At 45.4% G+C, this 72,089-nt stretch overlaps 1 protein-coding gene across 2 annotated transcripts; it reads left to right on the top strand.

The window, feature by feature from the left end:
* Positions 1–12,537: 12,537 nt before the first annotated feature.
* On the top strand, positions 12,538–69,097 carry LOC142587443 (epoxide hydrolase 2-like). Of its 2 annotated transcripts, XM_075698465.1 has the most exons (7): positions 12,538–12,708; positions 37,912–38,142; positions 42,808–42,944; positions 53,058–53,170; positions 56,895–57,072; positions 60,367–60,503; positions 67,102–69,097. In XM_075698465.1, the coding sequence occupies exons 2-7, from the start codon at positions 37,954–37,956 to the stop codon at positions 67,518–67,520; spliced, it is 1,173 nt and encodes a 390-aa protein (XP_075554580.1). In that variant the 5' UTR covers positions 12,538–12,708; positions 37,912–37,953; the 3' UTR covers positions 67,521–69,097. The 2 variants fall into 2 exon arrangements, with proteins under 2 accessions (XP_075554580.1, XP_075554581.1); XM_075698466.1 differs by lacking the exon at positions 42,808–42,944 and having other exon boundaries at positions 37,912–38,024.
* The last annotated feature ends 2,992 nt before the right edge of the window (positions 69,098–72,089 follow it).

The raw sequence follows: 72,089 nt of genomic DNA, 5'->3' as shown, positions 1-72,089 counted from the left end.
TAGACGTGGCGCAGCTTGTCCTCAGCGTTCCACTTGTTGTAGGTTAACACTTGTTTGAATATCTCAAGCCATGTCTCCGGGTGATCCGAATCAGCTCCATGGAAAGCAAGGGGCGCCCTGGACTTCTAAAGCACGATCGGTGTAGGCGCCACTGTGGCTGTCATCGCGGCTGTTCACTTCACCTTGGTCTTTTTCGTATTCTCGGGCAGAAATCCGCATTCCGGGACCACGTTTTGAAACCATATGCTTGTTCCATAGCCTGGGGTTGCATTAGTGTTGGCTTCGCGGTTCTTGCTAACATCACGACATATCGGGGCGTGTGGTGCATGAACGTTCAAGCACCGGATGCCACGTTGAAGTGACGTTCAAGAAGGCAGTAGCAAAACTGGGAATGAAGAAACTAACTTCTTAATGCGCGAACTTACGCCCACAAAAGCAAGTGGCACACGAAGCACAACGATAGCGGCGAACACAGTCGGCGCTATCACTGTTGCCCGCGTGCCTTCGAGAAAGTACTCAACAATTCGCGTAGCTCATACACTAAGATTACGCAAGGTTCGGTGAAAACTGACAACGGATAGAACCATCGATAACATTCGAGAAACTTCCGATACATGCTGGCGCCTCCTGCGTCGAGCGATATGGCTTAACGTTTATTATCCGGTGAAAGGCGGTCCCCGGAGAGTGATAAAGAAGCACACGTGCTGAGTGTACTTATTTACGCTATGCCATTTCAAGAGGTTGACGCACCTTAGAAATACTTTTAAGCTGACAGTTTCAAGGTAAAGCTTTGTTTGTAGTTTATCCGTATTATGCAATGGAAGTGTGCTTACCGGCACTAATATATTGGTCGGGATACAGCGGTTATATAAGCCCGCTTGCTGGTGATGGAGAGGCGCACCGTCGTATGCGCTTGACAAAATACCATGATGGGTATTCAAATGGTTAGCAATTCTTTTCTTGTTTATAAGGAGCACGCTATTATGTTTCTCTCTTACGGGTCACTTAAAGCAATTGGGTGGCAAGGCCCAAACGCTGAAGTAGTTACTAAGTGTTTTCTGACCGTGTGATTAGTAATACGAAGCATTAGCATGCCTTTTATATCCTACATATAGCAAAGTTGCTAAACTTTACTTTCGTAACAAGTCTATTCCTTTCGTTCCACTGCACAAGTTCACTGACTGGTGCCCTCAACTACTATCAGGCCTTCAACAAAGACCAAGACCAACTCAGGAAACTACCGTGCAGCAAGATCAACGTTACCACCGTTATTCTATGGGCAGAGAAAGACCAGTTTCTCACCACGCCCATTGCGACGTACAACCAAAAGTGGTTGAGAAATCCCAAGGTCGTTTACTACACGCGGGCAAGTCAGTGGGTGCTCCATGATTGCTCCATGGAGGTCAGTTTGACAATTCGCCGGATTGTCAAAACTGATCAAGAAGGATAAAACAAGGGATATTCGAAATTACAACGTAATAAAGACTGAGGAAGCTGTAACAAATGGAAGCAGTATGAAATTATTGAGAAGAAAAGTTGGCGTAAGACAAGCCAAGATGTATGCACTGAAAGATAAGCAGGGTAATATCATCAGCAATTGCGAAGATATAGTATAAGCAGCGCAAGAATTCTATACTGACCTGTGCAATACATAGACCAGCCAGGATACCTGCATTGAAAGTAGTAAAGAACCGGTCACAGAGGCTCCTTCTATAACTTACGATGAAGAATTGGATGGGCCTTAGAAGACATGAAACTTGGACATGCGGCAGGAGAAGTTGGAATAACAGTCGATTTAATCAAAGATGGAGGACACATAATGCTTGAAAAACTGACGGCACTCTATACGAAGTGTCTATCGACTTCAAGGGTCACACAAAACTGGAAGAATGCAAGCATTATACTAATCCACAAAAAGGGAGACGTAAAGTAATTGAAAAATTACAGGCCCATTAGCTTACTCCCAGTATTATATGAAATATTGACCAAGATAATTTGCCATATAATAAGGTCAACAATGGACTTTAGGGAACCAAGCGAACAGCCAGGTTTCAGGAAGGGATGCTCTACAATGGATCACATTCATGTAATCGATCAGGTAATCCAAAAAGCCGCAGAGTACAATCAGCCTCTCTATATGGCTTTCATAGATTGCGAAAAAGCATTTTATTCAGAAATACCAGCAGTCATAGAGGCATTGCGTAATTAAGGAGTACAGGCCGCTTACGTAAATATCTTAGAAAATATCTACAGGAAGTCCAGAGCTACCTTAATTCTACACAAGGAAAGTAGGAAGATACCTATAAAGAAAGGGGTCAGACAAGGAGACCATCTTTCTAATGCTATTCATTGCGTGCTTGGAACAGGTATTCAAGCTATTAAATTGGGACGCGTTAGGAGTAAGGATCAATGGCGAATATCTCAGCAACCTTAGGTTTGCAAATGACATTTTCCTGTTCAGCAACACTGGGGACGAGTTACAACAAATGACTGAGGATCTTAACAGAGAGAGTGTAAGAGTGGGGTTGAAGATTAACATGCGAAAAACAAAGATAATGATCAATAGCCTAGCAAGGGAACAAGAGTTCAGGATAGCCAGACAGCCTCTAGAGTCTGCGAAGGAATACGTTTACGTACATCAATTACTCACAGGAAACCCTGATCATGAGAAGGAAACTTACAGGAGAATAAAATTGGGTTGGAGTACATACGGCAGACATACTCAGATCATTACTGGAAGCTTACCATTATCACTAAAAAGGTCTCAGTGCATTCTACCGGTATTCACATATGGGGCAGAAACTCGGAGAGTGAGACAGAAGCTCATAAACGAGATAGGGACCGCTCAAAGAGCGATCGAACGACGAATGATAGGCGTAACGTTAGGAGACAGGAAGAGAGTGGTGTAGATCAGAGAACAAACGGGCCTAGCCGATATTCGAATTGACATGAAGAGAACGAAATGGAACTGGGCAGGTCTTGTAATGCGTAGGTTAGATAACCGGTGGACCATTATAGGGTTACATAATGGGTGCCAAGAGAAGGGAGACGCAGTCTAGGACGGCAAAAGACTAGGTGGGGTGATGAAATTAAGAAATTCACAGGCGCAGGTTGGAATCGGTTGGCGGAGCACAGGGTTAATTGAAGAACGGAGCGAGAGGCCTTCGTTCTGCAGTGGACATAAGATATGATGATGATGATAATCATCATCATCATCATGTCTATACAGGTACTACTTTGAGCAGTACCTCGCTCACCATTGCAGCGCGTGATATTGCGCTCTACCAGGGTTTGCGAGTTCTCTCTGGTTGAGTAGTAGTCAGTCGAAGACCTTCAACAAGACAGCAACGTCGCTCGACGACTTCACGGGTTTCAGTGTCCGGAGCCTCTCGATATGTTTCTGCTCAATTCGCTAAAAAAACTATTGTTTTATGATGTGAAATGCGTCCTGGTACGATGGTGGCTTGAATTCCGGTGACTGCTTGAATAGCGGCTCCGTCAAGAAGGGAAATAGGTAGTGGAACCAAACCACGTTAGGTAAAGTGGGGTTCTCATTCACGGAGTGTCGGAACATGTCCCAAAACGGCTGCCATTGAGTAAAAATTCCGTCAAATCACGAAGGGTCTGGCTTGGGCAATCGTGCACCAAACTCACCCTATCAGAAGTGGGAGGTCGGTTCTCATCAGCTGCTGCAGGCGGTTGCGTCATTGAAGACTGAGCGCCAACGTTCAGCCTGTTCATACCGTGCTCGTTGCTGCCTCTTATTATTTCGTGACAGAATATTGACACGTGTACTTACATTTATCGGGCGACCGCGCTTCGCCGCCTAACAAATGTAATCGCACAGTGCGGGACGCGCCTGCATGTATCCGAAGCTTCTGGAAAGTTATCGATGCTTATATCCGCTGTATGTTGTCGCCGAACCTTGTGTTATCTGATTTCATCGCGTGACGCGAATGGCGTAGAACTTTGTGGAAGGCACGCGGATCCCAACGATTAGTACATTCGATGACTACTGTATAAAAGCCGACGCGCTTGGCCCGCTGATCAGATTTTCGACGATCGCCGACCGTGTTCGCCGCTATCGCTGTGCTATAAGTGTAGCCTGTCTTCTGGGCACAGGTTCACCAAATAAAAGTTAGTTTTGTCGTTCACAGTATTGCTACTGTGTTCTTCTACGTCACCACCACGTGACAATATTAGCCTTCTGCCGCCTGCTCGTATGTCAAGAAGGTTTCCAGCTGGACGTTCAGCGCAGATAATTCTGTTTTCTCTACTTGCAATCGGCTATGGAGAAAATGAAGCGTCGAAAACGCGAACTGTTCGAATTTGATAAGTTCGTTCACTCCCTTCAAAATACTTGTGATTTGGGACCGTCAAGACTTCCGCTTAGGTGCAAAAAAAAGTCCTAAATCAGAAGTAACAGCGTGGGAAAGAAGGTTGGTTTCCCGGGTTTCGGAACCGGAATGCGATGTGGGAAAGGTCCTTCAAATACGATGTGGGAAAGGTCCTTCTGTAGATTTTATTGGCGCTTACAGCGATACATTTCGAAGATGATGTACGTCAAAAATTGCCGCGGTTTAACACGGTGAAACCAGGTTTGTCGAGTGATAGCCAGGTTTTGCTTACTTTTCGGAAAGAACACAGACGCTGCTCGGCGGCGTCAGCAGCCGCGGTATCTACAATTGCACCTCAAGACAACATACCGACACTGCTCGGTGCGGTAGCAGCAGCGAGCGAATTGGCCTTCACGCTGCGTTACGCCGAACTAAGAGTCGAAAGCACAGCGCATACGAAGCTACTAGCGCTCGGCGCGCTGTGAACACATCGCAGATCGCTTTGAAGATGAGGCCCGCGTGACCGCGCACTTTGTCCACATCGAAGATGACCTTCAATATACGGGAGCCCACGCGGCGTACGCAGCAGCCACCGGTATTGGCAGGCTAAGTCATATGTTGGCCTTGCTCCGTGGCCTTGGCTGAGCTTGAAGGCCAGATTTACAGAACCAGGCGTTTTCTGTGTTTGTACCTGCAGTAGCAGAGCTATCGCTCTAAAACCAATCCTTGACTAACAGATCACACCCCCCTATCCAATTCTTCACCGTATTTGCGCCGCACGCGATTTCCAACGGGGCCACAATGATCCAAACACTCGGCATTGGCTCATTCCCTAGGATCATATTTCCCACGCTAAGCCGAGCACGGCTACACGCGGGAATATCCAAGCCTCGTGTGCTCGTGTACTTGGTGTCGCAACATACCAAATTCTTGCTGAGGCATCACCTCTGGGGGGAGAATGATAGCTGAAATGTTCCAATTTCGGAAAGTGAAGATTTCAATAGATATTTACCGCGTCGCTAGAAAGCTAAACACTGAAAGCGATACCAAGGTTTAGCGTTGCACTGCAGGCATCTCAAAACGATGGCGGGATGAGGAGCAGCGCCAGCACCGTTGCAGGCGTCGCACCTGAATGATGCACGAGAGGAGACCGAACGAAAACTGTCCTTTGTCAACGCCGAAAGATAGAAATACCCTGATTCAGCTAGACATTTGCTGCCCGTTCCTCTCCGACCAGTGTGCGCACCATGGTGCGGTATACGCGCAGGTACTCAGCAGGAACGCCAATGAGCGCGCACTACGCTCATGCCAGCAGGGAAAACAAAAACGCAGCCCTAACCCCGGCCGTGCCGATTGAGTGGAGATTAGAGTAGCGCCTTATTTTGCAGCCTAACGCACTACTCATCTCTTGGAGCCTTCTTATCCTCCGCGCGCGGAAGCCACTGATAGAAAGACAGCGTGACAGCGTGAACGGCGTTAATTATCATCCGGCCGTGTAATTACTGTTGCAATAAAAGCTTGTATAACCGTGAAGAAACCACGCTAAAGAAGTTAGAAACAACTGTTACAATGATTCTAGAGTCCTAAGCAAGGAATCTTATGCCCAACATTTTGTGGGAAGTGTGCTGAGTGGCACGAAGGTTCGAAAACTTCTCCAGAAAACAAGTCTCGGCTGCACCTTTTAGCATATCTTTTTTTGTTGCCTCCATCTAGGAACGCAAAAATTCTTCTAGCATTTCGCGGAAGATGGAAACGACAATGAATGCTGAAGGCTTCAGAACGACTGGTTGGTTCGCAAGCCCAAAAATTGAACTTCAAGACCACTGAAAGCGTGATTAAGCTGGCTGTGTGAACAGAATACAGAGCAGCGTCATTTGGGAAAGAGCGGGGCGCGCCATAGCCGTACACACACTTTACACTGTTCAAACTTCGTACACCATTTCTTCGTCACATTCTGCCTTCTAAAAAGAGCTGCAAATTTTATTCTGACCGATGAATACTAATCGCTATATTTGTGTACGCTGTAAAGCGTAGACTGATCAATCAGTTCGGATTGAATAACTCAGTTGCCTAAGCAGAGGGGCCTTTATATCCTAACACTCGGCTTCCGCTCAACCACTAGGATCTACTTTGCGACGGCACGGCCATGCCACTTTCGCCTAAGCGCGCATAGGCCCAACCGCCGTGTGTTTGGGCGCGGAGTATAACAGAGCAAGTGCCTGCACATTGCAGACGTCCCTGCGGGGCCCGCTGCTTCATGGTTATTCACATATAGAACTTTTCGCCATTGCGGCATTGCCACAGAAGGACGTTATGAGGCGTTCAAGGTGCAAAGAGCGGGCACGCGAATGGCACCCGAGCATTTGTAGCAGTGACGATAGGGCCTCTAGCAGTTACACGTAATTCTGCTGCTTATTCTTTGCTTAGTATTGTACGCCGGTGACGCCTGTTTTGTATGGACGCGTAGTGTGGGCCTGTATATTTGTGCAGTTTCAATAATCGCTTTCTACATAAAGTATGCCTTAGTTGACATTGCAGCCATGCCGCGCGCTGTTTAATTAGGCGGACTTTTTCGCCATTATTTCGCACAACCATAAAACCATACCAACAAGCAAATGATTTTTTGTGCTTAACAGTTGCCTATAAGGAACTGGCATTTACGTTCTAATTTGTGCGCGCTGACGGCAGTCTTTGGAGAAGAAAACAGGAACATGGCCTCCAAGCCTGGTGATGACGGATCAGCTCGCATAATACAATCCAAAGCGCATGGGTCACAAGCAAACTTTTTTCTGGCCTGTAACACTGCTATCCTGTTTTTTTTTTCTCTTTTTTTGGTGCGTTATTAGTCTGATGAAACTTCCAGTGACATTCTGTCAAATCGGAAAGGGTAACACGAGGTTACTCATCAGGTATATCTTGAGAAGCGTCAAGGCAGTTCGGCGTACTGCAATAGCATAGGACAAAGGACACGGCACCTATTTCCATGAATGTCAAACGATACAACTGCCACAAGAGGATGGTACACGAGACTCGTCAATCACTTACAATGTGCGTCATGCTTACGTAGCGTGTTTACGCCAAAGCTGTCAAGGAGTGAAAGTTCAATCGTGTCGCACTTGCTCTTCGAAGAAAATTTTGAACTCGCACTTTCTTTTCCCCAAGAATGCGTTGTCCAGTTCGTACAATCAGGATTTGGCAGGAAGAACTTGTCCAACTAAGTTAACTAGCATACGGCGATGATTATACGTATGACTCGAGTTATGTGAAGAATGTCGCTCGTACAGCACAAAAAAAAAAAAAATACTACACTCTTCCACGCTGAAAGAGCTACCATCAGTGAGTGTACAATACTAATTTTCTCTACTTTTCTGCACTGAGTGCACCGGAAAGAACTCCAGGTTGCCGAAATTAACCCGGAGTTCCCCACTATGGCGTGCTTTATAATCATATCGTAGTTCTGGCATGTTAAACTCCAGACCTTTTTGTTTGTTTGTTTGTTTGTTTGGGGGGATGTGTTCTATAGCAGTGGACTGCGATTGGATATTACGACAAACATAAAGCTATGGCTCCTGCGGACTCAAAAAAGGCTCTAGCGACGGAGTGACTAAGGCCTCTGGCCCATTTCACATATAGTACCTCCATGCTTCTGGTTTCCTGTCTGTATCTGTTATAACTGCAGTGTTCTTATCATTTCTCAGTTGAAGTCTACAGCTATACGTGTCAATCTGGTTGCCTATCTTATGTTTTCTTACTTGGTTTCCCTTCCCCTCCTTCCCTAACCTGTCTTTATATTCCGACGTGCACTGCAAATAAACGTCCATTCTTCCAGCTTGTCAGCGTGTGTCTGCCTCGCCTGCGTCAAGCGCGGTGTCCGACCCTACGATGTAACAGTATCAATCGGTTGCGGCACATACAATTCCAGCAGAGGAGGCACCGCTGCAGAAAGGCACGGCGCACGACCTGAAGACAGTGCTAATTTATGTGCAAGTAACAGCTCCCGACAGGCAATTTTGCGCTGTACGCTCTTTCCCTGCGGATGTCATTTTCCATTCCCTTATTTCGTTGTACATATGGCTTAAGAGGATAGTACTAGCTTGCAGAAGGCGCTTTGGTGTAACATTGATTGACGCCGATAGAGAGTTGGATGCAGACAAAAATACCTATTGTGACGGCAGTGCAAAGGCGACGGCGACTTGGCGCTGCCCCTCATAATGAAAAGATATCAGCTCGCCTCTTTACACCACATTACAACAATCATCTTCGGAGCTGACTAGCGCCCTCGTAGAGCGACGACGTTGACATACGCACAGAGAAATACCTACGCCTCTGAAACGTGAGCGCATCCGCCTCCTTTTCCAGGTTTTGAGAGTGGTTTATTGGTCATCATCTCGCTGGTCCACTCGATCAAGCTTAGTGGCCTCGTATGAAGAATCTTTTCGAACCTAGGGTCCGAATTCACAAAGGTTTTGTTCGTCGACGCTGTTAGACTGTTAGACATTACCTAGCCAGCATTTTTATATGCCCAACATTGCATTGCCTCTTACGAAAAATTCTATCACAGTAACGTTTCTGGTGAATACGTGCCCAGATTGTCAGCTTTTTCCTGCCATGAGCGGCGGATCGAAACGCCGGATTTAGCTAGCAGAGATAGGTTTTCGGCTTTGCAAGAAGGGGCAACGGAATTCACAGATGGTTGATTAGCGTTGTGTACCTTGCATTAGGTGCCTACGTAGCTAAATTATTAAGAATCCATCTATTACGACGTGTCATGGTCCCTACGTTGTATCGGAATGTGAACATTTTGAATCAATCGGCTACCGCAGCCTCGATTATTGCATTACACGCTCTCAGTCAAACTAATAGACTAAATAAATATGAAGTTGTGATAGCACCCTTCACGCTCGAGCTACTCGTTAAATAAAATTTACGGTGGGAGATTCCGGGCGGCACCTCAAGTTCCACTGAAAGCTCCCAAGAAATTGTGTGAGCGACTGCTTCTTAAGTCCGTTGAATTCTACTGTTGCAGTATAACGTTACAATTGCGCGTGAATGAAGCTGACATACAGTTTACAGCCATGACACAATGGCACGCATTACGCTTGCAGGTTAACTGCCAACAGCAGCTTTGTCGGCGTTGTCGTTGCTGGTGATGCCGCAGTGATATGGTAGCCACTGGAAAGTGACGTGGCGGTTTTCTAATAAAGGGATGCTTTCTTTATTCTTAGCATCCGATAGTATTGCCTGGGTCAGTCTGCAGATCACTGGTCGGGCTTTCACGGAGTGAGCTCCACCTCAATCATAAAAAAAAAAAAAGCTCGCCGGGCGGCGCGTTTGGCAGCTGGCTCCATAGCATGAAGCTCTAATTGTTAGGCCAGAATCGCATGTATACTTCTGTTGTGCGAACGGGAACTAGCGCTTTCAGATTATGAACACGTATTGATTATGATCATCATTTTCATACCGTGGCACATACTCACAATGCGGAATTTGCCAAGAAGCGAGTAGTACATATTATGACAACGCTAACTACTTCATTGAGATGGTCGCCGCCTGTCGACGGCGGTTATGATTTCCGCGCCGTGGCACGTAGCCACAACGTGGTATCGGCCATGAAGTGGCCCGGTACATTCGAAATAAATAAGAAGAAATGAAAAGAAATGAATACATACGAGCCAATATAAGAGTTGTCAGATTGCGTAGCACAGCTGTGCAAAAGCACACGGGGGCTAGACAGTTTCGTTTACGCTGGGACGCAGGTATGAAATATGCACATTTATAGCATTCCATTAGCCACTTCACGAAAGTTTCGCTTTACGTAGGTTCCGAACTGCGCGTTGGGTCTGCGATTTTTTTTCAATAAAAAACATCACTTGCCTTGTGCAGCACCCATTCCCTCCCAAAATATCTGCCCGCCTCCCTAGCTTGGGTTAGGTTTGCTCGAGAAGAAGCATTTCCGCCAATTGTGGAAATGGCTGTGAGGCAAACCTCAACTGGTGTGTCAATTAAATAAATCCCGTCACGCAGTTGCGATACGGCCCCGTTATGCGGCAAGGACGTGGGCCGAGTGTTAATCGTTGATGGCACATAAGCGTGATGTGGTTACTTCATCAGCGTGCAAAATAACCGCGGAGGAATGTGAGCGGCAGTTGGCTTAGATAACTGACGCTTCCTGTCATAGAGCTGAAAGTCAGCGAGCACAACCCGGTTGAGCAACGTGTAGAAAGTCAGGCGCTGCCGCTGAGATCATTTTACGGAGCTGGATCAGTTTACGGCCGGCCCGTGCGTGCGCTCCTGACAAGCGTGACCAGACCACGTTGCTGCAATAACCAGTTTCTGCTGCCGCTCTGGCTAGCAAGAAATTGCGGGATTAAAACGGGTTGTCGTTTGGCTTGGACGTGTCTGGTGTGGAGGCGAAGTACATGGGAACTCTTCCCGAAGTGTTTCCGGCAGACGACGTACTTGGATTTAGTCGTGTATTCTGGAAAAATAAGCTCCATTGCAATGCCCCTCCGTTTAATACAAGTTAACATCGCGAAAGAAAACATGATACCGATTAGACGCAAGAAGAAGGCGAAACTGACCATTTAGAAAGAAACACTTTATTTATTACCATTAGGCATTTGGAGCACAACGAAACAAAATAGCGCAGCACTTAAATGGCGAACAATTGCTATTGGAATCATTTATGTACACTCAAAGTCCTTATTACCAAAAGCTCGGACCTCGAAAATCTTTCGTTATACATGGCACTGCACCTCTCCCGATAAAGCAAGCTGTGTAAGTCTAGCAAAACAAAACTTTCATTCAACTGAATGCATGACAGCGAAAGAAGATGCGAACTTTTTTCCGCCCACTTGCTTCCACGGAATTTGCCGGTGAGGCCGACCTTATGCCATTGAGGTTAAAGCACCCTCCATAGCCAAGTTGGGCAAACTACGAATACAGAGCGCAGAATGTCGCTAATGATATCATAGTCGTTAAAACGCATCGTTCGTCTCCAGGCCCTTTGTCCCCACTGCGTTCGTTGACGTTCGCCTTTTTCCCGTCATTGTTGTTCTCGGCGACATCGTCGGCAGTCATTTCCGAGCAACCCACGCCACCTCGACATATTCGACACACGTAAAACTCGTCGCGATTGATAGCGCTGATCGCAGCTCAGTGGCGGATGTAGAAAAACTGTGGCAACACGTACCGCTGGAGGCATTAGTTGAAAACTACCAAGTTAGCTGTCCGGAGCGCCTAAATTCGTTGTACAGGCAAATTCGTTCTATTGGTCTTCGCTGTAGAGGCACTCACCATAGACTTGAGCAAAACGAAAACAAGGTAAAAGCGGGAGCCAACGTTTTGACAAGTGGCGTGTCTTCTTCTAGGCGATATATGCTTTATTCGGCACAGTGTATATAGGTAAGAGTCATCTAAACATTGGAGAAGGGGTAAGGCAGGTGGACGGAGCAACAACATAGAGTCTGTTAGCCGCGCGCGTTCAGAATCGAAAAGAAAGGAGCGCTGTTCAACGTCGGTGGAGGTATGTGAAGAGGCTCCGTGTGTCAGCCGGCCGTGTTCTTTTGTGGAAGAGGCCTGAAAGAGAGAATAAAAGAGGCAGCAGTAAATTGTGATCGTAGAAACAAAAATTACTAAAATGGAATAAATATATAGACAAAAGAAAAAAATACAATGACGGAAGAAAAAAAAACACTAAGCAACCCAATGAAACATAAATAAGTGTTGTTGCCTACAGCCTGACATTTAGCGTAGCGAAATTTCAAGCTAAAGGGCACAGCACATTATTATTTTTCATTGGGTTGCCCAGTGTTTTTCTTTCTTTTCTTTCATCCCGTTCTTTTTGTTTTCTTTTGTTTATATACTTATTCCAAGTTAGACATTTTTTTTCGCATGACCACAATTTTCTGCCGCCTCTTTTTTCTCGCTTTCAGAGAGACGATAGTTCACTGACCTCCAGCGGAGCAGATAATCTCTCGATCCCCCCCCCCCCCCCCGCTCCCACCGCCAGGCCTCTTCCCCGAAATGACACACGGCGCTTTCTCACATTCTTCCACTGGCGTTGAACACCACAGCTGTTTATTTCTACACCCTCACCACTAACACACCCTCGACCGTTGCCTCGCCCACTTGCCTTACCCTTCTCCCATTTAAAAGAACTCGACCTATGTATACTACGCCGAGTGAAGCATACGTCGCTTGGAAGAAGACAAGCGAACTTGCAGAATTGTTGGCTCGCGCTTTTACGTTCTTCTCGTTTTGCTCATCGACTAGAATTTCTATCTCGAGCCTTCCCTTTGTTTTCCCTGGATCACGATACACAAGAAAGATAGCAATTTGGGCGGGACACACGGACTCCTTCATTGTACAGGTAATTTTGTTAGACTGGCGTTCGTTATAGAGACGGCTGACTATAGCGCAATCTGATACGAATTCGTGTCTCAACACGTATGTCCACAGTGAACAGTACGCGAGAGGCACATTTTTTTCCTTCATGATGTTGAATTTACCTATTTTATTTAAAAAACGTTTCGCGAAGTACATGACGCCGCGGTGCTGACAAATTTTCAAGGGCCTCTTTAAATAATTCGTTCTGGCCAATTGGTTAGGCATTTGGTAGCTAAATGCAATGGTTGTCGCGGTACTCAAATCATTTAAAGAACATTGGGGAATACGTCAAAAGTCGTGTGCTGCATCTGCGCAAACGACTGGTACAGCTACGCTGCGGTGTAAAAAAGTTTCAACTGGCCAGATTTTGAAGATAGTACTTTGTTTATTCGCGTTCAAAGACTTTTACCTGGCAAATAGTCTCCTTGCGCAGAAATACAGTGCTCTCAGCGACCCCTTGGGAATAGATATGGAAATCTTACCGAAATGCGTTCAGCGCCTTCTGTGTTTCGCGCATAATTTCAGCAATATAGACAGCTTTAGTATAGCATGCGCTAGCTATACCATAGCGTAGGCTAAAAATAGCGAATCATCATTGCGCATGCGCTGAACGCTAAACGAAATAGCGGGCGTACAGAACGCAAACGAGTTAGCGTTTTTGCGTGGTTCGCGGAGTTTGCGTAAAATATGGCGGTGGTCCCGGCTGCCCACTTCGAACTGTATTTGGCGTTGCTTTTGTAAAATGTACGTCCTTCGTAACAAATGATTGCGTAAATGGCTTTTGTTTAGTCCCATGCCGTTTCGACGACAGAGTATTATGGATAACCTCGTGGTGTTTTCGAGATCGCTTCTCGTTTCGAACGAGTCGAAGCCTACCGAAAGAAATGGATGTTATGAGCCTCCCCTTTAGAACGGGGCGGTGGGTTGCGCCCCGAAGCTCTTGCTATTATACTGCCTAATGTCCTACCTAAGTTAAACAATAAAAAAGTGAAAAAATAAAAAAGTAAACATTTTGAACTCGCACACCCAAATTTTCTGATCCCCTATTGGTAACTGTGCTTTTGTACGTTTCCGTTTTTTGTCGTTTCCCTACTTTTCGTCCACCAATGCTCCAATCGCCACTTACTAATGCCTATTCCGGACATGTTTACTTTTGCACTGCTCCCACTGAACCCAAGGGCTTCAAGGAGGCCAGTGGTGCCTAAACCGACCGCTGGGTAGACGTCTTCACATTGTAATAAAACATGCTCTATAGTTTCGCTGGCTTTACCACAGCAAGCACATGCTTCTTGTTCCTTCTTATATCTCGCTCTATAGGTGCGTGTTCTAAGGCATCCCGATCTCACTTTGAACAGTAATAAGCTTCCCTTTGAGTTATTGTAGATGGTTTCTTTCCTCATTTCGTTTTTCCCTATTAAGTAGTTACTTATGGCAGGTTTCCTTTTCATTGCCGCCACCCATGAGATATTTCCGCCTCTCTGACTTTCCGCTTGACCGTATTTTTGCTGTGTTCCCCACACTACAGGCTACATACTTGCTGGTAAGCTTTCTAGTTCTTTTTCTCCACTGTGAATCAGTCTTTTTCCTGTACAGATACCTGAACACTCTCCCAGCCCATTTACTTTCTTCCATATTCCTCAGGCGTTCTTCATACTCAATTTAACTGCGCGCTTCCCTCACTTCAAAACTAGTCCAGCCCATATCCCCCTGCACAGCTTCATTTGTAGTCTTCCCGTGAGCTCCCAATGCGAGGCGACACACTGACCTTTGACTCCCATCGAGTCCTGATTGTACCCCTGATTTAAAGCAAACAACCGCATTTGCAAAAGCAAGTCCTGGAACCACTACACCATTCCACATACCTCGGAGGACCTCGTACCTATTGTATCCCCATAGCGCTCTGTGCTTCATTATTCCTGCATTTCTCTTCCCCTTCACTGTTATTGTTTTTTCCCGTGTTTCCGTATATCCTTCGTTTATCCATATACCAAGGTATTTATATTCTGTTACCCAAGGTACTTCCTGGCCCTGTATCGCCACTGTCTGCTCACTGTTCTCATTAAATACCATGACACCTGATTTTCCAACACTAAATTTAAAACGTAAATTGTTGCCTTCCTGCCCACAGATATTAGCCGTACGTTGCAAATCACTTTGCTTGTTAGCTTGCAACACAATGTCATCCGCATAATATAAACCTGGGAGCTGCTGCTCTACTACAGTAGCCGCCTGTTTGTATGAGAGATTAAACCCGATATTAATTCCTTCTAGCGCCCTCTACGTCCTCACCATGTACATCATAAACAGCAGCGGGGACAAAGGGCACCCCTGCCTCAGTCCCTTGTTGATATTAACTTTCTCTTCGCTTCTCATCCCTTCCCATTCAACGCAAACGGTATTTTCTAGGTAAATCTCTAAAAAGCTGCACAAAATCGTCACCTAAGCCTTCCCCTTTCAGAATATCCCACAATATTTTGCGGTCAACGTTGTCATAGGCTCCTGTAATGTCTAAAAAGGCCACATATAACGGTCTGCTTCCTACCTTTGATATTTCAATACAGTGAGTAAGAACAAATAAGTTATCATTTAAATGCCTACCTATTTTGAAGCCATTCTGAAGTTCTCCCAAAATGCCATTATTCTCTGCCCAAGCTTGAAGCTTTAATTTGATTGCCTGCATTGCTAGCCTGTACATTACCAATGTAATGGTCCACGGTCTATACGAGTGAATTCTATCTTTCTCCCACCTTGTCTTTATAAATTAAATTCATTCTACTTTGTCGCCAACTGTCTGGTATTCGTCTACCTTTTAAGGTTTGTTCCACTGCTTTCACCATAGCTTCATCACTTTTTGGTCCTAGTTCATTAATCAGCCTAACGGGAACCTCGTCTAGCCCTGTGGCTGTGGGCTTAAGAATTTTCTCTTTCGCTTTCTTCCAGTTGAAATTTGTCAGCACGAGCTCCTTTTCCACTTGGGTCTCTTTCATGCTCTTTCTGTTCTTCAAGTGCAACCTCGTCATTGCCTTGGAAAGATTCGGCTGTTATTTTTTTTTCGGATGTAATTTATTGCCGCTTCTCCTTCCAGTCTGTTCTTATCGTCGTCTAAGGTATGTTCTAGTATTGTTGTTGACTTACTGCCTTATAATTTTATGTGGTTCCACAATATCCTAGGTGCGGCCTTCTTTTTCTCACGCATTTCTGACCAACCAACGTTCACTTCCAACTTTTAATTTTGCTTGCACCAGTATTCGAATCATATACGTTTTCTCCCGGTATATTTCCCATTTACTGGTTATTTCATCCTGCGGCAACTGCGCCTTCTTTACCTGCCTGTGCTCTCGAGATGCTTTCGGTCGTTCTGCGGTCGCTTCTCGTATCTCCCTGTTCCACCAGCTTTTCGGCTTCTTTGTTCCTTTCGAACGAATATGTTGTTTCTCTTTCCGTATTTCTGTTGTTATTACACTTAGAAGCTCACCATATTACCACTCTTTACTTGGCCATTTGCCAATTTCTTCCTCGCCTCTAGTGACTATATTTGCTATTTGTTCTGGCTTCAAATTTGGACTGGCCATTTAGCGCTCCTTCCTCTCTTTCCCAACTACATATCCCATTTTTAGAATGATGCGTTTATGGTCACTTCCTATGCTGCTATACTCTTCCTCATCAATGACCATTTCTCTTAACTTATCATGAATTCCTTCTGTCATCAGACAGTAATCAATGGTCGATTGCTGGTTTCCCACTTCCCACGTGATCTGCCATTCACACTTAGGCCCTGTATTCACGATAGCGAGGTTATGTTGCTCACAAAGGTCTAGCATTCACTTCCCGTTGTTGTCGGTATAGCCTTCTAAATCCTGTATTTAGGCACTCATGTCGCCTAACAGGACAATTTCAGCACCATTCCTGAAACCCTTAATATCCGCGCTTATGCATTCAACTAACTCTTTATTCTTCTCTGTGCAATTATTTCTGCTCCACAAATACGTAACGCCCAGCCAAGTTTCTTTACCACTCATTGTAGCTGATAACCAAAGATGCTCTTGACATTTTGAATTTATTCTTTTCTCCATTTGGCTCCCTGATAGATGAGCATTCCAACTCCCCCTTCCTTTCCTTCCGACTTAGTTCTGTTGCACCCCTTCGCAAACATAATTCTCAATAACTGGCGGCTCTTCTGAGTCTCCAAGGTGCGTTTCTGTAACCGCGTACACCCCTATTTGTTCTCTATTTAACTGCGCCTCAATCTCTGCCCACTTTCCCTTTCTTCTGCTGTCTGCATGTTTGTGTAGCCTAGTGCATGGCGAGCTCTTTCTTGCTTTCGTCCTTTTCTTGGTATTGACGGCGATGCTCTTCTAAGGTTCCACTAGGGAACCTTCTTCATTACTATCAACTCTGGCTTCCTGAGCGCCCACCGTCCCCCTAAAAAACCAACAGCACGACCACCAATTCGCCAGCCCACTTCTTGTGGCAGCCTGTAATTGAAGTGGATCCCGTCTCGTTTAAAACTACCACACCATCTCACTTCCCTGTTTACTTCGACGACCTCGAAGCCTTTCTCTCGGCTCATTTTCCATATTGCCTCATTAGCAGCCATTATGGCTCTTTGGGCTCTTTGTACGTGACTGTCACATACAGGCACCTCAGGCACCCTGCACACCACGATCTTCACCTGAGAGGATAGCTCGGGCAAGTCATCCACCCCCTTCGCCAAGCGCTGGGCTAGTCCTGTCCCTTTCCTGTTCAGGACGTCATTTAGCCCACCTGCTACTATGACAAGGTTGCCCACGTGGGTACTTTCCGCGAGCTTTTGTTTTGCTCGCTCGACGGCAGAACCCAGTGTCCGCCCTGGAAATGTCCCTACCGCCATTCTTTTATCGCCTTTCACCCTCTCCACAATTGCTTTTGAGCAACTAGCCATGTTTGAGTCACCGGCGATAATCACCCTTTCACTCTCTCCTACCTCTCCCTGCTTCCCTTTGTCCTTTTCCGCGTGATTCGAACTGGACAAGGGGCACTGTTGCCTGGGCTCCTGCTTTTTCCACGCGGCGGCCTCGAGGTAGCTGCCGCTCTTTCCAGCTAACCCTCCATCACGCTGCACGAATTCCACGTACCTTGGTTACACTCCCTCACCGGCGGCATCGGAGGTCTGCGCTCCATTGTCACGCACATTCTCGTTCACAATGGCGGCCCTGTTCAGCATTTCCTCGGCTGCTTCAAGTCTCTTTTCAACTACCTTCCGTGCATCACGCTCCCTGTTTAGCTTATTTTTGAGCTCTTGCACCTGTTTGACAAGCTCTTCCTGGAAAGCCTCCATTTTCTGTAGCCTAGTATCGACATCACATTGTGTGCCGGTTGGTTCGATGCCCTCTCTATGCTCATCCGTATCCTCATCTGCCTTGAGCGACCCCCGCGCACTGCCTGCTTTCCCGGCTTTCTCGCCATGTATTGCACGGCTTTTTGCAAATACTATAATACTATAATAATGCTACTACTGATGCGAATACTACAATACTATACCACTATATCAATGCAGAGCACGTGCCTTTTAGCAAGAACCGATACGCACAGGATCCAAATTCTCAAAATGTCGCAAAGCAACTCTGAGCACTGCTTCAAAAGCCATCAATGCTGCGGAGACCGAAGGTATGACACGCTCTCGCACGCGCTCAACCACGCGGCCACGCTCTCACTTTCCTATCAAAAACACGCACAGTAAAACCACCTAATAGCTATTAATCTTGCCACCTCCAAGCTACCATTTAAAAACTACAGACACTCAACGTCCCAACCGGCTGCACGTGTTGAAGCACGGGGCGCGGAAGGACGCTCTAACAATCCTGCAAAACCAAATGTGCGCGAAACACACCCACGCACCCGAAATACGAGAGACAAAAAAGAAAGAAAAAGGAAAACCACCCAATTACTAGTTAAAGGCAAAAAAAAACACGCAAATGAAATACAAAAGAAGCTCAAAGCATGCACAAAAACTTATGATTTCGTTGCCGCCACGGAGCCCCCAAAAGCACGTCCATTCGCCACAAAATCCAAACCAAACTCCCTTATGGATGGATGTTATGAGCGTCCCCTTTGGAACGGGACGGTGGGTTGAGCCTCCAAGCTCTTGCTATTATACTGCTTGATCTCCTACCTAAGTTAAAGAATAAAAAATAAAAAATAAACACTATGAACTCCCACACCCAAATTTTCTGATGCCCTATTTCCAACTGTGCTTTTGTATGTCTCCGTTTTTTGTCGTTTCCCTACTTTTCGTCTACCCATATTCCAATCGCCTCTTACTTTCGAGATGTTAGCGCCACATGTCACTACAGGCGGGAAATAGCCGCAACGACGGCATATGGCCTCTGAGATTCGAAGATCTCGCCGGCCAACTAAACCTGTAGAAAACGTGTGCTGCTTAGCGTACACTATTGGCCTCGAGCTCCACCACTGGAAAAGCTGGCGCCACCGTCGTCGTGACGTGCTAGGAGGGATCACGTGGACATAGCGGCCGCGTCGGCTGCTTCGGGCGCGCCGAAGGGAGCTGAAAACGAGTTTAAATTCCCTCGAACGCTGCGGTCCTCATTTAGTGGCGAAATTTTCCCGCTTCGAGTGTCTCCTTTACAACGCTTGAAAGCACTACAATAGGTAGTGGCTGACTTTGAAGGCGCGCAACATGGTAGGCTACTGCTCGGTGCCGCAGGGCCGGACGCACGTAACGGAGGCCGGTGTCAGCCTTATTCACACGTAGCCGCAGGACAAGAAGCTGCGTGAAGCTTGGCTCGCGAAACATAAAACCGACAAACAGTCATCGGCTGCAACTCGGGTATGCAGCAAGCACAGACGCGAGGAAGATTTCTGCTACGGCGCCCGGTCTGCGATGTTCTGAAAACGCGCACTGAGACGCTCGCCCGAGTCCGCTGCCCGACTAATGTCATGACGGTTTGGTGTATGAACTTGTCGATGCTATAGATACTGGCAAGTTCAGTGGAGTGGAAAGGCAGCGGTAAGAAGCACATTCAAAAAGAAGCATGGCATATGGTCATGTTTGTGTTATGAATTAATGCACTGGATTACAAAAAAGGAGCAGAGGGAAATTGCACGCTGAGAGCACCGATAAACATGCAGTGCGACGCAACTCGAGAAATAGTATTGAAAGGTCAAAGAATTTAGAAGAAAAAAAAGATTGAATCGTCGCGACGGCACATCACAGTCCCCGTAGGCGTCGAAGTCTCTACAATGAAATTATTTTTGAACAGCTCGGATAGCGCCCACGCAACAATGGTTGCTTGTATACTGTCAAATGCTCATATTCTGCGGCCTAAAGCTCATGGCACGGTGCGAAAACGCGCGCGCGGAGAAAGCGAAACAGTGCGCGGACAAGCATGCAGACGCGCACTCGGTCGCTGCGAACCTGCGCGATCGCTGCATTGAGGCTTCGTTCTATTACACTCCATTTAGTTATACAAACACTATAAGAACATATTTCACATAGTTTTCTCTCAGCGTTTACCTACCTTTCACGCAAGAAGCCGGTTCGGGAGACTCCATCGCAGCGACCTCGCGCAGTGGCGTTCCACTGTACGTATTCGGTAAAGAGATAGCGTCTGTAAACGATTGTGTGCTTTCAGTTTGCCCAAGATTATTATTTAGACAGTAAGAAACTTCTCTCGTTTCGAAAGTACTTACAGAAATGTCCAGGAGAGCTCGCGCGTGGTGTTTTCAGTGAGCGCTGACAGCAAAACCTATGAGGAGCGCGCCACGTGATCCCTCATACTACGCCAGCGAGGCGCTTCCGATAGATGGCGACTCCGTAACTCCTCGCCGCCAATAGCGTATAGCGTGAGCGATAAGCTGCGTACGCTAAATTAGAACTGTCTAATAATAGTGTCACAACGATAACTTTTGAAGTAGGCTTTCTCTTTTTTTGCGGGGTAAGAGAGTGAAATAAGCGGTAGCCAGACCTGACAAATGCCCGTATTTAAAAATATAAATTAATAATGGGGTTTTACGTGCCCAAACCGCGATCTCATTATGAAGCACGCCGTAGTGGAGGACTCCGGAATAATTTCGACCACCTGGGGTTCTCTAACGTGTACCTAAATCAAAGTACCACGGGTGTTTTCGCATTTCGCCCCTATCTAAATGCGGCCACTCTGGCCAGGATTCGATCATCCCCTCTTTTGCGTCGAGGGTAACCAGGGACAGAACTTTATATCGTTTACTGTTGTACACTTTTAACGATACAGACTGCCAGTGCTAACCAACATCGGAATAGGAACCTTCGCACACTACAGGGTATACAAGCACAAGCTTTAATTGCGCATCCACCACAGCCATTGTGGCTATAGTACATGAGCACCTGATAGCAACGTACGTTGCAGTCGATGCCCTAAGAGTCCGCTTTCGCCACATCGCAAATGCATCTTCACTATCTTGAGTACTAACTAAGAACTTGTCACGCGTAAATGTTTTCATTAGCTTCCGCACAGCTCACCATGTATGGTTGCGTAACATCGAATTACCTCTATGCAGCGCCGCGGTCGTCGCGATGGTGGTTTCCAGTTTCACCTAGAATTTGTGTTATCATTCATTATCCAAATGAAGGCATACATGTCCTCGGTAGCATTGAAAGAGTTAACATTGTTGCTTCTGCCCCAAGTCCACAGTGACGACTTACATACTTACACGGGAGAACCACCGACGCACCCGAGTTCAACTGCTGCAGTATCATTCCCGGCTAATCTATTGAGATAAAATTCTGGACATCACACTTGACATTGACGGCAGTCACCGAAATTGCAACCATGCGTGCAGCACTTCAACTCAACAATCAAGGAACGCCCAAAAATGGTGCGTCGTTCACGATTTAAAGGCAGCCTCCTTCATAGTTAACTATCTGCAGCATGCCGTGAATCCGGCCAAGTTGTCGCCCATATACGAGCAACCAACTAGCCGGCATCCCACAAAGGACTTGACGTTTTTGATTGGCTCCTATGATTGCCGTGAAGGAAAGGAAATGACCAAGCAAATGCTGGCGCTCGACCAGCCCATGCCATTGTCGATTGCATTACTATCCCGATGCCAAAATTGTATGCAGCAGCAAAGCACTGCTTGCTTGTACGCCAGCATTGCATTACCCCAAGTAGAGATCTGCAGACTGTACAAACCAATGTCTTTGTTGTTTGTATGCCCTTCTTAAGCTCCGCTCTCCACACGGCTTCGCACAGCGTGACATAATTCTTGTTATAGCTGCGTCACACGGGCGTTTGGAAGGCCTTCCAACCGATAGTCAGTTGACTCAAAGGTCAAGTTCGAGCCGCTACACGGGCAGTTTCGAAGGCCGCCGAGACAATTCTCTATCGAGTCAATGGAGCACCTTATAACTCTATCGAAATCTCAATGGCCTTTGAGCAACGAAAACGGAAACAGTGCGAACATGCCCTCTCGTTCACAGTGTGCTCGTACTATCGGTTAGAAAGAAGAAATGAAACCAAAATGCTCTAAAAATACTATATATGAGTGTTGTTAATTATTCAATAAAGTATTTTTGCCACTTGATATGTGCGAACTGCACATACTCTCGACAACAGCGACACGCAGCGATGCAAACGTAGCCGCTGTTTCGCTACTCAACAACTTAAAAACTAAACATACATGTATGGCAATGTATAAACATTTCTTTAAATGTATAAACAAACATAACCGAAGTTATAGCGCTTCTAAGTGGTTTTAATGTTGCTTAACTTTTCGTGACATGAAAACGAAAATAAAGATTCGCAGTGCCACACAATTTTACGAGAAACACCTGAACCACTCAACGGCCTTTCGAAAGTGCCGTGTAGCAGCGCGACAACTCCTTCGAGTCGATAGAGTTGTGGCATTTCGAAGGCCGTCGACTGAAAGGCCTTCCAAATGTGCCTGTGTGACACATGTATCAGTCTTCTATTGGTTAGGATAATGCCTACTTTTTTCTCATCGGAATGGCCATAAGCCCCGGATGTGTTGTTTGTGCGTGCAAATCGAGAATTGCGCGCCTTCTGTGTGATAGTGCTCGTTTCGTTGCACAAATAAAAACGGCCTGCAGCACGGTCTACAAGTTTCACAACTGTCCGCTTGCACAAAATGTAATTCTTACAGAACGGTCCAAGCTCAAGTCAGCTCTAGTTCCTCTAAAAGTGCTATAATGTGTTGCTCAAAAGTGCCGGCACCGGTTGAAAAACTAAAGTTGTCAGTTGTCTTCATTTTGCTTGTGCGTACTTATTTTCTTCATATCTCTTTTACTATCATCTTTTCGGTCTTTACCCTCTGCACCAGTTCTGAGTAGCCAACCGAACAGTTACCTTCGTTAACTGTCCGGTTATCCCACTCTCTGCCTTTCATGCATTATTTCCTTTCATTCACGACAGTAATGTTCTATGCAGGAGAGTTGTGTCTTCCGTGTCATAGGCAAGACGACAATATTTCAACACGTGAAATGAGCAGAAGAGTGCCCCCTAAAAGGTTAAGCGTGAATCGCAGTAATAACCCAGGGAATTTCTTCGGACCAGTATTGAGAACTTCTGTTTAGTGGAGGATGAAAATCAGATTTTTCTCGAGGAACACAAAAGAGGTGCTCACGGCGAGACTTCATGCATGATAACATTTAAGAAATGAAGATACTTCTTTTTACTCACAGTTTTGATATGATAAGTGCAATGCATCGCTTTATTGCTCTGCACAAAATGCAGCTAACACGCACTTTTTCTTCAAAGCAACTACGCAAGCCCCAACAAAATTGACTGGAAGGTACTCTCGGCGCCCAGTGTCTCCCACAATCAAGACAAGCAGCTCACTTTTCACGTTTACTCTGCCTTTTCAATTAAATTAGTCTTACTAAATTGTTCCGCACTCAATTCAGCCCTAGTGATACCACACGGCAAGGGATTCCTCAGTTAAAATGTTCTGTTTCCTGAAATCAACGCGCCGATTTCAGACGAAGCCAGAGCAACAATTTGCGGAATTCGGTACCCATACGCCCTTCCTTTAACTACGGTTTATCGTTACGTACGTCAGATCAGCCGCTGTATCGAGCCTTCTGGCCAACGTTATAGGCATGTCGTATTAATATCAAGATTTGGAAATTCTATTAGCCACGAGCGCAAAAATTAGACAGTCCCAGGTTACAATTACCATCCCCGTTACAGAGAGCATGGATGAATGAATTCAGGTGTTTTGCGTGCCAGAACCACGATTTCATTATGACGCACGCCACAGCGGAGGACTCCGGATTATTATTTATTGCCAGGAGATCTTTAACGTGCTCCCAATGCATGGTCCATGGGTGATATTGCATTTCGCCCCCACCGAAATGCGGCCACAGCGGCCGGGGTTTGATACCGCGACCTCGTGCTCAGCAGCGCTACACCATATCCACTAAGCTACCACGGCGAGAGATTATAAATATCACTTGCACTTGTACAGAAATGAAAGTTAACGACCTCATTCTGGCATTTTCAATTTCGGTTGACTTCCCCACGTTTTCATGTCGTTCCTCTCTCGTCTTCTTGATGTTTCTCAAATAACGCAGACAACATAAGAAAGACTGTACAAAGCACCGGCGCCGACATTTATTTTCGATTCTTTCTTTTTTGAACTCACTTTATGCGTATTTAACAATATCAACAATGGCCGGGTAAGGGATGTTTGAGGTTTGACGAGGCGGCTAGTGTTCGTCCAAGCCGTAACGAAGCTAAGTACACTGCCAAATGACTTAAAGGCGAGCAAATGGGTGTGGGGTGATAGCTGTACTCGGGCAAGATGAGAAAAAAAAGAACAGAAGCAAAATACATACAGGACGTGCGATTTATGCAGCAATAAGGTACTTCTTTTCTTGCAAAGAAACATATATTCGCGACTCACTGCTAACAGCAACAGATAAAGCTAAAACACGAGAAAGCATAAACGTATCTCCCAAAATCCATGTTTATTTTGCCGCAAATATCACGGGAGTCTGTGATAAATTTATCTCGTAACCGCGTAATATAAAGAAGGTTTTAATTATCTATCTTCTTAATTTTTAACTATGAGGTTACTATGTCATAAAAGCATGGCTGTATCACATTACAACCTCATGTGGCATCATATTAGGTACGTGGGAAGACGATACAGTACAGAGAAAATTGTATTTTTGTTGCAAACAGATTTCCATGCATCGCCTGTTGTCGCCCCTTGATAGCATACTACAGTGTATCCTGACGTCAAAAATACTGCACCTTGTTTAAAAAATACATATTGATCAAACGTTTTCTTTACAGCCACATCTTTGGCAAATTAAGTGGCATTGAAAAAAAAGGAAACTGTTATATACATAATATTTACTGGCAGAACTTTTGAGACTGTAAAAAGCAGTATTAATAAAGAAATTACAGAAAGATATTTTCCTTTTACCCTCACACCACACTTTTCTTTTCTCTTGTCTTTCATGTTTAGCATGCTCGGTAGTTAATTTGCTATAACTGGGTTTTGTGACGTTATATGGATGCGGCGCATCAAATGGGCCATTGAGCGAAATAGGCGGCGTCTCTACCAGCGAAACGGCTGTTAATTCCCATTGGCTGCAACGCCAACTCGCGAGCATGCCTGTGTTACACAATGGGCACGATTAAGGTCCCTCTGTAATTTTCAAGGTAGCGACATCTTCCGCGCGCGCCATCTAGGAAGTTCCTGCAGCAGACGGTGCCCACGCTAAACTACGGCACCGCGGCATTCGTGAGGTGAAAAATATCTGCACACGCGCGGAAATAAGACCTACTGGTGCCTGATTGAGGTGAAAAACGGAAGAAGGGCCCAAACTACTAAATCTAGTCCCTTAATTTCAAATGAACACTGAAAGAAAAACGCTCAAGAGAGCGGAATGAGGGCTTGATCGCCTTGATTCCGCATGTTTATATTTCGTTCGTTAGCGCTCAATCACCGCGCGAGCCTTGGTGATTGCTTGCAGTTAATCCCGTTTGCTCTGTTAATTATTTTGCATGTAAGTGTGCTGCGTGCCCATAGCGGTTACATTGAACGAAGAATTCGTGTAAAAAAGAAGGCTCACAGTCGCTTGGACCGAAAATCTTTTGACATAATGTCGCTGAAACGTGCGACCCTCACGGTAACTAAACAACATCTTGTGTATGTGTGCATATGTGGAAATGATTGCGCCAACAGTCTTCTTGCCGCTGAATGTGTCTGTCGTTTAGCGATTACACGACAACTGTTGTGTATTGCGGTTCAATGCTACGAGGCAGTGCAACTGTCGTGACATTCTGAAGCGGCGGTATCGTGTCAGCGAGTCTCCTCGATCGTGTTCGGGCGGCCAGAGCGATCTAATCTCGCGGCACACCAACATCGAGCGTAGTGTGTGCGCGTGCGTGACTGCGGTTGACTGTTCTCGTGAACCGTGCGACGTCACCAAGTAAACTTGAATCATGACGCGCATTGTTGTGCTTATGCCTATTCGCCTCCGTGCACCGCTACAGCCCCGTTAGAATTAGAGGGCCCTTATACGAAACGCACGCGCATTGGCCTAGCTATTACTGCACTGTGTTTTGCTGGCATTCCGTGTATCGGTTCTGGCGTTTTTCTTATGTTAATTTGCAGCTGTGTGTTTTTCATCAGTAAAATGACATCGCCGATTACTGAAACATCTTCGAGTGTAAGAGAAACTTGGAAGGAACGAGCTCGCAGCTGTATGTAATGTACTTTTATATATTGTATTATACTTTATTCTTTGAAACAAATACTGCATAGCAATGGCTATGCAGTATTTGTGTTCAAAAGCAGAGTAATGCAGGCACTTAGGAATATATTTATTCACGTATGCAATGCACCAAATACGATTAGGATATGCAGAGTTGGAAATGACTTTTTGGACGTATTGTAGAGCGCAGTTAATAACGCGCGCACAAACACAGGAAAGTGTAAAAGTAGAATTCGCTGTTGAAATTTGCTGAAATTGCGGACGTAACGCAATGCGGATATTTGTCAGCGAGTTAATGCGCTTCTTCCCCACTATTTACTTGTATGCTAGGTCATACTGCACTTGCTAAGTCAACGGGCTCATAATGCACATAAATCAATAATCGCTACAAACTTCGGCCGTCAACATTCATGCGCGCGAATGAAATACTATCGCAGCTCTGCACACACACGTGTATACTTTCTCTCGCACCTTCGTATCGCTCTACGTTACTTTCCTCGCATAGTCGTGCAGTTACCGACGGTTCAGTCTTTCCGTCCAATTCTATGCGACCACATTTATCTTCTGGTTAGGTTTTGTTTGGCGCGCGGGATGCAAAATAACTTCTTGGCGTCCACCGTCTGATCTCGGCACCCACCAGCACAGCAACAAGGCATTTCGGTCCTTCGCATCCTAGGTCATACTGAGTTATTCAGCGGGCTCCATAACGAACTAAAATAAATATTCACCACAAACTTCGGCCATCAACATTCATGCGCGCGAGTGAAATACTATCACAGCTCGACACACGCACGTGTATACTTTCTATCGCACCTTCGTATCGGTCTACGATACTTGCCTCGCATAGTCGTGCAGTTAGCGACGGTTCAAAGTCCTTCCGTTAAATTCTGTGCAACCATACCTTTCTTCTGGTTAGGTTCTGGTTGCCGCGCGAGATGCAAAATACCTTCTTTCCATCCTTCGTCCGGTCTCGGCACCCAACCGCACAGCAAGAAGGCATTTCGGAACGAAATTATCGCAGCAATGTGCATAGCCCAACAGGCGAAACGCGCGCACCTCGCCCGGCGCGCAGGAACTTTCATGGCGACGAAGGGGTGGAGCAAGGTCACATGTCACCGATCAGCCTATCACTGGCGTCGTCGGCTGGATCAAAGCCTTTCGATACGTTGAAATTATTCAGGGGCTTTAGGTACGATACGTCAGGTGGCTTCTAGTTAATTGGGTGGAGACATGACAATTTTTGTTAATGCGTCCTTTGATTCAAGCGCTGCGCACCGCTTCAGGAAGCACGCTACACACCGCAGGATTCCCATATACCCGATAAATAATTTAATACCAGCATTATTATACCAAGAGATTTCGGTTTCTGTTTCTGGGCGCCGGGTGATGCTATGTCGTCGTAGGAGAGGAAACGCAACATGGCTTGGGCACGTGGGTTACAAAAGTAGTGACATAAAACTATGCTGTGTCGTCTGCTCTCGCATACGCGTGCTCTGCCAGCAAAGGTAAACAACTGGCGACTCTAAGTGCAAATCGCGATTATTATAATTATTTCGAAGAGCGACAACAATAGCAAGAAAATATTGCGGCTCGTGAGAGTCGGTGATTCGTTCCGTAGCTCCGTCAGCTTTAGCTTTGAAGTGAACCGGAAAAGGCGTAGCGACGATATCGGTACCGCCGAACGATCAGCGGCGGTGAGGCTGCCGTCGGTGGCAGAGTGAGTACTCCTCGGTCACTGATTGGCCACTTCGCCGCACAAATTCGTTCCCGACCCATCCTCTGTACGGCATGGAAGTCTCGCCGTTCGCGAGCAAAACCGCCGTCGCACGACGGCCCGCGAACGGCAAACGGCGTGCGGCGAGTTGCCGTGCCGGTAACGTGGACGGGCCTTCACACGTTGAGAAACGCCAAGCGAACGAGAAACCGCTCCGAACCGCCGAACTATGCGACTGGCAGATGCTACGTCAACTGCTCTCCGCTACAGCTCTGTGCATATCTCGGTTAAAGCCCCAACCAGACGTACGCGCTGGTACGCGGCGGCACGCGCAACGCCGCGTCTGAACGTGTACAGCGTCAGGCGCGGAGGCGGCATCGCATGTTGACGCGCGGCGGCGTGGTGACCTTGCACTGCTAGGTTTCTTGAGCCCGCGCCGGAAGCTGCCGTTCGCGCCACCCGCCCGACCCACCTCACGTGACGACGGCGAACCAACGTGACTTCCGGAACGATTTTTCGCGCGGCGTGCAGGCAAGCCCGGGCAAGCTGCGTGCGTTGTGATCGGAGTTCCGCGCAGGTTTTGGTATTTTTTTACGGCAGCCGCTGAAGTCTTCAGCCGCAACGGGTGTTAACGAAATGTTCATCGCAGAAGTTCGGGATCTGACACAGCGCTGGTTATATAATCACGGAATACCAACTAGCCCATCCTCACACCTTGCTTCGGCATTCTCACATTGTACTGGCGTTAGGAATCACACGGAGGCCTCAGGTAAATTTCCTCTGTCGCCCTGATGTTCCACGCAAACTACAAGTGCAATAAGATCCCACTAGGCGCACCGTAAGCTGTAAGTGCGATAGAAAGCATGCGAGGGTGAGTCAAGAAGAATCACAGCTTGATTCCCGCCCATCCAATATTCTCGGCTACGTGAACCAAACACAAGCTAGAGGAGGAGAGCGTGCGTCTCGTAGTCCAGCGCGGACGTATCTGCGCAGCCTGTGCACGCGTAGCTCATCCGCCGCTCGCACGTCGTATCTTGGAGGCAACCGGCGGCAGAGACAAATCCTGAGGGCGAGCGATGATTGCCAGTCGCTTCGCGTGTGCCCTCTTTTAACACTCTACACGGTGTGGGAGCTCGCGTAATCTTCAGTGGCTGACCCGCCTTGAAGCGAGACGCAGCACAAAGCGTTTGCTCCCCTTTGCCGGGTGTATTGATCCGGCCAGCGGTGCGACGGCTAGTGCTCCTAGTCATCGATAAATATCTGTTCATGTTTGCGTGTACTCGCACGCCACCACGCTTGTTAATTTACTTAGCGAGCGAATGTATAGTGGAACTTACAAGGCCCGTTAAATTGCGAACATTATTTCAGTAGTTTAGTTATACCTTGACATCATCATCAATGCTTGGCTTTTTGGGCGAAGATGCGCTCATTTTTGTCAACACGGTAATTCTTCAATAGTATCGCCACGGTCATGACGCGAGTGGGAACGTTTTAGGTGGCCGTGTTACGTGGCTCTCGCATTTGCCAGCTGTGGTCTGGACATTGCCGAGAGAGTGAAAGTACAACGATTATCTGCATGCAAGATTGGCAGTTGACCTAATCAGGTTGTGTATTGTGACTGATCGCGTTGGAGGAACAAGCGAAGTGTTAGAACCGAGCTCACGACCTCTCACGAATGTTCGGGACCTACGAGCGGTGCTCTGCACATCTGGCTCTGCCGCAATAATGCATCAGATCCACTTGTAAATAGCTACCTCTCGAGTACTCTGTATATAAAGTGTCATAGTGTTTCTCACAAATATTACCTAGAGGGAAATATGGCGCTGCTGCGCTGTGGTATGCATGGGAATGCCGGTACATTGCGACTTCGGATTGGCATCGTCCTCGAGGAGCCAGGACGCCTTGGAGACGCGCCTGACAAGCACCGTTCTGCCTGTCACAATGGTTCATTTTCTACTAAAACAGCACGCAAAATACTCGTGTACCTTTATTATTACAGAAAAGCATGCTTCGTTTATTTATGAGAACTTGGTATTGCATCTACAATTATATGGTACGTAAGAAGTATCAGCGGGCCGCTAAAGTTGGAGGACAGACGACGAGATCCGCGCTCGCTTTGAAACAGTTTGTCATCTTTTCTTGCTTTTCTGCGCTTGGTCATGCATTGTAGGTGAGTAAAGATATTATATGCGCGAATGGAAACATTTGATGAAGATTTCACTTTAAGAACGCGTTATTTGTGTAGCCATATCCACGTTTTAGACGAAGCCTCTTACAACACCAGCCAACACAAGCCTCGCAGACGCATATACCGTCATTCCCATGACGGCACGGAGCCCCTTAAGAAACTCCCACAGATGGTGGCGCCAGATTTCCCTCTAGGTTTTATAGTGAGAAACTCTATGTAAAGTACTGTTATTTGCTAAGATTAAAGCCTCTGTGGCGTTCCATGCCTCATCGCAAGACGCAACAAGGGCGGCAGCGGTAGGTGAATAGAAGAGTTCTTGCCCCAGGTACTCTGTTCAAACTGACTCAAGCTGACTTTGTCAGCTTGAGCAAAAAAGCCACGATTAAGGATGAAGAAGCCTTACAAAACCCCTTTATGGCTCGCCCTACAAAATGAACCTGTCATTGTGGCACAGTGTGACATCTCGCATCAGCAATTTTACCTCGAGAAGCCCCATACATCGCCATTGTCCTAGGGACGCAGGCAGATAAGACCAACAGGGCATGAGTCCGAACTGGTGTCATCTGACACCGCTGCTACCTAGCCAACTCGAAGAAGTTCCAGCCACTTAAACTCCAACGTGCGTTAAGCTTGCGTGTTTTTTTCCTAATTATCTGATTTTTTGTTCTGTTGCTGTTAGCCGTGTAGATAATTAAGCGTTTCTTTCAATAAAAGGCTTGTGACTATTGAACCTGTCCGGCCCATTTGTTTTCTTCTACTTTTTATTCTTCTGTCGCGCCTCCAAAGTATGCTAATTAAGATGAGTCGCCTTGAGGAAACGTTAAATCCCGCCTGAGGCCATCCCTTGTTCGGCTAGTTCAAATGTCCATCGTTCTGCGAGTCTCCGTCATGTTGAGATATAGTAACCATTAATTATGAGCGCACTTTAACACAGTGATCACTCGTCTGGTCAGATACTACGCCATTATTTTGATTGTTCTATCCACCATGGTGCCGTTCGTGAGGATGACTACACTGCAAGACCCCCCGAACAAATAATAAGAAGAATCACTCCTAGACCACCTTATGCAGCAAACAATGTGGCAGACAACATAAGAACGCACGTTTAGGTTTATGTACGCTCCTGAAATTTTAGGCTCATTTCTTGCCTTAAACTCGAGGCTGCCATTTAAAAATCTGACGTGGGCTTTTAAAGCTCTTCCGCTAGCTCGCCAATAGAAATTGATTAATCGGACAGGCAGTTTTTCTGCTGACTAATATACGTTTCTGTTTGATTTCCTTTTTTTTTTGCAAGAAACTTCATGCAACGTCTGCCACAGCTACTCAAGTTTAAGTATTTGTCCGATTTGACCTTTTGTGATAGATCTCGTAGCCACGAAAAATAATATTTTGACTGTACCTACTGTTGTAGTTGGCCTACGGTGCTCCGAGCACTCCCTAATAAATGTCAAGGCTTTGTTGACCTTTTTACGTGGCAGTGGCGCATTAGAAAGACTAATGATATCATTCGGTCCCCTTTTATTTCTTTTTTTTCATGCATTTATTTTTGTCACCGCTCTCCTTTCCTTCTTTACTACCCCTTACCCTGGAGCAAGGTAGCAAACCAGAGGTTTTAACTCTGGTTAACCTTTCTGCCCTTCCCTCATTTGCATCGCTCTCTCTCTCTCTGATAGAAGAACGGATGATTTGGGCTTTGGTCAAATTGTCAACATTTTTCAATGGCCGCAGCAGTGAAGGCACTGAAGCTTCTCTCGAGTTGTGTAATTTTCTGATCTCACGTCTGGGCCGTTTTAAGAGGAAGCTTTAGCTCGGGTGCTCCTATCTAAATACACGTAAAAGCAGAATTCGTTTTTCTCGGCCACCACTGAACCAAATTTGACGAGGTTTGTTGCATTTAAAAGGAAAACTTAAGATCTAGTGACTGTTGGTTTCGGATATTTGATTTAGGTCGTCAATATTTTATTAAAAAATGGCAGAAATCGAAAATTTTCAAAAAACGAAACTATCAAATTTACAGCTCTGTAACTCAGCAACGAAAATTGATAATACAATTCAGTGAACTGCATCTAATAGTACATCTAAAGCGGACAAAATTGATAGGTTACACATGAATGTCAAAAAATATAGTAAAATGGAAATATAGGTTTTGCAGAACCCTTGTAAACAACGTAACAAATTCACGTACGATATAAAATGACGTATCGAATTTGTCCGCTTTCAATGATCTGATGGATCTCGTTTACAGAACCGCGATATCTGCTCTTGATGCAGAGTTATGAATTTGTAAACTTCGTGCTTCTATTTTTTTCAAACTTTCGAATTTTTGAAAATCCTTTTAACAAAATTCAGGACCTAAATAGAGATTCCGCGACCAACAGTCGATATAATTTCACTTTCTCTCTCAAATGCAACAAATTTAATTAAAATCGGTCCGGGGGTTATCTCAGAAAAACGTTTTTGCCTTTTTACATGTATTAGAATAGGCCGCGTCGGAGTTGGGCCCGAGCTAAAGCTTCCTCTTAAATATCAGTCAACCCAAGGTAGATGCTCATGAGTTGGTGTTATTTTGATAACTGTGTTCGAATAAAATCAAGTACAACTTTATTTTTCCCATCGTCGGTATTTCACCCATCGGCGTTTTCATAGCATATGTAAAAATTATTGCGAGCAGTCATTCCCGTCATGTGGGATTTTCACTCACACAAGAGCACGCAGTCCATTTCAGACGGACCTTCGAACGAAGCTTGATTAGCAGGCTAACCTCTTACATTTTTAACACCGCCTGTGCGAGTGCCCTTATCCATTATTTTATAATATTGCGCACCATTTCAATATACTGTACAACACTGTACACGAAATTAACAGAGCACGTGGAGGCTGATGAGTCAGTTGAGCGTACACTACACTACGTTGCTTGCGCCGAAAAGGTGATCAAACCCGATAACGAAGCATAGGAAGGCGTCTGAGTGCTACCTGATCTGTCAACAATTGCTTCGCGACCTAAAGAATGTGGCAACGAACGAACCAGGTGCCTGCTGCAATGAGTAAAAGCAAATGCGTCCTGTACAAACGAACTTTCCGTTTTCACATTTGCGAATCTGTCGCATTCCCGCATAGCATGCGCATGACAATGGTAATATTGACGCCCAGAAATATTCATAATAATTTTATTGCGTTGTCTCACCTAAAAGCGTCGGGAACTAGGATCCTGGTGCATATATTGGATATTTCCTTTCTTTAGGCACTTACACAAGTAAGAGTCGTAGCCTTGCCCGAAAGGCTAAGCATCGATTGCAATAGCAAATGAGTGGATAGCTATACGAAGTAAGGATAGTACTTTTATCGGCCGTGTAAACTTGTAAGCATAGGCGTGCAAACTAAATTAACAAGTACGCTGTCACGCGCACACACGCCAACTTAAACAGATCGCACGGGATGACCGCGGAAATTCGCTGTCAGAACGCTGCAGTGAGGAAACGCAGCAGCAGCGAGCAAATTGACCTTCGTGCAGGCGGTCGCAACAATGCGAACTATGCCTTAAAAACACAACGTAGCCCAAACTCTGCACCCGTAGCAAATGGCTATCAAGATACAGCGGTCCAGCCTGGCACGTGCAGGCTCCCGGATCTCCAGTAGTAAGACGCCTCTCACCCCTTTTTCCTACTCTCCCCCGGAAGCCTTGCGCGTGACGGAAAGCAGTGCGCTTCCTCCACGCTTTCAGCTGTTGTGTGGGCGAGATTGAGCCCCGATCGCCTGCTCATCCCGCACGCTTTCACTCGTACATACAGCATACGCCGCGCCACGACGATTTGATCGACTTTGGACTTTGTACGGAACCTCACACAGACGCCGACGGCAGAAATGCGCCTGGAGTGTTCGTATAATTGCTCTGGCAATAAAACGCCAAATTTTGGTTTCAATCGTGTTCCTGGAGGGGCTTGTTTAATGTTTCTGATAATTATCAGGAACTGACTAACCAATTATTGCTCATTTAAATGCATTAAAAAGAAATCGACTCACTGCTACACTAAAGCAAAGAAATAAAAGTTACAGTGCACTTCATGAACGCGGGTGACGCGCAAGGGTATGGGTGCTATGACGCACACAAAGCTATCGGCCCTCGGTGCGCCTTGACGCCTACAATGTCCGAATCTCAGGTTGTACTCAAGATAGGCCTCGCGCAACACACGCAGCAGCCCCCGGATTAGAACGGCCCGTTGTAAACACTTGGTGCGTTTTCGTTGAAAACTTACTATTTAAATTACCTAGCAAGGTGTCAGGGCGCAAAAGCAAATAGCAAGTATCCGCACTCGATGACCGCGGACACTTGCAGTCAAAACGCTGGCAGGAGGAATCGCGGCAGCCGCAGTGAGCGAAGTGGCGTTCGTGCTGCCTATGGCTTCAATGCAAACTCAACAGTGACAACAGAGCGCACGCAAAGCTAAGAGCTATCGGCCCACCTAGACTGTGCCTCAAACCACATCGCTTCAAGTGCGCGTAACCGTGCGCAGTCGAATACAGCACCGCCGCTTGCAAGGTCTAATGTGCGCGACAGAGTATGGCGCGCTTCCTTCCCTTGCGCACGCAAGATTGATCCACTATCATCGGCTCACCGTCGCAGCTCTCACTCGCACAGACAGCGTGCGGCGCGCGAGGTCGGCGCTACCACGAGACAAACCTAGCACGTATACATCGCGAAGAAAATCAGTAGCAACTGCCAGAGGAGGTCCACCTAGTACGCATCCGCCTGCCATCCACCTCTGCGACGTTCGGCCTCGTTTCTTCTTCGCCACTTCGCTCAACGTTGTCCACATATTCATCTAGGGGCCCTATAACGTAAAACTATTGCAAAATGTTTCTATTCCAATCTCCTGACGTCAAATTTGCGCAACCACCAACGCAAGCACCGGGCGGTCACCCGCATGGTTGTCTAAACAGACCGATCAAACGCTCTCCTCGTTCATAGGAGGTCACTTTTGTTTGCTTGAAAAACGAGTAACGTTGCCTACACTGAGCGGCTTGTCGTATCTAATTGGCTGACAAGAGGCGAGCAGAAGGCTCAAGTGGAGAGGGAATCGATGGGGCCGAGCCACTGCACTGAAAGTCGATAACCGGATGAAGAGGGTGGTGCCGGCGGCTACGATTGGTCGGCTTTCCCTTACTTAGCTTGCGGTGGCTGGTCGAAAATCGCGGCGGCGTGCAGCGGAAGCTCAAGAATGATGCTAAAACGGACCCTCAGCAAAGAAGAGTTGGCAGAATGAGGGGGTAAACATGCCGAAAGTGCTTGAAAACGTTACACGGCCACGCAAGAAGCCTTATTATACCCAAATACGCCCATGCTCTACGGCAGGTGCGAGTAGCCAACGTCTGAGCGATTGGCGGCAGCCATCTTCTATTCCTTTCGGAACGGGGCCGCCTGCTGCTATTCCGAAGAAAATTGAGTTTTGTTCGGCATATTAATGCATCTTTATCGCGTACACGTCACTCTGATGCGGTGAGTTCTTGCGGTTTTGTGACGTCGCGTGACAGGCAGGTGAAGTGGGTGCAGCCCGAAAACTTTTTACCAGTAGCCGAAGGCTAATGGCGAAAAGGGGTCGAATCTGAAATAACTGTTTTTCTTTTTTCTGTCAAATCATGCATAAACAGTGTGTACACATCATATCAGATGGGGAGGTATCGCGGTTTTCGTGACGTCGCGTGACAGACAGGTGAAGTGCGGTTGGTCGAAAAAAGTTTTTGACCAATCGTGGAGGGCTGATAGCAGAATTGGAATAGAAAAGTTTGGAATAGTTTTACGTTATAGCGCCCTAGGTGCGGTATATGGCCGCGCGCTGAGCGCGCTCCTTCGCGCTATCCCGAACATCTGATTTTCTTCATCTCCAGACGCGTTCCTCGTTCGCTTGCATGGCTGCTACAGATGAACACCGCCGATTTGAAGAGTTGGCCAGTTACGCTTGCGCGTGAAACACCAGTGATCAGGCTATAAGTTTATGCATAGCGGTATACGCGGCGGCTACCGCTTTCTGAAATAAAACGGTAAATCATAAATGCACTGAAACTGAGCGCATTTCTAGCGGTAGCGAAATAGTTGAAGCGAATAGCTTTCTTGGGCGTGTTGCTGCTTGAGGTGGCATTTAGGTCAGGAGTCTACCAAGCCCACTCACGAGTACGTTCGGCATTAGGAATGAAGAAAAAAGGGTTTATTTTACAGAACTTACACTGGATTCAGATACGGAAGCCCACTCCATGGAGGAGCATATTAAACGTCTAGGTTCACATCAGGACACGTCAACCCCCCTCACTGTACCAAAAGTCTCCGCTTTTAATACCGTCGTCTTCCCTAGGAGAATAGACTAAGGAATCTGATGACTTTATTGCGACCAATCACAATCGTCGAATCGGTCACAAGATACCGCCCATGATATCGCACCGTTCCGCCGTACTCCACCTCCTATGTTGCACCTACGCCCTCACCTATGGCGCAAGCCTGTAGCAGTCTGGGAAGCCTACGCCGTAGCCATTCCCACGACAGCTTTCGACGTTGGCCCTTTCATCAATTAGTTCAGGTTGTCAGGTTCAGGAAGAGGGGTCTTTGGCTGACCCGTCAAGAGTCGGCGTCAAGGCTCTGTCGGCTTCTGGATAGGCTCTAATAAATGAGGGGGGGGGGGGCTGGGCGGGGGGCCTTGTGGTAAACGTGTGAAGAATGCTCATCGCTACATTCAGACATAACAAGCGCTATAGTCAAGGAGCCGAAGAAAGCTGAGTGGTTTGACTTTCTCGGCTGTTTTCGTGGTTGTTCGATGGTTGGAGGGTTCTGGCGGTTGGAGTTTTCTATCGGTCCATGGTCGGTGATATGACTGGGCAAAGAAAACGTTCGTTCCTTCATTCGCTGTAGCGCTAGCTCCCTTGCTCACTCGCTTCGCTCCCTTACTTTCTCTCGTTCCTTTGTTCATTCATTCGGGCTATTCGCTCACATTCTTGGTTTTCTGCTCAATTTTATTAGTCTATGGCCCTTATGTACCGTCCTCTAACACTACAATTGGGTAAGCATATGGGCTCACTATGTCATATGGCTCTGGCAACAGATGTATGCAATGGCAACAACGCCGATCTCCAAGCACTCAACGCCGTAAGCTCTACCGTCTCGGCTGTCGAACTTTTGCTGCTGTAAATCGTCACACCCCGGCAGCACCATTTCTCGAAGTATACTTTGCCTAGTGCGCTTGATTTTCGTCACTTTAGAATATCAACCGCTGTACCAACGCACCAAAGTGCCGCTTGTTCAGTACGTTCATGTTTTCGATGCGTTAGGTTTATCACTTGCCTATTGCAATGAATATGAGCCTCAGTCATTCAGTCCAAGCGTTTATTTCCTTCTCGCTGAGCTATCTTTTGCCTCTTTATGAACACACGAGATCAGCCTAACAACGCAAAAGGAATGAAATCTTGTGTGACCCACACTCGCCACTGAAGAAATACTTCTGGAAAATTTTCATTTATAACCTTTATTTACTGTTAGAAGTGATATGTTAAAGCAATACCGTTCCTTCTTTTTCAGGTGGTTTTTCTTCATTAAGTTGCCAAACCTACTTCCGCCAATATGGTGCCCGCACCCATAGGCAAACTTATGGTTCTGGCGATCGGAACAAGCATGTGGCTCTGGCTCAAGGCGTACGTCAGTGTGCAAATTTTTTTGTACGGCGACGGTATTCTCAAACCACTGCACAGGTTGGAGCCAGAAGACTTCATGAACAATTCGTATGGAGAACATAAATACGTAAATTTGACGGTAGGTTAAACATACACTTTCCCAGTTTACCTGTTGCGACGATAATTGTAGGACACCCCGTGATGAGTTAGGACTAGTGAAGCAGATTGTCATTGCATTGAGCTACCGAGGCCGAAAAGGCGGAACTCCAAAAAGAAGCCGCCTACGCCGGATGTGCGCTCTTCGATTACGCCAAGTAGAAGATAGTGCCGCACCTTGAAAATGACAATTAAGTTCTCAGACACAACGTCCCAAAGCAAGACACCGGTAACGCCGATACTTTATAGTCATAGACTCCGTAGGAAGTTCGACTACCACTAGATCGTATAAGTCAGTGTCGCGAGTGTCTTGGCATTTCGTTCACGTAAAAATGTGGCCACCGCGGTCAGGAAACGAATCCGCGACTTCGAGCTGAGCAAAGTGCCATAGTCACTGCGCCGCTGTGGCCGGTCAGCTCACAATTAATTAGTAATAATGTGTCGAAACTTCTGTTTGCAGTTACTGAGTTAGAATAATTAAAGAGTTAGTAGCCTATACACACTTTAGTTTTATTTTGTTACCTATGTCCCGGCGCTGTACGTCAAACCAAAGGGTTGCACAGTGTGCTCGAATTATGCGAACCTAACCGCATCAATGAAACAGCTGAGCATTCCTGTTTCTTTCCTTTCCTTCTACGTGGTTCCTTGAGCCTTTTCAAGTTATTGCTCTTTAGAGCAAAGGCGTTTAAAAACACATTTGAGGCATGGCTACAACCAGAAAATCCGCAAGACCAATCAATTAGAGAACTGAGCCTTCTAATATAACGCAGGCAGTATGGATACGAGGAATTAATTTGAACAAAATAAGATTGCTTATGTGCAACCACAGTTTGATACATGAGCGTCTTTGCAAAGACTTACCATGGGATCGCAGACGCCGAGGGCGGCCATCCAACCCTCGAACTTGCGCTCAGCCACAAAAAGCGATCACATCGGGTCATGAAGTGCAATTATCGAGTTAAAATATTTTGGCACCTAACTCTATAGTAGGAGGTGTCATACGAGGAGAATGGAAAACCGGAACAACCAGGCAGAAAAATTGCAAGATACTCGTATTTGCAGTCGTATTTATCTGCAAAACTTCCATTCAGGCAAAGCGTTGGCGCTAATAACCGTTTACTGGCCCTCACTTTTGCGGGTTGGACTATTCGTGGCTTGTGACTGCTGCATGTGCGCAGAGCTTCTCCTCCTCGCGCCATTCGAAAATTTTGGGGGGAATCTTTCTGAAGCGCTGACACCTCAGAGAGGGGCGTCTTGTACAGGATCTTGTACAGAACGCCCCTACAACCGAGTGAAGCAGGTGGCGTGTTTTTTAATGAGCACCTGTTCACCAGGCGCTCATCTCAGAGCTCAGTACATCTCAGTAACTTGACTATTGATGCCAAAACGACGTCGTCATAAAAGCTGCTACCGACTTCCTTAAGTCGGTGTGACCGTGAGGTATGCAAAAAGAACGGTCCTTATCCATTGCAAGATCGGTATTGTAAGGGCTCTTGTCTCTAGCACTGGACGAGTAATAACGCTAGTACAGTTGCTGAGTAATAAGCTGACAGGAGCCGTCCCAGCGTTGCCTAAAACATGATTGCATGGAATGAACACACGTCTAAATAAGGTGGCAATCTAGCAAGTTGTGACCAGGTCATTTTTTTGCAACAATTGACTTCGCAGAGCCAACACATCAAAGGAAGTAAACAGGTTTATTGAGGTCTTCCTTTAAATTGAAGCATTTTTCGCCTACTTTTCCAGTTTTGACGTGGCATCTGGGAGCTAGGTGCTGCTGGGTAGATCGCAATCTCGTCGGATATAATTATAGATGTATACACAAAGTATATACAGCTCCTAATAAAAGTATCATGGAGCCCTTGTCTGCTGACCAAGTACTGGCACCTGTGTATTACGTAACAAAAATGCAGTCCCCTACTTAAATATAATACTGGTTCATGAGTATGTCTGAAGCACATCGTCATGGTAATGTTTCCGTGAATCATAATAAGCAATTTGTTTCAGTTAACTTATAAAGCGAAGTTCTGTTTGCGAACGTTCCCAGAATTGTCGCACTGTGGCTACTGGTTGCTGTTGATGTCCTACCGAATAGATCAAACTAAAGAAAATTGCATTACATGCCCGATGGTATAATCGAACCTCGTTACTTCAGGACCGCAGCCTAATGTTCTAACTTTTCGGCCACAGTTTTCCCATTTTCTTTAATACGTAGGTAATGACACATAAAATCAGCACCAAAAGAAATTGAAGATCAGTACATCTTACACAAAACACAAAAAAAATCAGGCAAGCAAATGCATCCAAGCGCCATCGCCATCAAATCTTGCGGTTGCACCTGAAGAGCATGCACACTTCTCACTTGGTCCTCAGGCACAGAGTCCGGCAAAGTCTAGACAATCTAAAAAACAACGATCAAATGTTCTGGCCAAGGACACGAGAGGCAATTTGACGACCTTGGAACAAACACTTCTTTGCTTGCAACCACAAATTGAAGGTGTGATTCAGCCTCGAATTTATTTTCAGTGCTTCCCACACAGCAGTTGAATGTTCAGTGCCAGTATCAATATGTTCTCAAGTGTGTCCGACGTTAGAGACAACAACCTCACGCAGACTCCTATCGTGGAAACGCTAACAAACTCTTTGAGCTAATCGCCACGTGTGTAACATTGCGCAATACGAGTGTATGAGAACGCATGCGTCCACGCCAGTTTCCTCTACGCCAAAGAGGCAGGAATGAAGCTGGCAAATTTATAGTATTTCATTAAGCGTTTCACGCTCATTTCAAGATGGGCGTTGGATAGGCATTATTTTGTTCGTATATTTCTGCCATTTCGTATGTGCCTGTGGGTGGGGGCGCTTTCCTGGCCAATCCGCCATAATGAGCATATCCCACTATGACTCCTACGTCAAGCTTGAAGATACAGGGTGATCATTTTTAAGTTTTATCAATTAAAAAAGCCTATTGCAGATAACATATTCTAGTGATAGCTGGATCATTCAGAGGGGCGGACGCTACTTGCACGAGAAATTGAAACACACATTAAACTAGATAACAGAAATCTACTAATTAACTTTCGATTTAATTACTTAACGCACATATTGCAATTTGAGAATTGTAGCCGGTGAGCTTTCAAGGCATACCCGCTTGAAATGGCTTTCCAAGTTGACGGCCGTTTGGAAATATGCGCCATCAAACTTGCCCTAAAAATGCATTGTTCCACTTACTTTCTCAAGAAAACGCTCTTTTATGCATTGAAGCAGAAAGACAATAGAACGCTCATGTATTTTGTTCTGCACTTTTGATAATAATATCTCGAAGCCGGTGCCAGTGTGGAAATTCATTTCAAGTGTATACGTTTTGCAAGCTCAGCAGCTACAATTCTAAATTGCAATACGTGTTGCAAAGTAAAAAAAATATTATGGGATTTTAGGCACCAAAACCACGATCTGACTATGAGGGACGCCGTAGTGGGTGACTCCTTAAATCTGGACGATCCGGGGTCCTTTAACGTGCAGCTAAATCTAGGTACACGGGTGTTTTCGCATTTCGCCCCCATCGAAATGCGGCCGCCATGGCCAGTATTCAATCCCGCAAGGTGGTGCTTAGCAGCCCAATGCGCGTTTGTAAAGTAACTATTTAAGATATTATTTCGTTCCGATTTCCGATTTTTCGTTCTATTAATGCCCGCCTCTTCGAATATTGAAGCTAAATGACAAGAAATGTCATCTGCAACAGGAGATTTTTAAAAATTCCATAAGTCTTACAAAAGAAGCCCTGTATAATGTCGGCTTAAACATACGTGTGAAGCACTGTACACCGATCTGTTAACAGAGTGGTGAATTATATTTCTAGTAAGTTCTTGGCTTTACTTTACTGTATTTGATTTATCTATAGAATATGTTCGACTTGGTGCGTGTCCGTTCTTGTCCAATCATCCAGAATGAACAAGGCATGTTCCACTACGGCTGAAGAGGCACTCAAGCCTTCACTATATTGACATGTAACAATGTGTCGCTCTAGCTTGTTATATTCAACAGTTGTTTTCGTTCATTAGCGAATAACACTTTTAGAAACACACTATACAGTTCACACCTTCTCTGATTCATCTTTCTATTTTTCTTGCGCATTTTGTCTACTTAAATATTCAGTCGATGAATATGCCCCTCTGGGTAAATTATGCATCGCATTGCCGTGGGGTTCACGTGAGTACGAGAAGATTGTACCGGCCGAAAACGTTGTAGTGGGAGGGCATGGCCCTTGCACCTATGCCATGGTACCAAAATGAATTTTTTCAGCTGAGAAACTTTGAGCAAACGAAAGGCATCTTGCAGAACATGTAGATTTTGAGTGAATGGCCAGGAATAGATAATGCTTGTATTTTGTCATAGGTTGTGAGCGATGTATTGGATAAAGAAAAAAAAATTCCATGGCACAAGGTGGTGACCTTTATTGTACGTAAACATTCCATGAAATTACACGTTGCACAGCATTTCATTATATTGAGCATTGTTTGTAAACAAAACGGGACGCATCGTTTTTAGTTTTAAAGCAGTTACGTAACCGCTTCACAAAACCTTCGCTTCAAATATATTACAATGTATGCGTGGTATCTGCAAAATTTTTAATTGCATGGACAATTTTCAGAACATTACTGTTCATTATGTGACAAAGGGATGCACGGAGAATAACACAGCGAGGCCCATGTTACTTTTCCTGCATGGGTTTCTCGACTTTTGGTACTCTTGGAACAGGCAAATACCTAGCCTTAGCGAGGAATTTTGGTAAGGATGACATCTTTATGACTTCTTTTAACGCATATGTGACGTAGTTTTGAGAAATTTATGATAGAACTAAACAAAAAAACTTTAGTCCCAGTAGAATTACCCGCATCAGCAATGCAGATATGATTTTACTAGAAACAGTGTTTAAACGGATGAGCCTTACTATGAAAGTGCACAGCACGACCATTGTCGACGAACTCGAAGCTCATTCAAAAACGTGTTAATAAGAATATGTCCCCCTAGTAACATACCAAGAAAAACCTTAGAATTAGATGAAGAAAAAAATCCATTCTTCATCGACGAAAACCGCTTTTCTTGACAACATTGCCGAAAGATCACTTTCAATTTGCGCGCTTCACCGTCGTTCAACGGATGGTACTCTTTGATCGAAATATTGAGTAGTGAGCGAATGTCAGGTAAACTAATTAAAAGAAATTACTTCTGAAACTAGAGCGCATCCTGATACCTAATGAGCCACTCGTTTATGGGGCAGACACGCTGGAGCTCTATATGTTGCAATATTACTACTGTATACTGTAACACTGCCAACACGCATTCCCTGGTGAGGTGAAAATTTCTGCTACCTCGTTTATCTTTGTTTTGAGTTGTCTGAGGTAAATATTTAAATTAGCACTAAATGAGCTTACTAATTCCTTCTTCCCTGCAGATAAAAAAATTCGTCTTTTTTCAAAGTTTACTTGCAGGCCCGTACTTGAACCTACGGCACCATTTATAGCGTGCGGCTATAAAACCCATTTACATATCTGCCAAACCTCCCAAATTTTCCTTAAAACTGGCGAATGTGGAGTATATTTACGATTTAACGAATGAGGTCGCAAGTTGTACGAAGAAATAATTATCCTCGCGATAAAGACGGCTGACGTATACTTGCTTTGAGCGAGATTATGCATGCAAGTTTGTAAATCAGGCGAAACCAGCGGCAGCAAATTCGCTAATTCGTCTAAGAGCGAGCTAGCCAGTTTTTCGTCAAATTTTCATCAGTCTCTGGGGCGCTTTCCGCGTCCTGGCTTGAGGCGATGGACGCGGAACGTTCAGCAGGCTCGTGCAGCCAGAAGTCTGCAACTGCAAGCTCTTCTATGAGAAAGGCACCTGTTCAACCACCAGTGAACGCTCAAGAGAGACTCCTGCTCCTGTGGCCATGGATGCAGAGCCTGTTGCCGGCCCGTCTGGCCAGATCACTACATTGACAAGTTCCTCAAGGAAGCTAGGCACCTGGTCCAGCATCAGCGAAGACAGAGAGGTCTACTCAATCACAGGGGACGACTCATCCGAGGACAGCTTCGTGTCGGTGAGGAGCCGAAGGGCTAAAAGGAGGCTTATCAAGGCGTCGTCACCAGCGAGTACGTCAACCATGCAGGCAGGTAGTGAACGCTGGCCGCACACCATCCTCTTCATGCCAGTGGATTCTTCCGTCAACCTTCGAGTATTGAACAGGCAAGCTCTCTCTGTTTTTCTTGAGGGAAAGGCGCCAAACGAAATCAAGGAAGTCCGGCTGAACACACGAAAGAATGTTCTAGCTGTCGACACAACCCGTGGAACCACGCTGGAGACGCTACGACAGATAACAGAATTGGGGAACATAAAAGTACGACCGGTCATACCTATGGATGGGGCCTACACTGGAGGTGTTATCTACGATGTTGACTTGGCTATTTCGAACTCGGGCCTGCCAATTCTGATCAAACCGGCATACGAAGGAGTGGTCATCACACACGTATGCCGACTCGGCAACAGCCGCTGTGTGAAGATTGTGTTCAAGGGGGATTCCATCTCTTCACACGTAAAGGTTGGTCACTTCCGACATGTCGTACGGCGGTTTGTCCAAAAGCCGCTTCAATGCCACAAGTGCTTCAAGATCGGACATGTTAAGGGCGCCTGCGCAAACTCCCTAATGTGCCCCCGGTGTGCGCAGTCACACACTGTAGATTTCTGCCGTGCAACCAACTTTAGGTGTGGCAACTGTGAAGGCACCCATGAAGCGACATCTAAAGAATGCCCAAGAATCAAAAAAGAGTTCGAAGTTCTGAAGCTAGTGGTCAGGGATAACTCAACCCATAGCGAAGCCTCAGAAAAGATGCGGCGTCGACGTCGTCATCGACGAAAACGCTCAGGACAGGGTGGAGTTCGTGCACCGCTTGCGCCAACGCCATCATCCTCAAATAGAACGCCCGAGAGCACAAGGAGGCCTCAGACGGGAAACGCTGCCCCCGTGAAAGAGTGGCCGGCGCTTGCAAGCTCTCAGTCTTCTAAGGAGCCTCCCCGCTTGATGCTCCCATCGAAGCCCGCTTCTGTTGGTGAGACTTCAACAGTCGACTGCCAAATGATCCCGGTGCTGCGATCCCTTGTGAATGTCATCAGGGCCATGCTGACAAGCATTGACACTCCATCTGCTCGGAGTGGACTACAAGTGCTTGACACGCTGAGCCCCGTACTAGCAAGCCTTGAGTGACGCCATGACTGACAAAGACCAGTCATTTCGTAAGGAGGTCAGAGAAGCGTCGATCCTTCAGTGGAACGCGAGAGGTCTAAGAGCTCGCATCGCCGATTTTCGTCAATTTGTTCTCACTAACCGATTTCCAATCATTGTCATCTGTGAACCAAGATTATCCCATCCAATAAGACTATCCGGCTACGAGACAATATTCTCATCAAGCGACATCAAAAGTAGCAAAGTCGTCGTGTTTATTCGCCGTGAACTTACTTACGTCGTCCAACGGGTGCAACCTCATGACGACAATCAATATGTGTGCATGACTGTTAAAAATAGGAAAGTCACCTTTGCAGTCTTGGGGGTGTATCTGTCTCCATCAAGACAATTTGACCCGAAAAGGCTAGAAGACATCTTAAAAACACAACCTGGTCCATGGATTATCACCGGGGACTTCAACGCACACCATACCATTTGGGGAAGCTCTAAGGTTAACGCGACGGGAAGACGACTAGCTTCATTAGTTTCTAACAATGGTTTCTACCTGCTGAATGACGCGAGTCCAACATTTCTGCGGGGAATAACGTACAGCAGCTGCCTCGATTTGACGTTCGTGTCCCACCGCCTCGCCGCACATGTAAAGTGGTTTTTGGACATTGAAACGCACGGAAGTGACCACATCCCCACTTACCACAAGATCAAGGGAATCTCTAACACGTATACGTCCACCCCGATACGAAGAATAGATTGGACTGTCTTTAAATCCCACATTGAGGACGCTTGTCACAAAGGCCTCTCTTGTGGACTTCAACAAGCTATCAAGGAAACGGCACAGACAGCCACGCGCACACTCACGTGTTCTCCAAGGTATTCTGAATTTGACCTGGAATTGGAGCGGCTTCGGGCGATTCGCCGTCGTGCCGAAAGAAGATATCGACGCACTAAGTCAATTCAGGATCTAAGAACAGCCAGGCGAATTCAAAAGAAGATACAACGCCGCATGGACAAACAAGAGGTTCAGCGGTGGTCGAAATTTTGTGCGTCGCTAGATCCCCGCAAACCGCTATCTCAAATATGGAGAACTGTGCGAGGTCTACGTTCTGTTCCGGAACAGCGTTTCCCGTTTAAGGCCCTGGCACTATTCCAGCGCCGACAAGACATTGATGTGGCGGAATACTTCTGTGCTATGATTGCGGGCCAGCCAACTCGTACAGATTCGCTTACATTGAACCGTATTCCAGATTCACGAGATTCACGCATGGATCTGCTATTCACGACGCAAGAGCTTGACGCGGCGCTCGCCCTATGTAATCGGTCGTCGTCGCCTGGTCCGGATGGCATATCTTACCGCATGCTATGTCACCTTGGTGAACGGGCACGAAGAGCACTCCTTAATATCTATAACGAGTCCTGGCAGGAGAGCAAAATTCCCCAAGATAGGAAGATCAGCCGCCTGGTACCGCTTCTTAAGCCTGGCAAGTCTTCCTTAGAGATTACCTCATACCGACCAATTGCGCTGGCAAGTTGCGTTGGGAAGGTGATGGAGCGCATGATTCTCGCCAGACTTGAGTGGTACCTTGAACATTACGAAATCTACCCGGACGCCATGGCTGGTTTTCGACGTCACCGATGTTCTATCGACAATGTTATCGATCTGGTCACCTATGTTCAACACCAAAAGACGTGTAAGAGGTTATCTGTCGCAATGTTCTTAGACATAAAGGGAGCCTACGACAACGTTCTTCATGACGCCATACTTGAAGCATTGGAATCGGTGGGCCTGGGCGGTCCGTTATATCGTTGGACTCGCAGTTATTTACATAGGCGTTCTCTCTTAACACTGAAGCTGACCCAACCTCGCAATACTATACGCACCATGGAGTCCCACAAGGCGGTGTCTTGAGTCCCACACTTTTCAACCTTGTACTCATTGGTCTCGTGGAACGACTTCCGAACACAGTTAAAATATCAATGTATGCCGATGACATCTGCGTCTGGGCATCTGGTGTGACACGGCCGCAAGTACGCGCCAGGCTTCAAAAAGCTGCCACGTCAACATCGGCGTACCTAAATGAACAAGGCCTCAAGATCTCGCCAGCAAAATGCGCATTGGTCGCGTTTAGCCGAAAGCCAATGAGATCATACGATGTCTCTATCGATGGTCAAAGCATACCTTATGTCAGGACGCACCGATTCTTAGGCGTAATAATTGATCGTGACCTCTGCTGGAGTCCTCATGTGGCCTACCCAAAGAAGCGCCTGACGGATATCTCTAATGTGTTTAAGTTTCTTGGAGGAAATGTCTGGGGTACTTCAGTACATGCAATGATGCAACTGTACAGGACACTCTTTCTTGGGTATTTGCGATACAGCTTGCCTGTGCTGACCAACACCTGCAGAAGTAATATCCGTGCACTCGAAAGCGTCCACGCCCAGGCACTTAGAGTGTGTTTTGGATTGCCGCGGTGTTCGTCAACGGCTGAAACAATTGCCATTGCACACGATTTCCCAGACTAGACCCATATAGTCCTGGAAGCGCTCAGAGCACACGTAAGACACCCTGCTCGAGCTCCTGCCCATCATCTAGCCTCACTGCCAGAGGATCGACCACGTGCTTCCTTTTGTGAAACAGTCCTGCCTTATCGTGCTTACCTTCCATCAGGTTATACAGCTCCAGCGAAAGTTCCGTTTACACCATGGTGCTTGGCTCAAGCAAATGTTCGACTAATGGTACCAGGATTACAAACAAAAGCTCAACTCTCGTCTCCAGCACTCAAGCAGCTTTCACTGCTCTTGCTGTACGAGACGTACAACGAGCATCATCATCTTTATACTGACGCTTCAACCACGGTGAATGGGTCTGCTGGGTCGGTGATCTTTCCTGCAAAACCTTCCACCATAAAAATTCGACTATCTCACCAGACTTCATCGGCTGCCGCGGAGCTTGCTGCTATTCGTTGTGCACTTCGTGTAATTTCTGAAGAACTACCCAAGAAATGGAGCGTGTTCACTGACTCCAAGGCTCCTCTTCATTGTTTGGTTTCTGCCTTACGCCGAGGACCCCACGAACAACTAGTTATGGAAATCAGACTGCTGCTTCACCACCTCGTCGAGCAAGGACACGACATCACGTTGCAGTGGATTCCAAGCCACTGTGGCATAATGGGCAATGAACAAGCCGACGCAGCAGCACGATCTGCACACGAGGATGGCTTGCAAGACTCCATTCCATTCTCAAGAACAGACGCTGCAACGAAAATTCGTGTGCTTGCAAATGAAGCCATCAAAACTTTATGGAACACACCCAGCTTAAAACATACACGTCTACACCGACTGGACCCATCCCTTCGACTTCGACCCCCACCTGGACTCTCTCGACTCGAAACAGCAGTACTTTGCCGACTGTGGCTTGGTGTCGCCTACACAAGATCCTTCGCCTTCCGAGTCGGTATGGACGACAGCGCGGCTTGCAGACACTGCGGTGGCGAAGAGACTATCGAACACGTGCTTTGCCACTGTCCTGGATACAGCGCGCACCGGCTGTCACTAGCGGCCGCGTTGGCACGCCTTGACGACAGGCCACTTTCAGAACAGTCAGTTTTGGAATGCCGACGTGAACTGTTGTCGCAGCAAAAGTCGGTCAAGGCTCTGTTGACTTTTCTACGTGACAGTGGCCTTTTAGAAAGACTGTAATGACCCCATTTCGTCCCTTTTCATCTTTTTTTGCTTTTATTTTTGTTACGCTCTTCTTTCCGTCTTTACTTCCCCTTTCCCTTCCCCTAGTGCAGGGTAGCAAACCGGACGTTTTAAGTCTGGTTAACCTCCCTGCCTTCCTCTCATTTGCATCTCTCTCTCTCTCTGCTCTTCCATGTTTTCTGCTGCTTGTTTGCTATGTCTAAAACAAAATTATCGTTAAAAAAGGGCGTGCATCCATCAAAAGGGGCTGATCATTCATCATCAAAATGTTTTTATGTCCACTGCAGGACCAATAGGTCTTCGATTATTCCAGTCTTAAATGAGCTCATTCAAACTTGCGGCTCCAAATTTCCTAATTTCATCGCCACACCTTTGCGCTTACTTTCCCTTGGTACGCATTCTGCAACTCTTATGGTCCACCGGTTATCTGCCCTACGCATTACATGACTAGTTCCATTTTTTTCTCTTATTGTCAACTAGAATATCGGCTATCACCGTTCGCTCTCTGATTCACACCGCTCTTTTCCTGTACCTTAACGTAACGCTTAACTTTTTTTTTCTTTTCATCACTCTTTGCACGGTCCACAAATGGGTCTCTAGCTTCTTTGTTATTCTCCAATTTTCTGCCTAATATATTGAAAGTAGAAGGCAATGATTGCACACGTTTCGTTTCAACGACAGTGGTTTGGTCGAGCACAGGTTTTGGTAATGCTTGCAGTATGCTCTCTAACCCATTTTTATTCTTATGGAAATTTACTCATCATCATCAAGGTCCCCTGTGAGCAATCGGCCTAGCTAAACATATTCCTGCCGTGACTGGTGATCATGAATTCTCGTTTCGCTGTAAGTCTGTTGAGCATACCTTTGTTTTCTGCATAATAATCTTCAACACTACTCTTCACTTTCTCAGTTAAGGTCACCGTCAATCATCTGTTGCAATTCATCCGCAGTGTATGTTGAACAAATCAATGTCATCTGCAAACGAAAGGTTACTGAGATGTTCGCCTTTGATCCTTACTCGTCAGCCGTCGCAGTGTAATAACTGAAATACTTCGTCTAAGTTTTCGTATCTGTGTAGATATTGCTAACGATATTCACGTATGCCTCCTGTACTCCTTGATTTGGCAATGCCTACATTACTGCTGGTATCTTTACTCAAATTGATTGTCGTAATCTATGAAAGCATTATAGAGAGGTTGATTGCTCAATTATCTGATCGATGACATGGATGTGATCTATTTTCGAATATCCCTTCCTTAAGCCAGCCTGATGCCTTGGTTCACTGAAGTTAAGTGTTGCACTGATAATATTGGAAATTATCTTGGTCAATATAACATACATTATTGAAAGCAAGCTAATGGGCCTGCAATTCTTAATTCTTTAACCTATCCCTTCTTATGGATTAGTATAATTTTTATTTTCTTCCAGCTCTCTGGTACAATTGAAGTTGTCAGGCATTGTGTATAAAGGGCCGCAGGGTTTAAGTATAATATCTCCTCCATCAATGATTAAAATGACTGCAGTTCCTTCAGGTCCTGCCGGGTATCCCCACGACATGCCTTACAAGCCCATTCTCACAGCAACCTTTGAAGAATACCGTGCAACCAACCGGTTCTTCCCTGCATGTCTCAGTGTCGTGTTCGCGGGATATTACGAATTCTAAAGTTCAAAATTTGGCAGGTCTGCATTCAGCTTTGTACGTTTTCCTAAGAGAGTTGCTGCATCCGCAAATGTGGACTTTATACTTGCGTCCATGTTTTTTAAAGAATTCTTTTCCTCGCAGTTTACTTATTTCTGATCACTTTTCCATCAGAGATTTACATACCGGCGATATCGGGGGCGTGGCTTAAGCCATCCACGAACGGGCCTTAATAAAAAGAAAAGAAAATCATCATTACAAGATAGGGACTCTAAAAAAATGGTTGGCAGTTTCGCCAGAAGGAGCGAGGTAGTGACAGCGATATCAAGGCTTAGCGTTAAGTTTTGAATCTTTGGACGGTGTTTTGTACGACATGTTGCCGCAACGTAGGACGCATGGCCACTGTTTCTGAGCAGGAGGAACAGCGCCATGGCAACTATCAGGCGTCTCACACCGCGCGCTTCTTATTTCCTTCAACACGCTCAGAAACGACCGCTTCTTGCGCCGGTTGCGCTTGTGAACGTTTGTTGAAGGCTTGTTGTAATACTCCACCTCCGATGTGGAGTATTACGTGAAGAGGCTAGGAAAGGATAAGCATATCGAAAAGGAGCGGTATTCAGCTGGTTACGTAACGTTTAACAGTATTAAATCATAGGTTGCACGATAGTTAGCGTTGTTAATGACAACTGTTGCTTGTGCATTGTAAGGCTGCAGAAAATCAAGAACCCTGGAAATGGACTTGCTATTATTACAGTTACTTGCCGCTCATGAAAAAATATATCAAGGAAATCCTGCTCTTTCCTATGTAGATACCACTCAAGCAATACAGAAACACTAGATAGAAAGACTGCTTACTTCATTTCTAAACGTAACAGGATAAAAATGTATTGAATTTAGCAAAAATAATTTCCGAATTATTAATAACTCTGGTAATAATTATTCGCACTAGCTATTTTGTTATTACGAGAATAATTAATTCACTGGGAATAATTTATAACCATTTTGTTTATTTGAGTAAATATTTAGGTAGTTCGAAGGTTAAAATTATATAATAGTTAAGAAAATAATTACGCGCAGGCAGCTTTTTATAATGTGGTGGCAAGCGCTGGGAACAATTAAATTTGGATTAACTCGGGGGAACCAAGCGTTTATCTTAACCGACTATGTCATTTAAACTACGTAATCTACAGCAACAAAATATCGCGAACAACAAAAACTACGAAGCACACACGCGACCCGCGGACAACCGGGAGAACTAACAATAGCAGGAATGAGCCACGGATGTGGGCGACGACTCTGCTGTCGCGTGGGATGGCGATCGCCTCTTTCAAGTGCCGGACAATTCCACGCCGGCCGCTTCACGGCAATGCACGGAGCACCGCTCCTGAACAGACTGACCCCTTCTGTAGCACACTGTTATATCACGCCACGGTGCGAGTTCGCACCGGAACGGGACGTGTTAAGCAATATGTATGAGGAACCTGTTATACAAATGTGGAATGACGCAGTGTAATGAAGTTTCTCACGAACGAAGGCCGTAAAACCGAGAGAAATTCAACCAAGATTTCAAGCGCAGATCGCGAGGCAACACATAGCCTCAGAACAGTACTCGAGCGGTGCAAATGGTTTCGCGACGTCTGGACGTCAGACGTCGGGCGAGGTAGCTCCGCGGACGACGACAACAATGTCGGACGAAGTAGCTCCGCGTTCACTTCCGTGTTTTAAAAAAAAATCCAGATAGTTTGACACTTAACCTTTAAAAATCGCCGAGTAACGCTTCGCCACAGGCGCCATCCGTCCCTAAACAGATTCCACAATATCATTCACGAATACATGATGTACCGCCATGTCAACATAATACTGTGAAAGAGAACAAACATGCTGCCAACTGCCGCAGGAAGCAGCACAATGCCATCCCGCTTTCAGAAAGAAGGAAGCGATTAAAAATACAACACGGCAATACCAACAAACAGTACTGCCGAGCGTGGATATTAAATGAAAGAAAAGAACAAGAGACTTTAAAAGAATGCTAAAGTTATGAAAATCATCCGTGATGCTCCACAAGACTGCACACGCAGTTGCTCAAGAAGTGATTCTTTTGAACAATGTCCACTACGAGACTGACTACCGAATTTTTTTTTACAATGCAGATTACGTTAACACTAACATTGAGACTGCATCTTGGTGCTTTGTTTCATATATTTGAGCTTTCCCTCTTAATTTTGATCTGAAAGCGCCAGTAGGCTCATCGCGGTTCTTGCGTTTGTTACATCATTATTTACGTCGTTCATTCCAGTTCAACATCTCTTTTCTATTTCTTTCGCTAAAGTGTTGTTGCACCAGACTTGCGTGGCTATGGCAATACTACAAGACCTGAGGACACCGCCCAGTACTTGATGCGGAATCTTATCGAAGATGTAAAAGGACTCCTTGAACGCCTAAGTGAGTGCTATAGCTTGCATTTGATCTTAATGAATATCGTTGCTCGTGTCGCTGGGTCAAGTCGATCAGACGCCTAATGCCGACCGACAATAACCGTCATTGTTGTGTGGATTTGTGTTTGTTATTGTGGCTAGTCCTTTCGAACAAACTGAGCTGTTATGATCGCGTCATGCACTGTAAACTAATCGAGAAAATAAAGTCTAACGGAATTGAACAAAATATAGTAGAATGGACAGCAGCCTATCTGTCAAATCGAACTCAGTATGTTACCATAATTAATTATAACTTGGACAAACTCGAAGTTTATTCAGGGGTACCACATGGGTCCGCATTGGGACCATTAATACTTCTCATATATGTTAATGACATTGCTGGTTGTGCAGAAAATGGAGTAAAGTTGCGGCTCTTCGCCGATGACCTGGTAATTTATACATGCGTGCAAGGAATCGATGACCAGCTTAGACTAAATACTGCACTAAGCAATGTAGCCCGCTGGTGTGACATGTGGGGAATGGAAATTAATCTTAAGAAAACACAGTATATGGCCATAACTCATAGAAATGCAATCTTTAGGTTCAATTATACATTAATGGGAAACTATTTAATACAAAGTGACACAGTAAAATATTTAGACATAACCTTTACAAGTGCGTTAAAATGGAATACCTATGTTTACATTACGAAGTTCTTCCGAACACTCAGTTTCTTGCGAAGAAAATTACCTGCAGCACCATCCTATGTGAAACTAACAGCATATAAAACTTTAGTAAAGTCAATTCTTGAGTATGATAGCATAGTATGGAACCCGTACCAGAAAGGACTCACGCAGAAATTAGAAAGTACTCAAAATAGATCGTTGTGATTTATATACTCTATGTATTCTCGACACGAAAGCGTAAGTGCTCTTAGAAATAAAGCAGCACTGCCTACCCTTGTTTGTCGGCGTCATGTGGCTGTCATGAAGTTTTTTTATGCTATGTAATGACAATATTAATATAAATAAGCGAGATTACATACAGCCGCCACACCGACACTCCAATAGAACCTGTCATAATAAACACATCGGGCAGTACCCGACACAGTGCGACACGTTTAGATATTCATATTTCCCGTGGGCAATCGAAATATGAAATGCGTTGCCAAAGGAAATTGTAGAATAAGATTCTGTGGCCATAGTTCTGAGCCATAGATTCTGAGCCATAGTTTGGTTTCTCATGACAGTATTTGAGCGCCTAATTTAAAGATAATGAGTGGGTTGAATGATTGGACACTAGCACACATGTGATTGTATACTGCCTTATCATTTTAAATGTAAATATTGCAGTGTGCTTAATAGATGTGTTCATTGAGCCCCGATAACTACAAGAATGTCATACAACTAATATTGCAATTGTTTCGAGCACCTTTTGTTAGTCCTTGATTCCTGAGAAACAAAGAAAATGTCTTGTGTTGAATGCCTGTGTAGTTATACGGCAGGTTTCTTTTCTTTTCTATATTTTCTTCTTTCTTTTGTTCTTTTTAGTTTTCCTTGTTTTTTCCATGATCATGTGTGTTTTTACAATCCACTTCGTGTTTGGGCCTGTGCAAAGGCCTACATTATTATCAAATAAATAAAATAAATAAAAAATAAGTGTTTGCGATGTAGCGGGTTGGCGCATCGGGAAGAAACACGAGAAGACTTAAGCCGACATTCATAGTAGCCAATGTGCATTGAATTATGCCTGTTTATAAACACAAAGGGAAAAAATATAAGCGAAGCAGAAACTGCGAACAAAACTGATTCCTCCTAAATAACGCACTTGTCGTCCTATAACTGCACTTGCAAACAGACAAACTTCCAATATATGGATGAAAAATTGAATCCATAATTTGGCACATTGAACTCACAGTAAAAGTCAAGCAAGAGCAATTTTCCAACACCGTTTGACATTTATTAAGCAGAGAAAGAGAGGAAAGGTAAACAAGTTAACCAGAAGCAAGTTTATGGTGGGATACCTTGTACATTGCCTGGGGAAAAGAAAGAAAGAAAGGAACACCAGAATAATAAAAAAAAATCCTGAACTACTACAGGCGTTCATCGAGTCCACTGGTTCGCAAAAAGTGCAACGCTGCTTTAGCTCCCTTCCGATAGGAAGCAGAGCCACGTCTGTGTTGGAGGTATGTCTCTTCTGACAGAGGTCGGTCATCAAATTTATTTAGCACAGTCGTAAGTGAGCGTGTCTGTACACAATATTGCAGATACTGGCACAGAATACGGATGATGGTTTGCTTTTGGCAGCAGTGGTCCCATGCTGTGGTATCGGCCATTCATATGCGAATGCCGTAAGCATTCACGAATGTCATTACCCATCCATAGTCGGTATAAATAGGTCGCAGCTCTTCGGGGCAGTCGTGATGGTACCTGGAGACTTAAGTTAAAGTACACGGAATGTAAGCGGCAAGAAGTATTGAGGAACTCGTTTAATTTATGGGCACATTGCATGTGCTCCGGTCAAAGGCTTGCTCCCAACCCGCTTTATTTTTCTGAACAAGACAAACCACTTTGGCCGCTGCTCCATTGGCGCCCTCCGTGCATAACCAAGTGTACGAAGTCGTACGTGTATCTTGTTGCCCCCACTTACCCTCCTGTTGTATACCTTACCATATTTTAGCCATTACTGTTAAAAAATAAGTAACGCACTCCCCCCTACAAGGGTTTTTCATCAGAAGGTATATCAAATAAATAAATGAGGCAGGTGAACGGCCTTACAGGTAAGCTGATTTACTATACCGTCAGTAACCACTCTATTATTTAACATCAGGTGCTGTTTCGTTATAAATAATACAGTAACACCTACAAGGCTCCGTCCCATTGTTATTACAATGCCGTAGGACATTGTAAGTGGCACCACGGCTGTTTTCGGCTCTCCTTTCAGTACCAGAAGGGTTACTTAAAAGCGAACGTACGTTGTCCAGCTCCCCAGGGTTTAGCGTGTCATCGTAGTCTTGTTTCGCCGAGTGAAGAGTCTCGATAAACAGAAAAGTACGCGTCTGATTGTGGGTTAAGAACCAAGATACCGATTTAAGTGCAACAAATAATTAATGCAAAATTCATAATTATAGCACTTATCATAAACTACTAGCATTTCCAAACATACATCGCTATGAATATTTCTTTAAAAAACGGGTGCATGATTTCTCACAATGAGCTAATTTCCAAGCTGTTAGTTTGGTGTATTTTAGTGCGGAGGAGCAATCAGGCAAGCACAATCGTTCTTTTTTACAACTGCAGTTTGCTAATGCGATTGGCAACTTTCAAGGCCCGTGAAATATTCAAAACACACCATAGGTTCACAAAGCTTTGCTGTAAATGAACATTTCACTTAAGGACCGCAGTGCCACACATCAATAAATGCATAAACGGAAGGGAAATTATTTTTGATGTAGAAAAATCAACAACCCTTTGCATTAACACAAATGCCAAAAAATTAACAAGCAAGAAGTATTTTCTTAAAAGGAATTGGTACTGTACAAAACCAAATGGCGCTGATTGTCGGACCATAGGATTTTGTGGTATCTGAATGTGCGCAGTTCTTTCCAAGACCGATTTCACTCATGTCATTTCCTGTGAATTACCTGGTGTCTTAGATTAAGGACGAAGTCACCAGGCAAGCCTAAATGAAATAAACCGTATTGATTCTCGTTCAAGTGCGGAACTGTGAAGACTAATATTTTCTAAATGCAGATTCAAACCACACAAGAAAGGTGGTTCTCATTGGTCACGACTGGGGAGGTATGATCAGCTTCTGCTTTGCGACATTGCACGAAAAATTGATCGACGGCATGGTGATCATCAACGGCATGCATCCGATGGCATTTGCAAAACAACTCTTTACAAGTATGAGACAAATAAGAATGTCCTGGTATGTCTGTGCTTATTTTCTTCGGTTTTCACCTACAGAAGGCTCGTTTCAGTTAATTTATGTACCGATTTCTGCACTGCAATGAATGGATGAGGTAGCAAACAATATTGTTGTCAGTAGGATACATTTGTTACCGTGGAAACTGACAGAAAACGATCCTTGAATTAATAATATTTGGGGTTTTACGTACCAAAACCACTTTCTGATTATGAGGCACGCCGTAGTGGAGGACTCCGGAAATTTTGACCACCTGGGGTTCTTTAACGTGCACCTAAATCTAAGCACACGGGTGTTTTCGCATTTCGCCCGCATCGAAATGCGGCCGCCGCGGCCGGGATTCGATCCCGCCACCTCGTGCTCAGCAGCCTAACACCATAGCCACTGAGCAACCACCGCGGGTCCTTGAATTAACGATCTCAAGCTTAGTACTGTATATTACAATGCAGAATCGTATATCCTTTTATTGCGCAATAAAACTGAGTCCAGCAGACAGCAATAAAACATTCTACGCCCGAATATCACCCTTCAGTGTAAGCACAATCCCTACATGCGCTGACGCTCGTACCCCTCAATTTATATGTTCTGCTGCTGTTTTGGTTTAATGATAAAGATGTACTTGGATATGCGCTGAAATGTAATCTTCAGCGTTACAAGCAAATCCACGCCTCAAGCAACTACGTAGCGATGAACTTTATCAGATTTCAGTAAAGCTGACAATACATATTCCACAACTCTTACACTACATGGGCAGGATCTGAATTCCCAATAAGATTTGATTAGAAGGACAACAATGACAGACATTAATTCACGCCTCTTTTTTCTTTTTTTCTATGTGCATGCCATATTCTATAATTTCTCCACGTATAGTGCCATCACCGATCAATAAAATGGATGCAAAGCAATTATTATTCGCAAAATACATTAAATATACAAGTTTGAATTTTTATTTGCCAAGAAAACTATGAGATATGAAGCACTTTTCATGAGTGCGCTGGCATGAAATCTACAAAGGAGTTTCAGCCAAGACGCAGCTGAAAAACTTTGGCTTAACTAATCAGATAAAACCCTCTGGCATGCAGTATCGCCGCACCGGTAGCTACTTCACCAATAATGTACAGGATGTTGTGCGTTACTCTTTTGGAAGCAAGAGTGCAGCTGTTGTACAGACGCTGATGACCTTGTATGTGCTACAGCTTAAAAACAACAATCTCACAAGACACTCCGATACAAAGTGCCAATTTGGTTGGCGCAATCAGTCTGCACATATTAAGAACCAGCGGCTTTGCATTCCATGTCCAGTAAATCGAGGTTGATGCGGCAACGAAGCCGTGCACTCTTGCTGTGCAGAAGAACGTCATTGGCTATGACCCACTGCACACGGGAGATTTCACAGTACGCACACCGTCATTTGTTCGTGCTCGATCCATCACTGTGGCTGCGATTACTGTCACCACTCACCCGGTGGGACACTACGCTGTCGTGCCCCCTACGACTAGGTGTAGCTTTCCAAAATTTGTGCTCCGTCCTGATTGGAATTGCTGACTGTTCCATGTGCGACCACGGCCGGTACTGGTGAGGAGACCATCCGTGGCTACTACCGTGACCATCCGTGACCAGGTGACGGGTGCCACTACACCCACTTTGACATCCAACGGCAACCTCTTTGAAACGTGTGCAACCAATTGGACGGTGTATTGTTTACAGAAGCAGAGAGCCTGGGCGCTTTGGCCACGCCAATCAGCAGCCTAGAAAGTTATGCGCGCTATCATGACCTTAACGACAGAAATGCATGACATCTGCGGCTACGCCAGAGCCAAAAAAGAAGCGCATTCTCATTGTATCGAAGGGTCACGTCAGATGGAGCCACTATTGCATCAATTGTTGTTGTTGCTATTATTATTATTATTATTATTATTATTTTGTTGTTGTTGTTTTTGCTGTTGTTGCATATGAAAACACACATACACAGGCAGAGAGCGAAATAGGGAAGGAGTAGGTTGGCTACTGCCACCGAGATGCGCACAAAGCCTGCCTGCTCTTTAGGAAGGTGGGGAGAGAAAAGGAAGTTAAGATGAGAAGGGAAGTAAGCACGGAAAAAAGAGCAAGACGATAAGCCCCAAAGACGAAGTTGAAGCAAAAACATACACGCAGCAACGTAAAAAATAAAGCACGCAGATCGCACTTATCACAGAAGGTTGTACAAAGACATTAGTTAGCAAAGACAGAGTTAGAAAAGATTATTTCCTTCCCTGCAACCTCTCTCACAAACAGGAAGCCAAGCCAGTTTCTTGTTGAAAAGTAGGCAAGGTGTGAGGAGTCTGGTCGCGTCAGGAAGCAGAGCCACACGGATACAGGCACTGATCTTACACTGTAGGTCAAGTAGGTTATGGTCCGTCAGTAGCGATGTAGGGCATACTAACACAAAATGTTGCAGTGTCGCGCAGTAACCGCAAGAAGCACCCCGTTTGAAATCAAGTAGGTTGCAATAAAACACATTCGGGTTTATTCCGACGAGAAAAAGCAGATGTGAATAGCACCAAACAATACCCACTGACGAATGCCATTTATAAATAAAAGTTTTTTGGGATCGACTGCGGTTGAGAGGAAAATGTCTGGTTTCCTTACGACGCAAGGAGGCCTACAGTAGTACAAGAGTTCTTTAATACTCTTTGTGGCGGGGGATCGAAGTTGTCATATCTTCTTTTATTCTTTAACGTTTCATTGTGTACAGTCAACGAGATAAACTGTTCAAAATATATTCTGAAAGTATTTGTATTTTCGAATAGTCAGTACAAATTGCGACAATATTCCATTTGGTTTTCGAAAGTTTCGAGTATTTCCGTATTCACAAGACATGCAAATGAGCTATTTCGGTGAGGTAGCTCGTTTGACGCAGGCGTTTAGCAGGTGACTTCACAGGTGGTGCCTCAACGAGAACGGGAACAGAGGGGTGCGATCTATGTGAATCAGAACCATATGAATCCAACAGGTAATGAAGCCAAAGAAAGCATGGGGGAAGTTACATGAGTAGGTTTACTTGAAATGTAGCAGTAAGCTGAAAAGAAATGAATATACTAATGAAAAAACAATTTGCCCCCGGCAGGAGGCGAACCCAGAAACTCTGCATTACGCCCGCGTTGCACTTCCAAGTGTGCTACGGCGGCGACGGTTCCCCCGTACACACTATTGGGTACTTATGCATGCGTACGAGATCTGACCCGGAGAGTAGAACTGGTAGAGGCAGAGCCAGTGGTAGAGCCTGCACTATGTGACCAACTCATATTCTTATTGCAGGTACCAACTTCCATTTCGACATCCCGTTATTCCCGAGCGGTATTTAATAATGCACGATTTGAAGTTCTTTGACAAAGTGCACAGAGGTTTCACTGCAAACGAGACAGAGGCCCACAAGTACATGTTTTCGCAGAATGGTATGTACATATTTTGCCTGGGATCGTCATACATAAGAACATGGAAAAAGACTGTGACACATCTGTGCCACATCCTAGAAAAAGGTAACTTAAGGGGCACCAAAGCACTTCCCGACAACAGTGACAAAACATTCCTAATGAGCATTCAATCCTACGTTGAACGTAAGAGCCAAATATTCTCCCGCAATGCGCAGCAGAAACCCTGAAATCTCGCATAACATATCACTTGCTCTCTGCTGCGCCTTTTGAAGCATCTGCTTTTTTCCACTTTATGTAACGTCAGTGGTCGCGTTGCATGAATCGCGACGGCCCATAGACGATATCCATCGGGCACACGCTTGGGCAATTTCATTTATTCATTTTCGAAGAAACAGAAAAGCGGTGGTTGTTAATGCGGCCCGCCAGTCCAATCGCGGCTCCTTTGTGGTACCCGCGCTCTTTTTCTAAATGCCAGCTTTGAGGGATTACCGTAAGCCCTCCATGGAAAGAAAGAAAGAAAGAAAGAAAGAAAAAAAGAAAGGAAGAAAGAAAGAAAGAAAAAAGAAAGAAGTGACCGGGAAGACGCTGTTATCGCGTCAATCCAGCTGAGTGCAACTGAGTGCAGCTGAGTGAAACTGAGGAGAAACTGGAAAATTAAGCCCTTCCCTCACTATATGTCCGTTTATATTAGGTCCTTCTTTGAACATATTTTAGAGCGCAGCTCTTTGGCGTCCGTTCCTGGGTTTCGCGTCGGCGTCGTCGTCGGCCTCGTAACCAGCTCCGCCCCCCTTTCATCCCCCCAGCGCTAGCAGCGATCGACTGATACCGCTGGATGCCGCTGACGCCGCTAGAGAGTCAAGATAACGTGACTGCATAGAACACCGTCGCCGCCATGCAGAAAGAGGAGGAAAGGGTCCCCCCCCTGTTCTTGTGTGGCGGATAGGGTGCTCTTCAGTTGCCGACGCGCCGGTTATTCGTTGTCCCTGAAACCAACTCCGCAGCTGGGGTTGACTCACTATCGGCGTCAGCGGCATCAGTCAGTCGCTGCTATCTCTTCCCTCCTCCCTTTATCGTGTTGTCCGCTTGCTGCGCGCGCTTCTGCCCCTATCGTTTGCCGCTGGGTGTACACGCCGCCCCCCTCCCCCCTCTTCCTGCGAGTCTCCGGTTGTCAAAGCGCCGGCTCGAACTTAGTTCCTTTCTTCGCTCCTCCTCCAATGCAACCCCTGTGCGGTGGCAATCAGAGAGCCAGATCGGTGGCGGCGGATCTGTATATGTGCACCGCCCGAGCCGAAATTGCCGCTGCCGTTCGCCCTGTGCGGTGGCAATCAGAGAGCCAGATCGGTGGCGGCTTGACATAGAGACAAACAGCAATTTCCTAACACTTATGCGGGAGAACATCCCGTTCCTCTCGCTCGTAACCCGTCCCACGGCTGTGACAACCTCGCGAGGCACTTGTATACATCTCGTCTTTGAGAATCAAGCATTGGTGTACCAAGTCGAACATATATCAGTCTATTTCTCCGACCACAAAGCTTCCTTCATGACTGTCAAGAACTGTTAGTGGAGTCTTTGTTAAAGGAATACGTGTGAAAAATAAAAAAAAAATTCTGTGATAGCGCATACATGTGTTGCTAGATTTCTTTGCCTCAATCTATCGAAAAGGTGAAACAGCTTATTTGCTGCGCTCAAATTTCGCATTAGGAAGTAACGTAATCGTCGGAAATTTTTTTTTCCTTTTGAAATTATGTTTCCTAGAAATACATCGCACTCCTTCCAGCGTGTTGCTCAGTTAAAATAAACAAAATGATGTTTAACGAACTCATTGGTCAATATTAAAGATAAACACGACTGCAAGCATCCTTCTTTTTTATTCATTTTATTATGCTAAGTAGATAACCCTGATCATCTATACTGCAGCACGAACTCTTCGTCTTCCGTCGAAAGAGGATCCGAAGCACTACGTCGAGCTCTGACATATAGGCCGCAGATAATAAGACGAAAAATTATCGCTCACGTTTTGTGGATGATGCAGTTTTAATCTCGGTATATGATGTTATCTTGCTTTATGACGTTATCAACAGATATGATGAAACGTAATTTTGTTTAGAAATTGGTGGTTATATTACAAGAACTTCTAGGCACCTAACGTATACCAAGCAGATATCAGTCAAACCCCAGCACTCGCAAACATCAAAGTTTTATCCGGTTCTGTTTTTGAAAACTGAGGTACTCGCAGACTGTTGAATTTGTAACTAACGAAGTATTCGTGTAATCTTTCGTGTCAAGCCTTGCGCCCACGGAAGTTTACCCTTTGCTTAAGTTTAGCGCTCCATTGTGTTTCGTAGAATCGACAAATCGTAAAATAATCGAAGTATGAGTGCAGAGAAAAGACGGGAAATGCGGGAGATGGAAATTCAAGAGGATGAGCAAAACGTGAACAAGGTGAATGCAGGAGCCAACGTTTCGACAAGTGGACTTGTCTCCTTCAAGGCGACATAAGCTTTCCTCGCCACAGTATATTTAGGTGGGGTTCTTCTAAAGGGGAGGTGTGTGAGGCGGCAGGACGCGGAAACGAAGGAAAATGTGTTAGAGTGTCGAATTGAGAGTAAAGGAACCCTGTGTACAAGGTCAAAGGCAGGACCTCCCCCCCCCCCCACCGCCACCCCAACCCAATCTGTCAACACACGCGCGTTAGCCGGCGTGTCAAGGACGTCTGACACGCCGGCTGACAAAAAAAAAAAGAAGAAGGGAAAGGGAAGGGTAGAAGAAAAAAAAAGGAAGGGGGGGATACGCCAAGAAATCAAACTAAATGTTGTTGAGGTATAGCATAGCATAGCGAATAGATTCTAAAGCTCCTTTTGAAACGTTTATGCCTATTGGTTGCAATGTCTTGAACTTATGGATAAGGTGTGATTCTCTGTATTTTCTTTCTCGTTCAGAAGGGAAATTTGACTGTAAGATGTAGAGTTTAAGTTCATCAGTTATGACCTGGTTGGCTGAAATGCTCGGCGACAGCTTGGGAAGTTTTTGAGCTGTGTCCGCGCGATGTCCGTTTAATCTGACGTTCATTGATTGTCCTGTTTCACCGATATATTGTTTCTTACAGAAGGAACATTCAAGCATATAAATCACATCCGAACTTGTGCAAGTGAAGCTAGATTTGACTTCACGTGTATAAGTATTTGCGGTGCTTTTAATTGTAATGTCACTTTGAAGGTGCCTGCAGGTTTGGTACCTAGGGCGACAACATGCTTTTATTACGGGGGAATGCTGCTGGCTGCCTTTTGCGTACACTAACATGTCTTTAAAGTTCTTGTTTCGGCGATAGGTAACCCTGGGTACATCCAGGAACGCTTTTCGCAGACGCTCGTTACTTGATAATATTGGGTGGTGTTTTCTTAGGATGTTGTTTATGTTTGGGAGTGCATTAGAATATTTTGTTATAAAGGCCCGCGGTCTGTCTGATTCTAATGTGGGCTGTCTCTTCGCCAATTCCGACTGTTTCTCCAACCTTGACACGGCATCATAAGCTCTATCGAGAGCAACTTGGGGATAGTTCCTTTCTGCTAGCGTTGATTTAATGTCATTTAGGTGGTGGATATAATCGTGGTCTTCGCTGCAGATTCTTATACGTTTCGCTTGTCCGACAAAAATTCCTTGCTTGCAATGTCGCGGGTGATGACTGTTGTAGTCTAAATATTGCTGGCTATCTGTAGGCTTCCGGTAAAGTGTCGCTCTCAGTTTTCCGTTTTCTATGTAGACCGTCGTGTCCAGGAAGTTGATCTGACTAGAACAGTGGTGAGCAGTAAATTTAACACTCGGGTGAAAGCGATTGAAATTGCTAATTAAGTCGGTTAAGGCGCTTGTGCCGTGTTCCCATATTATAAATATTTCTTCAATGTAACGAAGATAGGTGTGGCGTTTTAAAGGGTAGGATTTCAACAGGTCTGCTTCAAGCTGTCCCATGAAAATGTTCGCATACGTGGGAGCGAATGGCGTACCCATGCTAGTGCCGAAAGTTTGTAGGTAGTGAATAGAATCGAATTCGAAATACTTCAGCGTGAGAACTAACCTAAGGAGCGATAAGTAAACTTGGGCTTGGGCGTGCGCTTCGGGATTGATTGCGAGAGATCTAGAAACGGCTTCAATTCCTTCACTCATGGGAATGTTGGTGTAAAGGGCAGAAACATCCAAAGTGACTAGAATAGCGCGGTCGGAAAGGATTTGGTTGGCGTTGATGCCGTCGATAATTCGAAGGAAGTGCGGCGTGTCTTGAACAAAAGATGGGAGGGCGGTGGGCATGTTTGACAGGTGGTGATTTAAGAATTTAGATAGTGACTCAGTAGGTGTGTTGTTATTAGACACAATAGGCCGACCTGGGATTTCTGCTGTAAATATTTCTTCGACCGGAACTTTATGTATTTTAGGAAGAAGATAAAAGCGGCCTGCTGTTTTGTTCTTGGGCATCATGAAGCGATATTAAGATTGCGTGATTATTTCCCTGGACCGGAGCTCCGCTATTGCGCTTAAGACAATATTGCTGTAATCTGAAGTTGGGTTAGAGTCAAGTTTTCTGTAATGGGTGTGGTTGCTCAGTTGGTTAGAGGCCTTATTCTTGTACTTTTCTATAGGCCAGATTACGATACTGCCGCCTTTGTCTGGTGGTTTTATTACAATATCATTCCTTTTCGCAAGTTCTTTAAGGATTTGGTGTTGAGCGGGGGTCAAATTTTTGCGTTTACGGCAATGCCGCTTTGACTCTAGAATTTCCTTTGATATCAGTTTTAAGTATAAATCGAGGTCTGGGCACTGTTCGGTTTCCGGTGTCCACGTGCTAGGTGGTCTAAGAGAGTCTCTGTCTTCTTTTCCTATATCTGATCTACCGAAAGAGAACTCCTTGATGCGCATGCGTCGTGAAAACTCTGTTATATCTTTGTAGAGTTCGTATTCGTTTACTGCGTTGTTCGTCGGACAAAACGTTAGACCACGTTTCAGGAGATCAACTTCTTCGGGGCTTAGACTCTGGGATATGTCTACTACATTGCTGCAGTGCGCTGGATACTCGCCTGTAGGACTGTCGGTGGAGCTACGTGCTGCAGGATTTACATTAGTTTCTTTTGGTGGATCTGCAGCTCTAATATCTTTGCGCTGGTATTTATCTAGTAATTTTTCCTCCTTAGTTTGGACGAATTGTTTAAGTTCTCTTCTTTCCGTTTCAGTTAACTTTATGCTGTCGAGTTGATCAGAGATTATCATAAGTTGTTCTTTGCAGTGTTCTTCGAGAATGTCGATAAGGGAGAGCGATGCATCTTCCAGGACAGCATTCCACTTTAATAATAGCCTGGAGGGTAAAGAACCAAGGGCGCATCTAACCTTAATTCTGAGACCTTTTGGGATTTTCCTCTGTTTCATGCAGATAGTGTAAGTTTTCCTCTGTTTCTCTGTGTAAGTTCCTCTAAGTTTTGCTCTGTTTCCTCTGTTTAATGCAGCTAGTGTAAGCTAGCGTAAGGTTAAGTGTAAGTGCAGCTAGTGTAAGCTAGTGTGAGTGTAGTGCAGCTAGTGTAACATCAGATTAAACGGACATCGCGCGGACACAGCTAAAAAGCTTCCCAAAGCCGTCGCCGAACATTTCAACCAACCAGGTCATAATTTTGATGAACTTGAACTCTACATCTTACAGCCAAATTTGCGTTCTGAACGAGAAAGAAAATACAGAGAATCATACCTTATCCATAAGTTCAAGACATTGCAACCAATAGGCATAAACGTTTCAAAGGGAGCTTTAGAATATATTCGCTATGCTAAACTTCAAGCTATAGGCAACAACACTTAGTTGAATTTCTTGGCGTAACCCCCCCCTTCCTTTTTTTTTCTTATACCCTTCCCTTTCCCTTCTTTCTTTCCTTTTTTTTTTTTGTCAGCCGGCGTGTCAGACGCCCTTGACACGCTGGCTAACGCGCCTGTGTTGACAGACTGGAGTGGGGGGGTCCTGGCTTTGACCTTGTACACAGCGTTCCTTTACTCTCAATTCGACACGCTAACACATTTTCCCTCGTTTCCGCGTCCTCCCGCGTCACACCTTTCCCCTTTAGAAGAACCCCACCTATATATACTGTGGCGAGGAAAGCATATGTCGCCTTGAAGGAGACAAGTCCACTTGTCGAAACGTTGGCTCTTGCATTCACCTTGTTCATGTTTTGCTCATCGAAGTATGAGTGACCACACAAGAAACAGTTCTGCAGTGTTTTTTATTTCATATGTTATTTTTACTTAAGATGTCGTTCTGCAAACGGCTGAGGTAGCGGATGTGCGCCAGTTTTGATGAATATACGAGTACGACAGATGCCAAGGCGAAGATGATAATTATTTTTACCTAAAGATCGTCTGTTGCGTGCGTTCGTCATACTGAAACAAGGCACTGATATCGCTTTCGTTCCCAATTATGCGAGCGTGCATTCCTAAGATCATGAGTGCGGTTCCACTGTCTGGTGCAACAAATTGTAATGAATTAGGCATATGCGACAATATTTTAACACTTTATACGACATTATTTGTGTCTTCCTTAAAACTCAGCAGGGTTTTTTTTTTTCTTGTTTTTATTCCCCTCTTTTCATTCAAGGTGCGCTGACCGGTGCCATTAGCTACTACCGTGCATTCAACAACGACAGTAAACAACTACAGAAGCTGCCGTACAAGAAGATCAACGTTTCCACTTTGATTCTGTGGGCAGAGGAAGATGCGTTCATTATGACTCCGATAGCGAAGTATAACCAGGAGTGGTTGAAAAAGTCAAACGTCGTGTACTACAAAGGCGCAGGCCACTGGCTACCCAGAGAATGTTCCACGCAGGTAACTGAGCAAATTCGTAAATTTGCAATGAATATCACGACAAACCGAACAGCAACAAAACAAGTGAAACTAAAGAGCGTGTCGGGAATGTGTAAAGAAGCCAGCTTTCCAACCAAGCGGAGATGGTTCTCGAAATTGTTTCCGTGGCTTCCCCGTAATGCCAATCTTCCCAAAAAAATGAGAGAATAAAAAAGGACCCGCTTTCAGATGCACATCGACAAATGGCCTCCACAATAGAGAAATCAAAGCAACGTTTTAAAACGCACGTGTACTTACGCAGTACCTAAAAAGAGCAGATAAGCAATGCTGCTTTCAGAGAACGTTCCATCAAGGCGTTTCACAACCATGTGATATCGTTATTATAATTTTCTAATCCTCCTAAGCATCTCAATTACGGTAATGTGTGGTTAGGGCGGCAAACACGGATTAATTTATCGGTGTCCAACATCTTGGCTCGTCAATTGCCGTGCGACTGCACGGAATGAAATACTATTTAAAATTCAAATAAAATTTTGAATTATATTTTGAGGTTTTACGTGCCATAAACCACAATTATCGGGCATACCGTAGCGGGGCATGGTGGTTTAATTATGACCACCTTTACCGAGCACCTGACTGTAAGCACACGAGCGTTTTCTGACATAAGCACTTTTAACATACTTCATCCAGTTTGCGCCATCTATCTATCTATCTATGCATCCATCTATGTCTCTATCCAGCCTCCTACTGGGTAGTGGGTGCGAAGGCAGTGATCGGATGAACTTGGGTCATTGAGTATGTGCCAGTGTGTACATACGTGCCGCTCTTCAACGAACCTCTTTCGCGCCGACATGGATCATTGCAGATGCGGGACTAGGTAGGCATCGCTGTTCGAAGAAACTCTTTTACGCCGACGTGGTGCACTGGATATGTGCCGTATTTCAATGAACCTCTCGCCAATGGGGATCACTGAGTACGTGCCACTGATTGTGCGGCAAGCGAGGGAACAATCCTCAGCGTTCGCAGGCAGCGACACGCCACACATCTCGTCTCCGATTCCAGGCGCGGACTTATCGGTAGTGCCACTAGATGGCGCAGCGTCTCCAGAAAGAAGCGCGAGAGAGGAGGCCGGGTTGCCGCATGACGCGTTTCTCAGCGTTCACACGCATCGACTCGTCATTAATTTCGGAGGCCACGCGCAGGTTTCGTGGCGGCGGCGCTATATGGCGCCGAGTGTTCGGGAAACGCGAAGGAGGCGTCTGGCTGAGGTACACGCCTGCGTTGCCTCAGGCATAACTTGTTTAGACGGGGCCTAACTTGCTGTGGCTATGATTCAATGCTAGCGCATCACCGACGACAGTCTTTCTGAGAGCGGTTCAGCCGCACCTTCTTTTTTTGCATTTCGACCCCATCAAGTCGTGGCCAATGCTGCCGAGATCGAACCCACGACATCTAATTCAGCGTCGCAACGCCATAGCTATTCCGCTACCGCGGCAGGTCAAATAGGAATACATTTTATAGTGGTGCTACATAAACATACCGCAATAAAGTCAGCGTAATGCGCTCATTTTCGCAACTTAGACGTAAAAACGTGCACTGCCCTTATGCACTAGGCGTGTCTCTATGCGGCCCGAATAAACGATAATATAAAGACCTGCATTATTGCATTTTATATATATTTCTGCCTTGTTTGCATTTTTTGGCATGGTTGTTTTCCGACTGCTAGATAGCATCAATGAGTGCATATTTTATATGCCTTTCTTTAATAAAGTTTCCTTGAGAGTCAGCGTTGTGTCCTGTCGTTTCATACCCTTCGTCATACCCTTCGAACTCAAGCTGCAGCAAACGAACTTGAAAGTCGTTGTTGCTTCTGGCGTGATGGAATAGCCCAGGTAAAACATCATTTTGGTGTCAAAAAAGCGAGACGGCTAACTAAAGACATCCACCAACGGTGACGCTGGTTTTTCCGCCTTGTACATGGAAAAGGTATAAGGAAATACACCAAACAACGAACTTGACATCAGTACACGTACCAGGTCTCCAAATTATGGTGTGATGATGTTATATCATTGCCAGAATGTTTTAAAATGGATTGTGGTATATAGCCAAGATGATCTCATACATCATGCCTGGCGCAAAACCAAGCGGCCTCACACAAGCTTTCCGGACCATGCATATTTCGTGAAACAGGTAAATTTTATGCATCTTCAAAACTAAAATCCAGATTACGGGTTGTAATGTCCCGAAATCGCAAAAAAGATTAGGGACTCCGGAACATTTTTCTTTTAATTTGGTGTGATCAAAACCTCCTCTGAGACGACACGGCTAAATACGGAAATCATACGCCTGGCGTGGGCCCTGTCACCCCGTATATTGCTCGAAGTGTAGGTGCAAAACACGTGTGTCTGTTTCAATAGTATCTGCTGCTTGACAAGGTATGCCAACGAGCCCAAACGAGCACCCTGTTGCTGCGTGCGCAAACCACCGCGCATAGTGAACATCGTGTACATTTGAACTGGCTGGTACATCTGGTAAAACAGGATGATTTGCGAAAGCGCCACAAGGGACACAAACATGAGGCACAGGTGCGCCTTGGTTTGCGCGCTGCACGATGCACGAACTGCATTCCGCCCCCGTCGGAATGCGGCCGCCATAGCGTGGAATTCAAACTGTGGCGTCATGCTCAGCGGCAGAACGCCGTAGGTATCTGGCAACCATGACGGGCTTTCGTAACTTCGCCTCATAGAGTGGAATACAGACAGTCGGAGTTGTATAATATTAAGGTATTACTTACTGCAACTATTTATTTATTTTCATTTTTCCTGTGATTGTTGAAACATGTCTTCGCTCTCTGGTCGTTTCTTCGCATTTTTTATTTTTTTCCGTGATTCTCTCTTTTTTTTGTCTTGTACTTTATTACTCGTTACCTTAGTTTTCAATGCCTTTTTTATTTTTATTTCTTGCAAAAGAAAGAAAAGCCAGTTTCTGACTGCCGGGTTTCGCGTGACAAGCCACTGTGATGGCTTAGACGAACCAGATTTCTGTACTTATACTCGCAGATTTGATAATAAATTATTATTATTATTATTATTATTATTATTATTATTATTATTATTATTATTATTATTATTATTATTATTATTATTATTATTATTATTATTATTATTATTATTATTATTATTTGGATTGAGACATACATACAGGTAAAGGAAAGAAAGAGAAAGCAAGCAGCAGGTAGGTAACAGCCATCGGAAGGGGCACGACGCTTGCATACTCTGTAGGAAGGTAGGCCACAGAAACATTGAAATTGCAGGTTGGAGGGTGTCACAGCGATTTTTAAACGGTACTAAACCCTAATTCCATGCTTTCGTTTTGGTTGGACAAAAATTCGCTCCGTCAAATTATGTCGTTCGTGGAACCCAATGACTTCAACTGGTAACAATCATTGGCGCAGTATTCGTCGTCGACTACGGATGATGTGAACCAAAGTCTTCAACCGAGATGCAGTTAGGGTCATGTCATATATTTCGCAGTGCGCAAGTGTAAGGCCGTAAAGAAGGCAACAGATTGTACAGCGCTACGTTCTCGTACTTTGCTGCTCGACTATCACAGTGCACGCGACCTGAACTCGGTTACGTCGAATGGGCAAGCGCTCTGTGGGCGTTTGAGGCCCAACTGTGGTGATTTGGTATTTATTGCGTGAAATCAATCGCCACGAACTGGGCTATATTCGTGCCCAATACACGAAGAAAGTGCTAATAACATTTACAAAAATAAACAAGAGATAAGCCATGCTTCCTGCGTTCGACGGTCCGCAGAGCCTTCATTTTACCACTGGACGTCGCCGTCACATAAACGACACCGTGGTAAGCTTAGAAGAGAAAGGGGGAAGGCCACTCATAGGTGTTGAAGCCGCACCTTTCCTACATGCAGTTCATCGCACACTGTTTAACAGCCCCCAACTGTCGTTGTTAAACTTCTACAAACACACACAATTGTCAATTTCGCTGGAACTTTGCTGCAAGTTGGATGCCAGAGATCACCTTTGGCCCTGGTTCTCGTGAACGGGGCCTCCGGAGTCACCGGCCACCCGGGGCTAACGATGTTTCCTGTTTGATTCTTAGATCTCTTGCGCTGACATCTGTTCTGTGACTTTCCGGTGTTCAATTGAACCCCTTTACATCCGATTATCCTGGCGGCTATGACTAACCTTCTGTAATCTATAGTGAGACTGGCCTACTGCATTACTCATTGTAGCCGTAACGTACGGGTAGAGGATAGGTTGCTCAGATCTCCTTGATCTGGGTTGCGCGCCACTGTTATAGCGACTCAAAGTAAATATAATGCAGGCTCCGTACCTACCTCTCCTTCTTCCACATTCTTGTATGTTATCTGGAAAAGCAAGGTGCCGTCTTACTTCGTGGCGAAAATTACAGAAAAAATGTTGAGAGTTCGTTGTACTGCATTCAGAAGACCCTCGTCACACGTACATTGCTTTGTTTTCTTTTTCAGTAGCTTATTAACAATGTTATTACAGTGGAGCTGTTGGAACCTCACTGGGTTTCTCTGGACGTTCGCAGCTTCGCCGAGCTGGGAGTGAGAGAGCTGAGAGTGAATGAAAACTGAGTATAAAATTCTCAGTTCCACCGGAAAGGCGAATCACCGACTGCGATAGCAAATTAGTAGATAGTTGTACGAAGTAAGGATAGTGGTGAGGTTAAACAGCGCGAATAAAACAAGGACACAAGGAAACAAATACCACAGACAGTTTCCTTGTGT

This window comes from Dermacentor variabilis, chromosome 7, assembly GCF_050947875.1.
Source record: "Dermacentor variabilis isolate Ectoservices chromosome 7, ASM5094787v1, whole genome shotgun sequence".
Classification (NCBI taxonomy): Eukaryota; Metazoa; Arthropoda; class Arachnida; order Ixodida; family Ixodidae; genus Dermacentor; species Dermacentor variabilis.
The sequence above is the reverse complement of the archived record's forward strand: the minus strand, read 5'-3'. Positions and strand labels throughout refer to the sequence as shown.

Coding starts and splice junctions, on each gene's coding strand:
- LOC142587443 (XM_075698465.1), top strand. CDS start 37,954: ATGGTGCCCGCACCCATAGGCAAACTTATGGTTCTGGCGATCGGAACA. Junction 42,945..53,057: donor AGCCTTAGCGAGGAATTTTG/GTAAGGATGACA, acceptor CTTTCGCTAAAG/TGTTGTTGCACCAGACTTGC. Junction 60,504..67,101: donor GTACATGTTTTCGCAGAATG/GTATGTACATAT, acceptor TTTTCATTCAAG/GTGCGCTGACCGGTGCCATT.